Below are 63,215 nucleotides of genomic sequence, written 5' to 3'. Positions count from 1 at the left end.
TGTGTGTATTAAAGATAAAGGTGTATTAAAGATATGTAAGGGTTATAACATCAATAAAAATTGATCCTTCATTTATGGATATTTATGCGAAAAATGTAGCTACATGTATATCATATAGCAATTTTAACACATTTGATTTCAGGAAATCAAGAAATTCAAAGATTTCTTTTACTTTCTTGATAAAAGTTAAAGCGATTTATAAGCAAAGCTTAGGTGACCTTTTTGAATTTGATGAGCAAATGTTATAAATTAAATTTTGCTTAGGGGATATATTTAACGATTGTTTAAGATGGCTTTCTTATTTCAAAAATGATTTTTGATACAGTATTGGACTGTTCTACATTCAATAAAATAAAATACTGTAATGTTAATACACTGAACGCATTCAGTATGATATTAACTTGAATTATATCATATTAACTGGAGTGACACGGCTTTTAGCCATATTTTCCGGTTACAAAAAATTTAGCGTGGCTAACTACCTTAAGTAGGTTTGGACGCATTTATTTTTCGTATCACTGAGGTCTCTCATTTCTAAATGAAAAACTCATGTAATAAAAAGGAAATGCTAAATAATTTCTTACATAGATTTCAAAGAAGTTTTCCGATTTCACGAATCGTGAGTGTCATTTGCGAAATAAAGTTAATGTCTCTTTATATCATTTTGCTGATTAATTGTGACTTTTGTTATTTCAAACTGCTAAGTCTGCATAATTTAATTTTATTAATACTTTATTGCACCATATTATTACATTATTACGAGTCAGGAAAATAAAACAGGGGGTCACAAAAACAAAGCAAAAACCGAAACGACACAAAACAATAAATTAAACAAGAAAAGAAAAAAGAAACAGAAAATAAGAAAATACCCCCTCCCCAAATGAAAAAAAGAACACCCCCCCGCCCCCCAAAAAAAACCCAAAGCCTGAATAAAATTTAAAAAAATAGTATATACGTTAGCGACAACGCTCTTTCTGTTACAAATACCTGTTACTAATTATAATGTTTAAAGAGGCTGACCTCAAGGTGAACATAAAAATTAAGAACAAAACAAAATATTAAATATAAAAATCATCAAACAAAATTATCTAAGTTATCATATTTCTACGACTGACATATTGTTACATATTTTGAAGACGATACTATTTATTATGAATAAATATTGCCTAGAACTCAACTTACGGAATCATGTTGTTTCTTTTTTTTTTAAGATACTGCCTTTATTTCGAAAAAAAAAAAAAACCAAAAAAAAAAAAAAAAAAAAAAAAAAAAAAAAAAAAAAAAAAAAACCTGAAAAACAAATCTGATAACACGTAACTAACCACTTACTACGGAAGTAAGAATGTCAAATTTTCCCCAACTAATTTGACATAAAAATTATATCTTATGCAGAGGAAGTAACAAATATGAAGAGAAACAAGAAGATACACGGCCGCATTAGTCAATGTACACTTTAAGCTACGAAACGTGCATACACTCTGGATTTTCACATACTATCGGGTATTTTGTCTAACAGTACAGCTCAAAGCACCTGCACACCCCTTAAAACAATATTATCTATTCCATTAGGAAACCTGTGGAATTTTTCATCCACCAATCAAAATGTACAGTGTTGATCAGCTGTTAAATGACCTTCACCCCAGATATAAACAGGAAGTGAAAATGAAATCAATACTGGCCTGCGGCCGAAAAAACAAGATGCAGGATGCTAAAAAGCTCTAATTAAAAATGTTGCAATTCATGTTAACATTTCAGCTCTGTATCATCTGTATGAGTATTGCTTTTAAAAGTATATAGCAAACACAAAATGCATTAACAATTTGTACACAATTATAGCATACTATCATATTAAAAAAATGAACGGATCGTTTTCAGTAGATACTGTAGAACCCTGCTAATGTGACCTAAAACGTGGCTTGATAGCAGAATAGTCTTATTATCGGGGTTTCCTTTACAAAAAAATATAAGAAATTTTTTAAATTGTAAACTGTTATCTTAAAACTTCTGACTTAATATAGAAATAAACAAACTAAGTTCCATTCAAGATCTTTTTGTCTAACACAAGTTTCTATGATGCAACTATTACAAAAATTAGTAGATGAAAAGGTTATTTTTACTTCGGTCAGCTAGGTCTTTTAGTAATCTACCCTTTAAGTTCTAAAATAGTATGGTTTTGACGAATCAAAAACACTTTAAAACTAAAATTCGTTATGAGTTAAATGTATGCTTAAATAATCTGACTGTTGATTATTTCTAAACACTGGAATGTTTCCATTGTCCGCTCCAATATTCAGAGTAATTAAGGAAAAAGAACTTCATATGAACACAGAATAATTTTAGTTGAAAAATATCTTTCATGTTTAACACAATGAATGATACTATTTTACAATACCCATGATTTTCATTTCTCCAGACGTGAAAGATAAAGGGACGTAAAATTTCAGAAAGTTGTCTTAAAAGTGAAGTTTTCTGGTCATTTGGAATGGAACGCTAGAGCTGTCTTATTTTAGATGAATACGAGGTATCTTTCTTTTTAGAGTAGTATCTTCTCAAGATCCTGTTATGTCTTGTTAATTACTGTGTTATCATGTTCACTTGCAATGCTATCATGTCTAACATATGTACTAGTTTGTCGGAATGATGTGGTACTATTTCTTAAAGACCATCCTATTTTGTTAAAGCAACATGCTATCATGCCCAGTGAACAAACTATCTTCTAAGAGTGACGTACTATTCTGTTAAACAACCATTCTATTTTCTTAAAGGAACTTGCTATAAGATGGTTATTTAACAAAATAGTATTTCACTCTTACAAGATAGTATGTACACTGGGCATGATAGCATGTTACTTTCAGAAAATAGGATGGTCGTTTAACAAAAAAGTACACCACTCTGACAAGATAGTATATACACAGGACATGATAGCATAGGATGGTGGTTTAACAAAATAGTACGTTACTTGGACAAGATAGTATATACACTAGACATGATGGCATGTTACTTTGAGAAACACTAGTCTCGTTTCCGATTGAAGCAGTGTACATGTACATGAACATAAATAAAGACCACATGCGCATAAAACCCATTTTAGCTCTTCAAGGTTAAGCTGTATATACAATGTTCAGTTTTTATGCAATATACGCTTGAGATGAGAAAGTACGCAAAAATACCTTAATGAATTACCTTTGTGTAAAAGGTCGAGGTTAGGCTAAATTCACAACAAGCTGCACACAAAACCAGCTCATCCTTTAAACTACAGTATCTAATGTTGTTAAGTGCGTTTAACATATTTTTTATTATGTCATTTATGTTGTACATAGAATCAACAAGAATGTCCCAAGCAAAATAATAGCAGACACGGGTTGATTGCCTATGTTCATGAGAGTAGTCAAATGCACAACACCTCTATTATAATCAAACTGGTTGTACTCAATGATCCTAAAGGACTAGAAAATTTATCTGCAACAAGGAGACTTTCTTTTTACAGCCCCACACTGCACTACTGGTTGCTATTCAAATTGTCTGATCAGTTAGAAGGATATAGCGTTACCAAGCAATATAACAGGCCCGGTTTGATTGAGTCTGTTCAAGAGAGGAACTGAAACATGTAAAAACCTCTAACACCCTTAAGCACCGGCTTAAGCGGAATTCAGACAATTTCTACTTTATGTTTAGATAAGAGGCAAAAACTTACATTTACGCTTAAAAGTCTTATTTGTTGTCTAAAAGGTGTGCATTTACGATCGCATGATTTACTAGGCACTTTCAGAAGAATTCTTTTTACACGTAATAATTTCCCTTACGTACACGTACACATTCAAATCTAAAACTCGACTACTATATCGTCACAAATGACTGGTCATAATTTCAGTATTATCGTCGTTTTACATAATACAAATTTCCAAACTTCTGAATTCCGGAAACTTCCAAATACCGAACTTTTAGGCTGGTCCGGAGGGCGTTCGGTTTTCGGAAGTTACACTGCATAGTGTAAAATTAAAAATGTTGTGCTGAATATATGGGCGGTAGGCTTAGAAAACAATACTCATAAGTATATAAAACAGTGGCTGGCAACATGTTTAAATGGTAAAACACTGTCTAACACAAGGTAATAATTTGCAAAATATTGTTTTCCTAACGAATTCATCTGTTTGTTTGCACAAAACAAAATAATCACACGTTGTATTTGTAGTGTCCCATATAATGTATAAGCCTAGAAAAATATATATTCACATAATAGCCAATACTTTGCAACCAAGGGACATAACTAAAAGACTGGATTTATCTGAATTTATCTGCTGGAGTTACCTGTTTATGATCCGTACCGTGCTCTCGACATATTAACTGATGTCTAGTATGTTTTAACTTTTTGCCAATTATCAGTTTAGTTTCACGCCCCAATTACTACAATTTTATTTATTTTGCGTATTGTTACGTGCATTTCAAATTGTACAGTTTTAAACGACGAATTCTTTCTAGTAACTGATTCCCGTCAATTGTAATTTGCTGTATTTTCAAATAAATACTTTTCTTTTATCAACAGTTTTTGAAAGAGAGTAAATGAGATATACTTAGTTTCCAACGTATTGATGTTTTTTTAATCACTTTAACCATTATAATCAATATAAACCCATCATAACATAACAAATCTAATTTTTGTAAGAAACATATATTCATATGGACATTTTTAATGGCGGCTGCAGGTTAGTAGCAGTAGTCGTTTGCGACAATGCTTCTTCACCGTATTTTTAATACGATACTTTTCTCGTATGTACCCTTTTTATAACAAATTAGGCATACGGGTATTAAACTTATACTAAAATGTATAAGCCCATAATAGCGGATTAGCTCTTTTTATACCCGACCAAACCACCTTCATAACTTACCTGTGGAATATTTAGGCTGATCGCTACCAAATCAGTTGTAAGTCTCCGCAGTTATAGTCACATGTAGTCCACATATAATTAGTGCTAATCTTTCTTTCTTTCCTCATGCCCTTTTCGCAATAGTATCGTGTTTTCTTTTACTCAACCACGTTCCAGTATGTATGTGTAGCATTCAGTATCATACAAACTCTAGCTTTCTTATATAAAGTTTAACAACCCTTTTTCATTTTATTCTATAGTAGCGATTTAGTTCTTGTTGGGAATACAAGTCTCTGAAAATCTGATATGTTAAAAATGTCACAAAACCGTTATAAAGTAAGTGGATTTTATATGAAATAAAAAAGCCGGGTTAAGCAGTGTTCAGCCTTTAGCGCAAACCGGTAACTCAGAAGATACATTCAGACATATTTAGTCCTTCATTTATGTCCCATGGTAGTCTGTGTTCGACCCTGTGTTTTTGTTCACAGCACAGAAGATAACTCCTGAGGTTATTCAAATGATGTATAATTGTGTCCCTCTTCTTCTGGAAACACCAAGAAAGATGGTCAGAATATATAAGAGAAGTTATTTTTTAAAAATTAAAAAAATTATCTAGTCAGTAGCCAGACTAGACACTTGGCTGCGAAGCTAGCTACTTCAGAAAGAATATAGTTATGACAGAACTCGAAAATATGACCAGTCATTTGAGACGATATAGTGGTACAGAGTTCGAGATTTGAATACCTGTACTTGTACGTGTACGCAAGGGAAATTCTTACATATAAAACAATTTCTTCTAAAAAAAGTAAATTTTGATATCGTAAATGCACATCTACAGACAGCAAACTAGACTTTTAGTTAGTTGTAAATATACGTCTTTGTGTCTTATTTATTCATATACTAGAATTTATACACGTACATATACACATACACGTATGAAATCTCAACCTCTCTATCACTGGTATCTCTCTACTGTTTAGCACTTTAACACAAATTTGAAAGCATATAGTTTTTACTATTGATTGCATTCCGTTTAAGCCGGTGCTAGAGGGTGTGAGAGGGGTTTCACATTTCATTACCTCTCATGTACTGACTCAATTTAACCAAGTCTGTTATTTTGCTAGGTAGCGCTTTATGCTTCCAACTGATCTTCTGACAGACTTAATCAACTATAACAACAGCTGACTCTAATGCAGTAAAGGGGTGGTTGGAGGGAATGCTGTGGAAGAAAGTCTCCTTGTTCTTAGAGTAGTTATATTTTCCAGTCCTTTTGGATCATGGAGTACAATCAGTTTGATTATAATGGAATTCTGCTGAAGCAGGTGCAAAGGGATGTGACGGTAGTGGCACATTTCAATGCTCTAACGATTCGGCGGATTTCGAGTGCCACTGGTCTGGTTACAGACAAATAATCTTTTCATTTCTTTTTTTAAAATCGTTTCATTGATAGTTCATTGTTCTGGTTACCTATGTTCTGAGAAGAAAAGGGACATAATCATACAATATTTGGATAGCCTTAGGAGTTATGTCCTGTGAACAAAACATGGGATCTGAACACACACTAGTGTGCATCTTGTAGTGAATTTAGCCTAACCTTGATCTTTTTGCATAAAAGTAATTCATAAAGATATTTTTGCGTACATTCTCATCTGAAGCGTATATTGTATAAAACATGTAAATAATATAATACAACTAAACTTTAAAGAGCTAAAATGGGTTTTCTGTGTAGGTGGCCTTTATGCACATGTTCATGTACACTGCTTCTATCAGAAACGAGACTAGTGTTTCATACAAATAGCTGGTCTAAATTCTCAGGTGGTCAAGGTACCCGATGGTCATGTTTCACTAAATATATTTTAACTTTAGATGTTTATTTCAGATATATTAAATCGTCATCAAAGTATTTAACTTTACTGAATTCAAAAATTAAGTTTGCATATAGGGCAATATTCATAAGTAAACTAAATTAAGTGCCGCTTTCTTCATTTGGTGCTATCCAGACTTCGTTTTACTCTACGTGGTGACATCCAAACTATATACTATACGCTTACATCGGATGACAAGCCCTTCGGGGACATACTTGAACGGCAGCGTAGGGTCTCTGACCTCGAATGAATTGCCCTTCACTGTTGTTTCGAAAGTCGTTTAATATTCTCATGAGATAAAGCAATCTAACTGGCGGGCGGGAGATCAGCAATTCTTCAAGGGTAACAAATCCTGCCTAAACTATTGAAAAGACTGGATCTTCCTCCTTTATTATAGCTTGAAAGTCGGCATATAACCTCTGTTGTGTACGTTTGACTTAAACCCACAGAACAAAACAAACGTTTGCTTTTTTACAGATTTATTCAAAATGACATGAAAGCTATAGAGAAGTGAACAAGATTAACTAGTGAAGAACACATGATACAACACAAAAAACAACGACATATTTGAGGAAATAAGTCCTATCATAAAAATAACATTGTTTTGTCAACTTTGACGACCAAGAATATCGGCTGTTGAGACTGTTTTACAGTTTTCGGTGTAGTCCAATTTTTCATGACAGGTGTCAAAACCAGTGTTTAAGATCACCAAATATTACATTTCATGGTTTCTGTTAAACTTGTAAAATGATTTATGATGCAATATATCGTATTGCTGTACAGCATTTTTTCTGAGCACAAAACTACATATAAAGTTTATTGCACACAAAATCACTGGGAAATCACTGCTGAGAATAATGACACAAACCATTACTTGATACAGTTATACTAGTCTTAACATCCAATCAACATCTAGAGGTTTTCAATTTCTGACTCACTTAATGGTTTATTATGCCTGGTTACGCAGTATCCAGTACATGTAAGTCACTCATTTACTGGACAAATATTGAGGTTACAAATAGTTACCTACAATTTTACTTGTTAAAATATCAATAGGTTATAGGTTACAATTTGCATTTACTTCGCTGTGTGCCGTTACTAAAAAAATCATAATTTCATAAGTAGGTCAGTAAGTAATCTCATAACTTATAAGCATAGTTTGTCAGATGTTTACTCTCACTATCCTCTGTAGTGATTTGAAAACACATCTCTTAAGCCATGCACTAAGAAACTACTTCATTTTGTAAAGAAAATGTCAATAAATATACGATATTATGATTAAGTCAGACAGATTTTACGGAAAGCTACGAAATATTTCAAGTGTAACCACACCATGCCTCATTTACAAACTATTTTACTTCTAACTAGGAAACTGTAGATATTATAAATTTAAAGTAAAATGAATGCACATTATCAAGCCGTCAGCATAGGGTTAAAGAGTAAATAATTGATTACGGAGTCTCAGTCAAATACACGTGGTGTTGGTAGTTTATCATACACTAATTTGAAGTATACGAAAACGATTCCATTTTCTTCGTTTTAAATGTTAAATATCATTTGAAAGTCAAAACATGAAATGTATCTAAAACTATTGCAATCGAATATCCCTTTGTTGTATAAAGTAATTTACACGCATGCGCAAACCGAAGGGCGGTATTTCCTTGATGAGAATCAGTCTCCAATACAAGCATTCACACGTCAAGTAGGTTCGGTAGGTAAGGTAGTGAGGCTCAAAATGAAAAGTGAAGTAGAACATCTAGAATTCTGCCGGTCGATCTGTACCTAAAAAAGCAATATACTCAATAACGTTTGTTAAGTGCAATGCAGTTCCGTTCATCTTGATATGGTTAGTGTATTTAACCCCGCCCCCCCCCCCACCCACAAAGAAAAAACTTATTTCATTAACACTGTCTATTTAATTCATTTTAGCAATAAACAATTGCATGTCGCTTAACATCAGTACCTATAATTTTCGTTTTTCGGTAATTGATGCAAATTAACTAGGACTCCGTGACATGCAAAACATCCCATTCACGACATTGTGTACATGGAGACTTTAATAACAACTGGTTATTGTCTGTGTAATCATGTTAGTATTTGCTATTTTTGCCCAATGAGTTTGCTCCATGTGAACAAATTTGTATGACAGTTCAGTCATTTCAAGTTCCATTATCTGGGGAACGAGGCAAATATATTTACGCTACTTTTTGCATCCCCTCCCCCTTTACATTTAATAAGTTTTCATGGCTCCCCTTTGTTTTGGCAGCCGAATCCCAAGAAGGTACTTGACTGTTTTTTCCTACTTGTGTGGGTGCGTTTGTATGCTTGTATGCTTGTGAGTCTATAACGGTGCCCTACTGTTTTCTTATGTGTTGCTTGTTCGTTTTTCTATGTTATTCAGTTGATCGTAGTTGTGTTTATCTTTGGTACATGATTTTTTGCACTATTGTGGTTTACGTTGTAGTGCGACTGTTTTTTAAAGAACATGGCATTCCCTTGTATATTCGTTCTTGTTCATCTTTCCCTTTCGGATTCCCCCCCCCCCCCCCCCACACACACACACACACACCCAACCCTCTCAACCCCACGACCCCATTTCGACCCTTGCCATTTCCTTCCCCTCCATCAATATTTAGCATAAATTAAAATGCACTTGTTGGATGTTTGAAGCAACCAGTCTAAAATAATTTTCCATTACAGCTTCTTTTTGTTGTGGGCCTACTATGTAAATGCGTGGCTCTGGGGCTGTGTTTTTTTGTGTTCTGTGCTTCCGAGAAATCTACCCTTACCTATTATCTTCTGTCTAATAAAGTTAGTAATTTTCTTTGTTTTATATGTATCAACACAGACGTCAGCTTGATGCTGACAAGACAATATTATGATGGTTAACCGCCGGACCGTTACTTGAATCATCTTGTTGCTAGCAAGAAAAATTTATGTTACTTAACCACTTCACCGCTTTTTTAATAATAATAATAAAAAAAATATTGTTATTCTTCCCTGATGAGGGCTTAACGCCGAAACGTTGGAAGTTAATAATTATCTATGAACAACGCTACACATGTTGTTGTTGATTTTTCTTGTTTATTAACCGCTTTTTTAATGAAATAATACATTTAAACTTCAGTTCGTTCAATACGATAACGCAGCTTATTTCAATGTTCGCTGTCAGCCAATGCATTTTTTGTGCACATGCATTTGCAGTTTGATTTCTTATAAATTAAAATAAGCTTTTCATTTTATATTCAAGTAGTTTGATAAAATACCTGAATAAATAAACTAATATTATATACTATTCTCAAGCATCTTCTTTTGTTAAAAATATTTTTAATTTCCAATGTTAATTTTCATATTTATCTTATTTTATAATTTGATATTCATTTTGATATGAATTCAGCCATTTTGGACACGGAATTTACAATTTTGACTTTCAGAATATCCATTAAGTTGGCATAAAACGTTTATGTTCATGTAAAATTGTTAAAAAAAAACTACAATATTCACCAATTTGCATGAACCGGAGCGTTCTAATCGATCAGAGGTTCGTTAAAATTACGAGACGAACCCAGGGAACCATCACGATAGACAATTGTTATAATTGTTTTGGCCATAAAATATAAATAATTAAAAATATCGATCAAATCCAGAAAGGTCTTGTTATCTCCTATGGAAACGTTTCAGTGATGTATAATTCATATTTCGTTATTGAAGTATAAAGAAGTTTTTTTTCCGAGACAAAAAATCAAACAAACAGAGATCTGTTACCTTGAAATTACATCACTTTTCACAAACAAACTGCCTCCTGTCACCACAAGGACGGTCGTTCCATTTGTAATCATAATCACGGCACATTTGGACACAATCTTCAGAATGATGGTAATCATCAGGTTGGCCAGGAATCCACTTTGTGAAATAGCCTTTGTTCCATGTGTTTGCCCATATCCATTTCCCTTCTTCAAATGAATCGGTAAAGGCAATCCAGAAGTCAGATGGCAGGTCTATAAATAGAAACAGATATGGTTATATTGCATTTGAAAAGTCCAGAAACCAACAGGAATTCATTACAAACAATCTACATATATAAGAATGTTTAGAATAACACGTGAATATAGCGTTTTCATTACACCTTCAATAATATCGTAACGACGAAAGATTTAATGATTTAATCAGGCGATTGACTGTACGCTTATCAACATATTAATGAAATTTCAAAATAATAATACATGTAATACTGATAATAACAATGATTTCAATGATGGTAGACATTCTAATTCTACTATTGAAGCTTCTTTACGGTTTGGTACATATCGCAGGAAGTGTCTAATGTAATAGTAACTCTGGCCTGCTCAAGCGATATTCAACATTTTCAACATAAAACCTTTGATTTAATACCTTTCAAGGATTCACAATATATGAATATCACATGCGTTTGTGTGTGTAAGTAGACATTGTGAGCCTGCGAAATATAATTCTTGCCAAGGAGATAGCTGATGTCTTCATTATTTTCCAATGGGTCACACTATCTGCTAACATTCTCAAATACCTTTCATATTTATTTTACTACACCGGAACACATAAAGATGACAAAAGTAAAGAAATTATAATATTCCAAAACTTATTAATCGAAATGGTTACCGGAAAACCGAATATCATGATGTCTCATAGGTAATATTCAACTTTTCTTAAGAAAAGCCTGATATTAATGGTTAGACTTACGTATTTAGGGATGTAACATTATGACGTTTCATGGGTAGTATTTAACTCTCCTCTGACATGAAAAACCTGATATCAATGGGTGTATTATGATGTTACATCGGTCGTATTCAAATTTCCTGAAGAAACGCCTGATATCAATGGTTAGACATACGTGTTTTCAGGGTGTAACATCTTGATGACTGACATTAAGAATTTTCGATCGCTGCGGAATATATGAATATGAATTTTAAGAAAGAATATGCACGTGAGATATAACAGCATCCCATATCTCCCTCACTGGCCTAGCATAACATGACATATAGGGTTGAACGCATATCAAACATAGAAAGGGTTACGACAGTATGGAGTTTAGCCATCAATTCAAGCTAGTTGTATTGTCATAGGCATTAAAAGCCATCTAAATTAGGAACACGTAAATGATAAGTTCGTCTGAAAAATGATGCAGGTTCAGTCACTTAATGTCGAGATAGATGGACGTTGTACGACAGTGTTGACGGTCGCTCTCAACCATTAATGAATTTTGCTCTCAAACGATAGTCAGATTGACTACAGCATATAAATGTCTTCGACATGTAAATATCACTTACTGTTGCTGTAACTTTGGGACCTCAAGAACTGAAATTCCCTCTCGTCGTTTACTTCCACCAGTTCGGCTCGAATCGAACGGCATATTCTCTGTAATCATAGAGACAGATATCCAAGTAATGTTTCTCTTTTTACGAAGTTTCTTTTCATCAAATATTTTAACCATGTACAAAATTTAGTACATTAAATACATTTCATCAGTAGGTTGCTGGTGCCTTTTAAGAAGGTTGTTTGAAATATGAACAACTATTACACAGTATTTATGTAAATAAAATACAACGTATTTATAAACGTTTAAGCAAAGCACAGTACGAATGCAAATGAATACCTGAAAGTTTTTTTAATAAATGCTCGATACTGGATATAAACAAGTTAATACCTGATATCTTGAACTAACTTATCTCAAAATTAAGGCTATCTCGACGATATTTACAATATAATCCGGTAGGTAGATCTCCCGGAAGCATCGAAAACAATGCAAACAATGAAAATTGCAGACTTGGTTTGATTGAGTCTGTTCATGAGCAGTAATGGAAAGTGCAACACTGCCCACGCCCCTAGCACCGGCTGAAGCAGTATTAAATTTTCAAATCTAAATGAGTTGAAATCAATGATCCCGAAGGACCAGAAAATATAAAACACTCAGATGAAGTCGGGGCGACTTTTTACGGCCGCCACAGCACTTAACACCCGCTGTTGTAAAGTAAATATAATCCGGAAAGTAGATCCCTCGGAAGCGAGTCCCGACTCGAGAACACCTGCACAAAATATCATTGCAAGTCGAATTGCTCTTATCTCGAACTAAAGCGCTCGACACCTTGGAATCCGAGATAACGAGTGTATTTAAAAGAGCTCTACATACACAGTAACTATAAGTTATTTAGCTAAATCAAATATAATTGATGAGGATATTTGGAATAATATTTTTTAATGTAATAAGTATCTTATGAAAGGTGAGCATATAAGATCTTTAATGGAGCGTAGTATTAAATTTGCATAGTTTTTCTTGCATAAAAAAACAACAACACAAAATACGTTACACATACAAGAGCTTCCGCGAACGTTACTTTTTGTTCCGTGAAATGATAACACGACGTGTCTGAGCATACCCATCCCCTTGCACACTGTTTCACTGAAATAAATCAACGTTTAAAATGATGTGTGTTATTATTCCCATGTAGCAAAGTAACGGTTACCGTTTAAGCAGTTACCTTCTAACAATATATTCTTATGTTCTTTCAATGAGTATAAACAAAAAAAAAAATAAATAAATGTCACACTATTGATCTTACAACCTTTAGATGCCAAGACTTGCACATGTTATTTTGTGAATTTGTGATTTGCATTCCGGTAAAATGTACAATTAAAAATAATAAATCCACACAAAATATAATATATACTGTCAAAATATGAGCCTTTTTTTGCAATTTGGATAGCCGATTTGTGAAGATTTTTCGAAAAACAACTTTTTCTGCAGATTGGTACTGACGACAGATCGCGCCAGCAATAGCGCGAAAAGGAGTCCCTTGATATCATTGCACAAATGTTGTTAGCACGACAATTTTCTTTCGTTAAACAAACCACATTACTATGTCAATTATTAGAATATATTCTGACTATTATGAAATACGTTTCATTTAAAACCGAGGAAAGAATTATCCTTACCATGACATCTGAGTCTCCATTTGTCAAATACAGAATCACAGTCGGCGGCATAGGCATTGAGAAACACAAGTACGGCAAGAAAATAGTGCAGCCACATGTCTGTTTGTCTCTCTTTGCTGTTCATCACCATAAACAAAAAATGAAGACAAACAGAAAATTATGCAATGTAATGACGTTCCAATCAGTATATTATAATTATTATAAAATCAATAAGAAAGGTCAATGAACTAAATTGAGATACTGATCTGCGCACTCGGAAGCTACATGGGTTAATACAACTGACAATGTGGTTCGGAAACCGTTTAAATTGTTGTTTTTCTATAAACACATTTCAAGAATAAGAGATATTATTGGGATGTTTTTTCTACAAACGCACTATTTAGAGCACATAAAGTAGTGCAAAACACAAGTTTGTGATAATTAGCTATAGAATATACTTGTTTTAATTTGTGTTAGTTTGTCTTAGTTTGACGATGTATGCATACGATTCCAGTTTTCTGCACATAAGGATATCATGTGCAACATGAATTTCGGCCTCCGCACGTACGTTAATATTAGTTTATGTAATGATTTAGGATACTAATAGTTAAATGAAATAGCAGTTTAAAAATGACCTTGTAAATATTGATGTTTATCATGAGCCCCATTTCTTTAAGAGTTTCTTGTCGTAATTGCTTTGTAGAAAACGGACACTGACAGCGTTTCTCTACCTGATTCACATAACCAGCCCAATAGAGTGCCTACGCCACATGTTAGCTAGGGTCAAAATCATTCCAGTACCGTATCTCGAAACAGATATGCTATGTCTCTTTTAATAAATTTCATAAGGCATCTTTTTCAACGACAAAATTATTGGATGTTTATGCTTAATAATTAATGAAAAATTTAAGGTTATCTTAAATAATATGGAATACCATCTTCTTCGTACAGATATCTGAATTAGTTTCCAATATTATTCTGACTTATGTAACCATGTAACCTGCCGTGCATGACAAAGTGTTTTTAAAAACTAATAAAAACACGGTCAACCAAAATGTAAGTAACACTTATACTCACAACGTCCACAGTTTTGCTAGTTAGATACGCTACCTACAAGTCAAATTCTATAAAGGACTACTTATATATAATATATCAACCATGATGAACGTGGGAGATGTCATTTTGATTAAATGCTTTCCGCCTAATTTTCAAGTAGTACCACTTGAAAATCAATTTAATTTCTATTCTAACACGATCCAACTTTTCTCCCTGTTAAACCAAACATGTATGTTATAATTCATATTAGACAAAAGAAGACTAAAAATGCTATGTTATCGTGCAGTAATTCATTTGTTATGTCACAATTATTACGTAATAGCGTCAAACGTACCAGTCGTAGAAACCAAGTCAGATCGGGCAAATATTTGGTTGTCGTCAAGGATGTACATAATAATTGATGATAACGTATTTAAGTCGAAATAATATATCCCAAACAGTAATTTGTTGTTGAATAAAATCGTTGTTTGAAGTGCGAATGCGAAGGAATCATATCAGGACGGCGCAACATGCATAGGTTGTAGTTCACGCTTATGACGTCACAGCGTCAAATGTCATGGCAGTGCGCTGGAACAGAACCACGCACAAGAATGGCAATATCTTGCGGATACTTTCAAGGAAGTAGTTCAAGTTTCGAACAGACAGAAAAAAATCTTTATTGAACCTTTTGTATTGCATGTTGCCGTACTACTTTCATTTTATGTTCGAGACATGACACAAAGTTCACACAATACTATACCCTATTTTAGCATCGACAAACTATGAGTCGTTTGATAACAAAACAACAAACGAATATATGTAATAAAAGCACGGCGTTCCATTTGGACTATCGAATTTTTAAATTCTGAACGCCCATATTTCGAAAGTCAAAATCACGAAACTACGGCGATGAAAATCGAAAACACGATTGCGAAAGTCGAAATCACGATGGTGAAAACTCAAATCTACGATGGTGAAAGTCGAAATCACGAAACCACGGTGATGAAATAGCTAAGTCATTTCGCATTTTCATAATCGTTGTTTCTTGTTTTCATCATCGGGATTTCGAATTTCGTCGTCATTGTAGTTTCGACTTTTAACATCGTATAGTTTCCACTTTCATCATCGTGGTGTCGACTTTCACCATCGTGCTTTTGATGGTGAAATTTGGTACTACAATGATAAAAGTCGGAAGTCAAAAACACTGTAATGAAAGTCAAAACTACGATGCTGAAATTCGAAACTATGATAATGAAGGCCGAAAGTCGTAAGTCCGATGTTGAAAGCCGAAACCACGATGATGAAAACACGAAACCACGACCGTGATATCGCGTCTTCACCATCATGGTTTCGTGATGTCGACTTTCATCTTCGTGGTTTCATGTTTTCGCAATCGTAATTTCGACTTTCACCATCGTGGTTTCGACTCTTAAGGTACAGGGTTTAGGAATAAAAATCTCGATGGTCCAAACGGTACACCGTATAAAAGGGTCATTATAACAGTAGCTAGATCTGGGATTTTGTATTTGGCTCTCGTGGAATTTGCCACGCCGGATCACATTCGGCGCTACCTAGTAAAATCCACTAGAGCCGAATACTGCATCCTATATCAAGCTACTATTATAATAACCTTATTGTTTTAATATCGACATAAAATGAAATCAAGGTCATTGCTCATTAAGATTTAATGAAGCTTTAAAGCAGGATGCTTATATATTTGAATCATATTAATTTTACCAGTGTTTTATGTATACAAAAGCGATAAATTTGTTGAGACTGTAAACTGAAACAAATAATATTCTTTGGTAAAATATTATAATTAAGATTTAGTCAATCAATTGGTTTACAAAAGGCATAAGATGACTGTAAAAGGTAAGGTAACAAATTACGTTTTTATGGTGCTATCAAACTTCATAGGATCGGGTATTAATTTAACAACGATTTGGTACGTTGCATTCTGTTGAAAACATTGGCCAAAATTAATTTTTATAAGTAAGATATGACCCATCTCATAAAGTAAGAAGACGGACTCTTTGCGTATCAGGCAAGTACGCCTAATGATGTACTTGTCCTACTTGTCCGAGCATGATTTTCAAATCCGGGAGGAACGTGCTATCATTGCTGAACGGCTTTGATTTAGGATGTTGATAATAATCAGTGATGTCGGCCATAAGTACCAGTACACATCCACGCTAGTTGTAGGGTGTAACACATCCTCCTAGACCACGTGTTGAAAGATACAGATCAAAACTACGCCTATGACATACTTGACCTACTCGTCCGTCGGGTTGAATGCGCAGGTGGATAATAATCAGTGAAATTGGCCATAAGTGCAAGAACCACTCTAGTTGTAGGGTGCAACACATCCTCCTAGACGGCTTGCTGCAAGATACAAAGTAAGATAAATGAAAGATACGTATTTTCCCTACTTAAGCTTGATGGTACGTTTCCTAGTACAATTTACCACGATGTGACAGTTAGACCACTTTGGTCTATATTTTGTTATAACAATAAAGGTTCTAAACCTTTATTTCAATCGATTTTCTCCTGCAAAGCCCTCATATTCAAATCTACGATTACAACAACTGATGTAACTATTGGAAAAATATGTATGCCTAACCGTATCGCTGCCTTCCTGTTTAAACACAACACCTTTCCGTTTGAGTTTTTTATTCTTCTACTAATACTCTTTGTAACTGTAAATGTTCTCTATACGAATTTAGCATTACTGGAAGTTTGTTAGATTGTTGCAGCGGGTGTGGGGGAGACGAGAAAATATATACTCACCCCTCCATCCACATAACTATTTTGGAAATCAAAACTTTACTAATTTTAACAAATCAGAACGAAAGTTGATATAGTTACAGACAGTGTTGTTTGAACAGTCTGACCACAATACAATTACACAGATTAAACACAATCGTGTTTTTTTAACTCAAAGCATTATTCATATATATTTTCATCAAACAATAAATGTGTCACTCTGGTACTGAAGTACTTCCTAGGAAGTAGTTCTTTGAAATTAGGAAGTCCTCAATTTGAAACCATTTCCACTTTGACTTGTTAAATTTCTAATGTATTTATTGCCATTATGTACATTTTATATTATATCTGATGTCTTTATATGTTCTTCAGGACTATATTGCTGTGCGGAAGAATTAAAAAAAACTACTCCAGACTGTCTTCCTTGACAGATGTGTACTGGAAATGTGGACAGTGATTGAATACTTTGATGCATGTAGCCAAAAAATTCATTTTTGATGATAGTATTTAAGGCTGGATTGACTGGGGTAGTGTTCATCTTTAGAAATACAGTGCTGTCACTGTTGTATTCACAATTTATGTCCAAAAGAGCTTGCTCTACAATACATCAAGGAAGAAGAAATCGTACCGAAACCTTAATTGATGAAATCAATAACGCACGAAACAGTACAGTTAAAGCTAATACTATTATTTTTGGAACACTTTTAGTTCCAGTAAGAGACAAGGCATGCAGGTTGAAATTATTCTGCCTGTGTATTAATTTAAAGAAGACTGACGAACCTTTTGCTTGAAATCTCGGATTCACAACATGAATTTAAACGTGTATTTTTTTCTCGCCGATTTGGAGATGTGTATGTTTATTTAGTACAACAACAAGACCGTGATGTTAAAACATTTAACTGTAACTTAAGAGACCGTGCTCTACTCTCCCATTACTATTGAAGATTATTTTCTTTCCAAATCCACACAAATGCTTACGATATTTCATTAAAAGTTACATGTTGTTTTGGTGGTAACTCTGATACCACCAAGGTACGAACTTCGGAACCATCACCGGGCCAGACGCAAATTTTTCCTTTTGATACACATATTGAAAAATAGAAAATACACCGACTAAGACTTGCTGTTTTCGTTCAGGAATACGGTCTTCAGACCATTTAATGGTACTTTAGCCCGTTTTTTCTAGCATCTTTTTTAGTAGCTTGTACGTAGAAAGCAGCAGCAAAGCTGAATCTTCTTGTGAATGCAGTTAGATTATTGTTTTAACGATTTTAAATCCGACTGTTCTTCCGTCTGAAAACTTTGTATAGAAAGGTACAAAATTATTTCCGAAAAGTAAGGAAAGTTTTTGTGCATCAATAAACAACAACACCACAGACAACAAGAACATTGACAAACTGTTCACCGGCCTATTATTATTCGGAAATCCTGGTCATATTGAAACAATTTAACCTCGGCTGAAACGAGAGCATTTATCATTTTTCACCGATCTTGAATTCGTTTAGACAGTTGTTTAAATTAACGGATGTAAGCAACAAATAAATAGGAGATCTCTGAATGTAATTTGTACGAGAATTCGTTAGTTGTTCAAATTGTACAGAGTCTATGAGAAATAAATATTCAATACCACGGCTATATTTTTATTTTGGTTGTATGATTTACCGTCGATATTGTTCAGAAGCAGTTCTTCAGATCTATGAAAGCAGTGCAGACTGAGTTATTCTTTATCAAACTCAATTCTAACAGTTATGAATGGGTAATATTTTGGAACTGAATATGCATTTTTTGAAAAAAAAATACACTTAAAACAGTGAAGATTTTTTTTTTACAATTTTTGCAGCAAATTGCAATGAAATGTTCATTTGCTATCAAAATCTAACCAAAATATCCCATTTATTCCCATATCTGGATATATCTTAATTATTGCCAATGTTGTTATTATAGGGTATACAGTAGTAAATAAATTTGCTATATGCTCTATATAAAAGCAACAATCTTCTAAGAGCTTTAACACATGACCAGGCTCATTTAAAAAAATGAATTACTGGCCTTATGTTCTTAAATGACTTATAAACTACAAAAACACCAAGAAAAGTAGGGCTCATGTATCTTTTAATTTATATCTTACGTTAAGAAGAAGTGTGAAACTGTAACAAATATGAAGAGAAAAAATAAGACGCAGGATGCTAATTAGCTCTAATTAAAAATGTTGCAATTCATGTTATCATTCAGCTCTGTATCATTCTGTGTACCATTCTGTATGTGTATTGCTTTTAAAAGTATATAGCAAACACAAAATGCATTAACAATTTGTATACAATTTAAGGTACATTCTATAGCCAAAATATCGACATTTTAGTGCTTGTCTTTACAACCATTTTGCGAATTTTTACTGAAGAATTACATAATTTGATGAATGAAATGCCTATTGAAAATGATTTAGCTCTCCTTTGAAGTATATATCTTGAAAAACAAATGCCAACTTGTACCTGAAAATCCGGACAGAAGACAGAAAAAAATATTTTTAGGTGGTCATATTTTTTCAAAATCGACAGCTGCTACATTCAAGCATTATTCTGCCTAAAATTGTGACCAAAACGTACCTAGATAATATATCTACTTCCTGCGAGCAATCAATTTTTAAATAAATTTGATGAAAGTGCCTTTTATAGTCGATAATTTCAGATAATTTTTATTTTCTCTTTTTTTCATGCAGACATCATCATTTCACAACTAATTTGAGATAAATATGCGTATCTATGACAAAAATCCATAATATCATTACAAGGGAAATACACATAAAAGTCAGATGTGTCAATTTTATTTTTAGACACGGTTGCAGTCACAAAGTAATTGACAGAATAAAATGTAAATTTCAGCATATTTTTTCACACAAAAATGTGTTAGTGCGTAGAAATGTGATCAGGCTGAGCACATGGCCTTATGGATTTCATGATTTTCGGCGCTTAACGTGAAAACAGTTAAAGCACAGGATTCACAAACATTAAATTTATGCTTAAATCTATATGCGATACATTATGCATATAATTATAATTCACGATAATATCGCATATGGAAGTAACTGGAATAAATTTGGACTATTTCCTTCGGAAATTTACATGACTGTCCTGTCAAAAGGCCTCCCTCGTGTTTACATATTTTGACAGGTCGAGTTGTTCTGGGACTAGGAACAATGGTAAGTGCAAAGTTATATAGATTTATATAAATTAATTATTTTTGCAACGAGTTCAAAGTAAGGTTGATTATCAGTCGACTCTATTTCAAGATCTGAGAATGATTTGCCTATTTTTGGGCGGAGAACATAGCATATGCATGCTTGTATCACTGCCACCACAGAGTATCATTAGATCCACTGGTAGATCAACAACAAATCATTCTTAGATCTTGAAATACAGTCGATGCAGAATTAACGCATTGTTTCATAGATAGTGAATCGATCAGAATAGACAGAATAGATCATTGTCATAGAAAAAAAACGTTGATGTACTTTTTGCATTCGAATTGACATAATTTGAACAGTCTCTGCATTTATGCCATAAAATATGTCTGATCGGACGTGCTGAATCATCCGGCAAAAACCATCAATATTTTTAAAGTAACATTAATTAGAATCAAGGATCTACTGTGCATTTAATCCGTCATGTGTTTGTTTCAGATGAAACAATACCTGCACCATGGAAACAGTGTCATTTGTAAACTTTTTGAACCTGTGCTGGGCATTCACATTGACATTTCTTGTTCAACAGGAATACATGATGTCGACCAACAGTACAACTAGGTAAATGTCAATGTTCTATATATATATATTCTACAATAATTTTGTCAAAAAAAGAACAGTGTCTATAAGTAAGCCAAAGAAAGGACACCTCTGCATAGCTGACAAGGTCAAGGGTTTGAATGAAGCATGATCATGCACCAAAATATCAACAAATTTATACATTTATACAACGGAATGAAATAACATACAGTAGGTCTATATTACAGCAAGATGTGATTAATAAATAGTATCATAATTATTTATTTTACATGGCATGCATGAATTGTTCAACTTCATAAATCAGCTGTGCTGTAGACCTACAGAATCAGCATAAAGAAATGAAGCTACATGAGTAGTTTTAAGATACATTAATCCACACTTGTCAAGATTCCATATATAATGCTGATTTCCTTATATGGGTGGTTTTCAAAATAATGAAGCTTTTTCTTCTTTTTCACCTTACTTTAATTCAGTTCAGTTTTAGAATGTGTTTTGGGGCAAATCATATCCAAATCAATGTATTCAAGAAATGTGTGCAATTTCAGATGAATGGCTCAAGCATTTTTAAAGTTATGTTAAATTATATAGCTAATGTTGTCCCCTCTGCACCAAAAGTGTGACATTTTGCATGAAGGATAGTTTTCAACTGTGTTTTACTTTTTCAAACCAAACTTAATTGTTACAGCTTTGTCTTTTCTTATGAAATCTAAACTCTGCACATTTAAAACAAAATACTTTTTTTCATTAACTACATTTTATTCTTACCAATAGTTCATGTCTTGTGATGGAAGCCCCTTCATAAAAAAAATAGTGATACATTTAAAAGTTGAACACTACAATTTCATAACCCCATTACTTTTCTTAAGTCATAATGTTTTTCTAAGATCTTTATCCTTACAGCTTTGAAGACACCTTATGATTTTATTGTTTTATAAATCTTTCTCAGAATCTTCATATATATGTCTATACACCCAAAAATGTCCTTTAGTATTCTTTAAATAAAATGGGTTTTTACTTTATTTCCCTCTAAATGGAAGTTACAATGGTTACAAAAGCAGCTTTCAGCTTCACATATTAAGCCAAAGTGATGTCCCCTGTGCACCTTTTTTTCACATTCATCAGTTATCATAGCATTTATACTGTAATATGTTGTGGCAGTTCTATATTCTTAGTAGTTTGTAAGTTAAATGCAGGCATTACTTGAGAATTATATAAGAATCCCAGGACAATTTAAATTTTATTTTTTGCATTTTTCTCAAGTTTTCAGATATAAGTGGAAACATCAATTTTAATTAAAGTTTACCTACATATGTAAATATTCAGTAGCTAGTATTGTGTAGTTGAAAGCATTTTACTTACTATGAACATATTCCATGAATATATATTTTACTGCCATTTGTCCCCTGTGCATCTTCTTAAAATTAGTAGCATTATAAAGATGTATGAATTTTACCATTCCATTTTACCATGCATGGCATTTTGTCATTTTTCTACTCTGAATAAGCAGTGCATGTAAACTAAATGATTTCAATGTGTTAATTGTGTTTAAAGTCACTTATTTTTCATCTAAAGCATTACATGTTGCTGAATTTTCATGTTTGTGTTGTGAAAATTTTCAGTTTTGTAGTTATTTTGTGGAATAAAGTAATTGATCAATAGACTTTTGTCTTAAGATGATCACCATTAATCTTGTTTTGAACAGAAAAACTAATACTTAATGAATATTACACTGATTTGTAGTATGTGTCCCATGTGCATCTCTTAAAAATCACCAGACATTTTTGAAATTTGGAATGTGGTTTATAAACCTGCAAAATGTGAGAAAAAAAAAAGTTTTATAATAATATGTTAATTATTTTTCATTCAGCAACAACTTTTCTAGGTAAAATTTTATTTTTATGTCAGATTTGTGCAGGAAAGGTGATTTTAAAAACCAAAGTCCACAAACATTTATTAAATAAGTTTCAAACTATACACAAACACCTATTCATATACAGTCGATATCGTTACGTCGAACTTCGGATACGTCGATGCAATTTTTACAGTCCCTTGAATATCGAGGTAACGGTATTCGACTGTATGTTGAAAAACATTTACTGTTATATATATTTCCTTGTCATAAAACACTGCAATATTTATCACCCATCTTACTGGAAATTCTCTGAACTTATGAACTGAAGGCTGTTCAAAATGTTATCTGATTGGTATTTCTCAACACTTTCCCAAAGTTTTATATTTCCTTGAAATTTGAATTATTTGCTATCATAAAAAATAGGTGACCATTAAAAGAAATAGGTTTGAATTTCCAACCCCTATGTCACACTTTTGCTTCATTATTTTGAAAACCACCAATATATTTCCTCATATTTTTTATACTATACTATACTATACTTACTTATTTCGGATGAAGATATAAATTTATTCAAAGAAATAATGGGACAATGAATGCTAAAATTGCCAAGAAGAAGACTGCCAATTTACACACCATTTTATACAGGTAAGTGTTTAAAAGTGTTTTGAAAATAGATATGGCATTCAGCATTTATTTTACAAACTATAATAACTGATTTTAGAATTAGGCCAGCATTTTTTAATTTTCTGGTTTACGGGAGCGCCGACTCTATTTTTTGACAAAACAAAATAAAAATAAAAGTCATTTTCAGTACTTTTATTTTCATTTTACCCGCCGACCGTCCATAATTGCTGCTGCCAAAAATAAAAGTTTAACTGTAAGGTAGAGGTTTTTAATCAAGATCAACAGACGCATGAAAAATGGCGGCCTCCATGCATGTAAATTGTGTGAAATGTACAAGTTAACAGACAATAATCTTTGGAATAAGTTGGCAGAGATAACAAGTATTGTAAAGAAATTGGATCTGAGTAGAAATTACAGCACCTAAAGCTCAACATTAGGAATAATCACGTACGAAAAATGACCTTCACTATCAACGCTGTCCAGATGTTGAAAATTCTGGCGTATCACATGTACGAGATTTGTTGTCTGTATATTATAATTTGACAACGATCAGATTCATGTGGGACTGTCAGAAAAATACCACAATTGATAAAAAGGAAAGAAACCAGAGAAATGGCAAAATGGAGGAGCAAAAGTGAGTATCAACTTGCTCAACACATTTTTTTTTACTTTGAAGTCTTGGGGGTTAGAGAAGATAAAATAACTAATACCACACTTTTCAGTAGTTCTGTTCAAAACATGGTGCAATTTCAATGTAAAATGACACATGTCCATGCAAATGCTTGACAAAGATACATGTGATAAAAAATTCAAACTACATGTACATGATGTAGTCAAAAAAATTGGACAGTCAGATTAATGGTTGTTTAATATGTTTGACAGGCAATCTAATCAGAATCGCGTCAAATTAGTTTGACTAAAGTTCTAGCCAGGTACTATAACTCAAAAGATAATTATCAAACATGAAACTCCCAGCAACATTCCCATGTTCGCTTGAAGTATACGCCGATAAAATCTGTAAGAAGACCCTTCACAGTGTATAGACTCTCTGTACGCTCAACCGGAAGTCGCCAAAAACTAGGCGTTCAGAAATCAAAACACAAATTTTTGCTGTCGCGGATGGCTTGGATTTTCATTGTTTATTTCATTAATATCGCATAAAGTAAGTGTAGTTTTAATCTTCGTATTGTTTAAGAGCTGCTGTTTACGTAGATACCAAACACTCCTATTAAAACTCTTAATATACTTCATTTCAAGTCAAATCACGTGTGGGTATTTGTTCGATTTTGTAATGAAACTATCAATTCTTTGAAATACATGTATCTTGAGCTTTTGCAAAGAATTGAAACCTTTGCTACTTCGTAGGTAAATATTTTACGCATCGATAAATACTAGCATGGCTTTATGGTAACGAATGCGTTTTTAGGAAAATGTGTTTTTCTGAGACATATATGCCGATTACACTGTCCCACTAGTCGATACATTACTGGCCCACTAATCGCAATTTCTAAAATCCGGACTGAACGCTTAGTCGAAAAACTGTACGCCTATTCAAAACTTCTTTTCATTCATATATTTCAATAATTTGAGTTGTTTTATGGATAACCAACAGTTAAAAAGTAATAGTTACAATTTCTTTCGTTTTCATAACAGTCACGAACCAGTTTATGTTATTACTGCAGTTTCGAATCCACTTTTCGTAAAGATTAGTGTTTATTAGTAAGTAATTATCAAATTAATTTAGTCTAGCGCGGCACAGCCGCGCGACTAATTCAATTTGGTAAATGCGTACTAATAAACTCTAACCTGCATAGTGTTTGAAATTATTTTTATAATAATGACTAGATTCTTTTCACATAAATCACTAACGCATCATTCATATAATCGTTACGTGGCACAACTCAGTGTTTGATCCATTTCCGGCACCTCGGAGACTTGTTCATAATTCACAGAAGAAACAGCTACATGCCGTCGGCGCGGTTATTGGTAATTTCTGTTTATTTTAATATCCGGCTCCAAATCACCGCTGATATCAGTCAAAATCAAGCAGATTGAAGCTAATATCTAGTTATTTTTCTTTTGCGTTAATAAATATTGCAGTAATCGCTACAAATCAAACTGTAAATGACCTGGCTCCTAATGTTAACATCAGTTGTTCTAGACGTATTAAACTAACCACCGTCTTGGAAGATAGATGAGCAGACTCGTTTTGGACACTTTGATTGTACAAAGTTTTCATTTAGACAGCGCGTTTGTCTGTTGGCGGAGCTTAAACTCAAAAAATAATTTCAAGTACAACACCTTGAGTGACCTTCACCTTGGGTATAATGGGCAGTCGCTGCATAAAAAGGCTTTGTTTGCACAATGTTTATGTGAAGTTACAGTAAGGTATAAGCAAAAGTAAAAAAAAAAAAAAGAAGAATGTGACAGAAAAAAAGGTTGCCGAAAAACTTAACTTTAACCGAAACCGGGGTGAGTAGAATAGCACCGCTATCCCCCGAATAGTCGAGCTGAAAATACAAAGAAAAAAAAACAAAAAGTGTCCTGTCAAGCTGAGCGGAATAAATAATTATATATTTTTCTCGTATGTTAACGGAAACACGTACACAGATTCTATTTCTTGTCCAAGACAAGGACATCGTTGGTGAAACAGACCAATAAATACTGTTTCACTGTCGCAAGTAAAATACAATACAAAACTTATATGTATAAATTCAATAAGTACAGTGTATAGAGCCTTCAAGCCCAAACACGTAGTCATTTCTTTATCGAATAGGCGTACAGTGTTTTGGCGAATAGTGTAACAGCTTTATATAAAGTTTTGCAACTAGGCGGTCAGTGCATAATTCAGATGCATGTTGAATTAAACAATATTTAAACTATTCATGATTGTAAATTCATATTTGTAGGTATAAACTCATTTCCATGGATTTATAATTTAACATTCAGAAGCGGTTCTGACACGTATTTCACTCGCAGTTCCTAAATAATGGGCATTTTTAGCCTGAATGCATCGTCTTTGCTTTGACCTGCTGGGTTTTGAGTGAAAATACGTTTTAATTTCATGTGTTAATGTCTATTTAACGGCAGTTTGTTGCAGAGACATTTATCATACATTGAAAAAATATACAACAAGAATATTTATTTCAAATAACCAAAGAAAAACATAAAAATACTCACTACCGACAGCTTCCAAAAATTTGAAAAACGAAAGTGAACGCCTAGTTATTGGCGACTTCCGTTTGGGCGTACAGAGAGTCTATACACTGTGCCCTTTGAAAGTATGTTCGGGACAGACATTCAGACACTATATGTCACATGTGCCTTTGACACTGAGGAACACATAATGACATATCCAGTAATAAATGTTTTTTCGGACTCATAATTTACTAAGTCCAAGTCCCATCTCAGTGAAGAGTCCTATAAATCTCCGATACTGTTGTTTGAACATCAGCCGATAAGGTTTTTATTTTGTACACATTTTAGCTGAACGAAAATTCAGATTGTTTCCACTTGTCGTACAATATAGGTGGAACTGACAATCAGCAAAATATAAAACAATATTCAAGTCATTGAAACTTAACCAAAGCCATAAATTTAATGTTAAAGCCAGTGTGCATAATATTTATCCATTGGTAATTTTTGCTTTCTAGTATGACAATGCCTGTCTTTTAAGACTTTGCATCTCCGGCCAATTAATATGCATGTATGCAGTATGAAGACCTAAAGTAGTCCTTGCATATCCCCATCTTAATAGCAGTTTTTATTCATGTTTATCATGTTTAAATAATAAACATTAGGCAATGTTCTTATGATATGTCAACTGTGGTATCTGTATATTTTATTATGAAAAATGTTTCCACAAGTCTATTTTTATTACAAAATAGATACATACAAAGACACAAATAATACATATCCTTGGTGACTTTGAAAATGGCAATATTCATACAAGCTACACATTAAGAAAACAACAGTATACTGAGATGATGAGATATAAACCGGTTCAGAATAGTTCATTTGTGAGTGTGTATGCAATTTAAGCTTGCAAGCTTTTGTTTTTTGTGGTGTACAAAAAATAAAAAAAATTGTATCCTTTTGGACGTTTTATTTTTATTTATTTGGTCGACTGCTCAAAATTGGGATTTTTATTTTTATTTTTATTTGTCCCCCCCCCCCCCGACCCAAATTTTTTTAAAAATCTCCCGTAAACCAGAAAATAAAAAATGCTGGCCTTATGTACATTGTACTTTTAAATTGTTTAAATGTGAAGTGTCAGAAATGTATAGAGAAATCACAGTTAATTGTGAAAGAAAAATTTATGTATATATAAATGTACATGTTGGGCTTTTTTTTAGTTACAGTATGATATGGTGAACAAAATGCCTCAATGCAGCCAGTTCTGGAGCTTTGGCTAGACTATGAACAGTAGACATCAAAAGGTACAGGATAGTTTAGAGCTGCATTTATTAAATTTTTTATGTAATTACTATTTATCAGTTCAAATGAAACTTGGTACATCAGCATGAAGTGGATAGGCACATATTGTCAGGACTATCAAATTTGATTATTTGTTTCTTCAGTTATTATGTCATTTTCTTTTTCAAATTGTCATATCATAGCTTCCTTCATACCTTTTGCATTAAAACTCTCTTTCTGCAGATTCTATCATATTCAAATGGATCATGGTATACTTCATGGCCAAGCAGCAGAATTATACACATACTATAGTGGATTTTACATCTGATGACAGTTTTCTAAAGTGATGGTCCTTTTAGAATCTTGAATTAAATGAGAGTTACAGTTTCTTTTCTTTTGTTCTTTATGTACTCAGCTCCTCCCCCACTTTCTATCCAATGCCCTTGAAACTTGTAATACACTTTTGCCTTAAATGTAAATTAAGGCCTTTATCTATGTTAGCCTAAAATCTAAATTTGGAGTGTTATGCCCCTTTTTATATTATAAGAATTATATTTCATCTCCTCCTACAGTTTTCATACTGTGTCACAGTGCAAAAGTAAGTTGATATGAAATTATCAACATGAAGTAGGCATGCACATATTGCAAGACTTCATTTCAGGTTACTTTTTATTGAGAGATGTCCTTTAAAATATCACAAATACACTTGTACATTGTGTATGCCTACTCACAGTTTCAAACAATTCATAAGAAATTTAGTATACATTATGGACATGAAGTGATCATCTGCCTATATATAGTGTTAGTTGAAAATGGAATGCATGAAGACATACAGACAAATATATATCATCTGTTTGAATTCAAAGCTGTATTTCTTTATTACTTGTGTAAGGTAGTGTTTTTCCACTTCTTAATGACATTTTCTTGATAATGTCTGTCAGACTGATAATATTATAATTGTAAGATTTTATTTTCTAAAATTTTGTGTTTTATGAACATATAAAACATGTTAAGTTTATACTAGTGTAAATATGGCTAAATTTTTCCATTTCAGATGATCATCTGAAGGGCCACTATTGTTTAAAGCACTGGTCAACAAAAACTGAACTATTTGATTGATCATACATGTGCAGAATGTACAACCATATTTCCAGAATCAAAGAAAGTATTAGAGAGAAAGAAAAGTATGCATCATGTATGAAGAACTGCCTAAGAATAATTTGCAAAATACATTGAAATCTAACAATTGCTAATTGCATAAGGAAGTTAAGAAAGGTGTACTCTTCTGGAAAATATGTGTCCAGTGCAACATTTCTTTTCCAATTTTGTGAGCATAATTCTGAATAAAAATTGCAACATGGCTACAGGGATAATACAAAAGGTTTAATCTTATTTCCAAACACATTGGGGGAATCAGAGAAGAAATATCAAGAATTAGGGAAAAAGAAATAATTGTCATGAATGAAGAACTTGCTTTTTAATAATTTAAAAAATACTTTTTATCCTCACAACTGTTAATGATATTATGAATATGGAAGTTAAAAGTGTGGACTTTGATTAATCTTCAACTTCTCTGAGCATAGTTCTACATAAAAATTGTAACTTTATAAAATAGTCTTGTAGAAAAAGTGTAAGACTTTCATACTTGTTTTATAGAAAATGTTTCTGGATGTTTCAATGTAAGTTTGCTAGACCCAGACCACTAGCTCCTAAGTCAAGGTTACACTTAGATGTCAAAGGTTAAAAGGGTCTGTTTCTGTCTGGTCAATAACTGCCATACATAAAGGGATTTTGGAATTACTCGGCATAAATGTTCACCATAAAGAGACAACGTGTTATGCGCAAGACCCAAACCCTTGCTCCAAGGTCAAGGTCACGCTTAGAGGTCAAAGGTTAATAGAGTCTTTTTGGTGTCTGGTCAATAACTCTGCGATCCATGAAGGGACTTTTAGATAACTTGGCATAAATGTTCACCATAATGAAACCAGGTGTCATGCCCAAGACCAAGACCCCTAGCTCGAAGGTCACACTTGGAGGCCAAAGGTCAGATACAAAAATGACTTTGTCCGTAGCATTTCTTGTTCATGCATGGAGGGATTTTGATGTACAATGGCAAAAATGTTCATCATTATGAGATGGTGTGTCATGAGTAAGAACCAGGCCCCTAATCCTTTGCTGTTACTATAAACAGCTATTACTGTAAAAGTTCTATTCTATTAACCCTTATCATGCTGAACATGATTTATTCTGTCTTTGCGACCAGTGTAGATCATGATCAGCCTGCAGATCCATGCAGTCTGATGGTGATCAGCACTGTTCGCGATTCAATCAGTATATTTTTGGTAAGCATCCCGTTTAACAGTTAATGGTACTGTCCAAATTGAAAAATGGACAAGTTCATTATAGAAATTCAGCAAGGTATGGGTTAATATTAGCCCTAGGAGAAAATTGGGACTACTTTTCTGTAGTACAACACGCATGTTATATCCAATTTTTGATGTATTTTGACGTAAGGCTACCTGATAAGTACTTTTGTGTGGACTTAGATTTTTTTCAGATTAACTTCTCTTTGTTGTAACTATAAACAATATATAGACAACTTTTTATAATTGACCGTAGGGAGAAATCAAGACCATTTTTAGCTTCACTATTCGGAGAATAGGGGGGATATACTACTCGCCCCGGCGTCGGCGTCGGCGTTACCTTTCTTGGTTAAAGTTTTTCGGCAACCTTTGTTTTTCTGTCATATCTTTGTTACTATTGCTTGTATCTTACTGTAACTTCACATAAACATTTTCTAGTATACAAACAAAGTATGTGTAGGGGCTGAGCCCATTATACCCAAGGTCAAGGTCACCAAGGTGTTATACTTAGATTATTTTTAAGGTTAAAGTTTTTCGGCAACCTTTGTTTTTCTGTCATATCTTTGTTACTATTGCTTATATCTTACTGTAACTTCACATTAACATTGTCCAGTATACAAACAAAGTATGTGTAGGGGCTGAGCCCATTATACCCAAGGTCAAGGTCACCAAGGTGTTATACTTAGGTTATTTTTAAGGTTAAAGTCTTTCGGCAACCTTTGTTTTTCTGCCATATCTTTGTTAATATTGCTTATATCTTACTGTAACTGTAACTTCACATAAACATTGTCCAGTATACAAACAAAGTATGTGTAGGGGCTGAGCCCATTATACCCAAGGTCAAGGTCACCAAGGTGTTATACTTGGGTTATTTTTAAGGTTAAAGTTTTTCGGCAACCTTTGTTTTTCTGTCATATCTTTGTTACTATTGCTTATATCTTACTGTAACTTCACATTAACATTGTCCAGTATACAAACAAAGTATGTGTAGGGGCTGAGCCCATTATACCCAAGGTCAAGGTCACCAAGGTGTTATACTTAGGTTATTTTTAAGGTTAAAGTCTTTCGGCAACCTTTGTTTTTCTGCCATATCTTTGTTAATATTGCTTATATCTTACTGTAACTGTAAATTCACATAAACATTGTCCAGTATATAAACAAAGTATGTGTAGAGGCTGAGTCCATTATACCCAAGGTCAAGGTCACCAAGGTGTTATACTTAGATTATTTTTAAGGTTAAAGTTTTTCGGCAACCTTTGTTTTTCTGTCATATCTTTGTTAGTATTGCTTATATCTTACTGTAACTTCACATAAACATTGTCCAGTATACAAACAAAGTATGTGTAGGGGCTGAGCCCATTATACCCAAGGTCAAGGTCACCAAGGTGTTATACTTGGGTTATTTTTAAGGTTAAAGTTTTTCGGCAACCTTTGTTTTTCGGTCATATCTTTGTTACTATTGCTTATATCTTACTGTAACTTCACATTAACATTGTCCAGTATACAAACAAAGTATGTGTAGGGGCTGAGCCCATTATACCCAAGGTCAAGGTCACCAAGGTGTTATACTTAGGTTATTTTTAAGGTTAAAGTCTTTCGGCAACCTTTGTTTTTCTGTCATATCTTTGTTAATATTGCTTATATCTTACTGTAACTGTAACTTCACATAAACATTGTCCAGTATACAAACAAAGTTTGTATAGGGGCTGAGCCTATTATACCCAAGGTCAAGGTCACTAAGGTGTTATACTTAGGTTATTTTTAAGGTTAAAGTTTTTCGGCAACCTTTGTTTTTCTGTCATATCTTTGTTACTGTTGCTTAATCTTACTGTAACTTTACATAAACATTGTCCAGTATACAAACAAAGTATGTGCAGGGCTGGGCCCATTATACCCAAGGTCAAGGTCACCAAGGTCTTACACTTAGGTTATTTTTAAGGTTAAAGTTTTTCGGCAACCTTTGTTTTTCTGTCATATCTTTGTTACTTTTGCTTATATCATACTGTAAGTTCAACTTTGTCCAGCATACAAACAAAGTATGTGTAAGGGCTGGGCCCATTATACCCAAGGTCAAGGTCACCAAGGAGTTATACTTAGAATTATTTTCATGTTATTTTCCGAAATTTTGTTTATAGACATATCTTTGGTATTTTGAAAGATAATGACTTGAAATTAAAAGTATTTATTTATGATCATCTGCATGTGTGGCTACGTACCCCATAACTCTAATTGTGTTTTTGATAGAATTATGCCCCTTTTGTACTTAAACTTTTTTGCAATCTTCGCTCTATGAATACTACTTTAATGCAATATAAGATAAAGACTTGAAACTTTAAATGTATCTTTATCATCATCATCTGCATGTGTGGTAACAATCCCCATAACTCTGATTTGTATTTTTGACCAAATTATGCCCCTTTTATACTTAAATTTTTTACAAACTTTGTTTTCTGGACATAAATTTGGTGCTATATAAGATAATGACTTGAAACTCAAAATATATCTTTATCATCATCATCTGCATGTGTTGTAACAATCCTAATAACTCAGATTTGTGTATTTGATGGAATTATGCCCCTTGGTGTATCTTCCTTTTAAAGTAGAGGTCTCTTATTCAGACATATATTCATTTTACTGTCAAATCCCCGAATAGTGGAGCCCGTTGTCTTACGGACAGCTCTTGTTCTGTGTTACTTTCAAATTTTAGGAGTACTTTAAGGTACCTCTTCTGGTAAGGAGTTTTTTGTGGACTTAAAAAATCAAAACTTAACTTCCCTTTGTTGCTACTATATAAAACGATTATTCTTGAAACTTTTTACGCTGGTTGTTAGAATTGGATATGTCATTGTTTTGGCTTTCTGTCTACCAAACTTATAGTTTTGTACAGAAAATGTTTTATTATATCATCTTTCTGACGAGCATATATTTAACATCCTGGCACTCTTGTTTTATTTTGTTCATGCCAAGATGCTGTATTGGCATACAGTATGTATGATGAAAATGTCCTTAGGCAGGGGACGTTGCTAACTCTATTACAAATTCTTGTTGTCGTTTTTTCTGGAGTTGTTGCCCTATTTGATCTTGAACTAATTCATCACATCGTGAACTCGTGAACTTAAGTCGAACAAATCCATCCAACTGAATTGAAACTAGGTACACATCAGAAGCATGAAATGAATACGTACATGTTGCCCTGACTTTTATGACCGATTATTTTGTCTGGAGTTGTGGCCCTTCTTTAACAATGGATGACAACTACATTGTAGTTTCCTTCTCTTCATTTCAAATAAAACTTGTTAAGCATCATAAACATTATGTAGACATGCGCATCTGTTTCTTGTTCAGTTGTTTAACTTCTATATATTTTTCCTTAATAACATTACTGACCCGTCGTTATTATAAGTTATTGAATGAAACATTTTTGTCGACATCATTCTAGTTCGCTTTGCAACCTCCGTGAAGGAATATTGTCAAACTATACCGATAAGGGGAAGAGTTTGCTTCCTTTTGTAGCACAACTGTCTATGCATTATTGTGCCTTGCTCATATACATAACACTTTTATTTGAGTGAACATGCATGAATTTGTTATACTGCAAAATAAAACTGTCATCATTCATTACTTTACTTGTCGTCACTTTCATCCCTTTTATCGTAAATAGCACAGTCATACACAGAAGATGCTGTTTACTAAACATATTTTCTCAAAATTCAGACAAAAAGTTCTGTCAGATGCCACCATTACATAACTATATTTCAAACTTTTGCAGGGGAAGAACACCCTGACTCCTACTCACGCTGGGAGCTATGTGTCTCGCTGGTGACACATTCTTTCTAAATTGTTGCCTCGCTGCATCAAATAAAGGCATTTCTGGATCCGGACTAGCCTGGGAAGCCGTTGACAATAATTGTCAGAAGAAATCTTACATACATTAAAGATCCAACTTAAATTATGCTAATTAATGTTAATTGGCATTCATCCGAGTTTCTTATATTGTCAATTTGCAGGTAGAAAAATGGTTAGAAATTGTCAGACTGGATTCCCAGGCTAGATCCGGACCTGCCCTTAAGTATGATAAAGGCCTTTAAGGTCGATGTCGGAAGAGGGATCTAGCAAAGTTTTACAACATTTAAGCTTATCAACGACGTCGGCAGAGATTATGAAGTTGTTATGTTGTCAGGCTTAAGATGCAGGCATACTTAAACTCCAAAACGAAAGCCGTTTTTGTACAATAAAACTCCATCAAGTTTGAATAAATAGTTCAAATTAGTGGATTCATAGCGGAGGTCGTGGGTTGAGGGGGTGGTGGGGGGTCACCGGGGCGCTCCCGCCCCTAAAATCGCCGGAGCATAGGTAATTTGTCTTATGTTCTGGGTAAAATGATTGCAAAATATACATTTTTTCTCGCTCGCTACGCTTGGATACATAATTTGTCTTTTATTCTGACTGAAGAATATGAAATATGCATTTTTTCTCGCTCGCTACGCTCGCAATAATGATTAATCTTTTGTTCCGGCTGAAAAATATGCATATTTTTTCTCGCTTGCTACGCTCGAAAACTTAAACTTAAACATAAAAAATGCATTTTTATCTCTATCTCACAGGTAATTTGTCTTACTTGTTTTTGTTTTTTTTGTTCTTTTTATTGATGGAAAAAATGCATTTTTTTTTCTGGCTCGCTATGCTGGCACATTTAAAATCTGACAGTTTGCATGAGCTCCAAAAAAAACTTTTTATTTTAGTCCTAGGTAAACCCTCTCCACGAAAATCCTCAAAAAAAAAAAACGAACGGCTAAGAAATTCCGAGATACTCGCGCAAGAATAAGTCTGACAATTCAGAAGACGTGACTATAATTAGCATGTTATTTGTGTAGATTTTGTCACAAAACCTGTCCTTTGTCAATAACAAATAAAGTACCTCAGAACGCCCAGAATGCACCAAATGGATCCATTATTTTCATAGTTTTCCGGGGAATCATGCCCCCGGACCCCCCTATTTGCTCTAGTCTTCAAATATTTTACGCCCCCTCTTACACCAAATACTGTATCCGCCCCTGAGGTAGTCAAATTTTTTAAAAAACGTTATGGATGTAAGAATTTTTTTTACAAAGTTTGGAACGATAACGCTTTTATCATATTAAGTAGACCGTTTGAAAAAATGTTGGATAGTTCAATGAATTAGATATTCTAGATTTCATTTCAGGTTGTAGAATATTTTGAAAAAAAAATATATTGATTATTATTCGAATACTTTTTGACTGTACTATTAGAATAGTGTTATTGGATCTATAAAATCTGCCGAGAATGATAATCGGGATAAAGAAATCTCCCTTCAGGTAAACGGCGTGAAGAACTATCCTTTATTATATTTGGCGGGAATCGAGCACGTTTTCACCGTGCAATATTAGTATTTATAGTAACAAAAAAGTAGTCCGTCATGTCAACAAAACACGATGAAAACAATCGTCTGAAGCATTTTAAAGTATATTTTCAATCGTAAATTGTCAGCCTTTTAGAAAAAGTTTGGGTAATTTAAAGGGTGGCAGGAACTAGATACATGTCTTGTCTGTCTATTAATACATTTTAAATGGACTCCGCGTGTATTTTGAAGCAACCCTTGATTTTGAAAAAAACATGACCAATTTTGTTACCAAATTCGTCGTCGTACGACTTATGAAAGAGTCATAGTCGTAGTTTGATTATCTAGTCGTATACTTCGTTCCAAGACGAATCTAATGGTGTATACTTTTTATGACTTTTGTCCAGTAACAATCCCGCCAATCTAATTTATTTAGACCCACTATTTTTCCGATAGAATGAACCTTAAGCATCCTATTGTATTAAAAAATGAACGAGTCGTTTCCAATAGATACTGTAAAACCCTGCTAATATGACCACCTGCGTTTGATATCATGTCCAGTGATCTTCTCAGAGTGACGTACTATTTTGTTAAATGACCATTCTATTTTCTGAAAGAAACATGCTATAAGATGGTTGTTTAACAAAATAGTATTTCACTCTGACAGTATATACATTGGACATGATAGCATGTTACTTTCAGAAAATAGGATGGTCGTCTAACAAAAAAATACCTCACTCAAACAAGTATATACATTGGACATGATAGCATAGGATGAGGATGGTGATTTAACAAAATAGTACGTCACTTGGACAAGATGGTATGTATACACTAGACATAGCAGCATGTTACTTTGAGAAAATAGGATGGTCGTTTAACAAAGTAGTACGTCACTCAGACAAAATAGTACGTACGTTAGACATGATAGCATTGGGAGTCAACATGATATCAGTATAATTCACAGGACATAACAAGAGCTTGAGAAGATACTACTCTAACTAAAGAAGATACCTCGTATTCATATAACGTAAGACAGCTCCAGTGTTCCATAATTTTGGACTGAAATAAAGCGGAAATAATTTTGTTCTGGAAAAGGTGGTCTTAATAATGAGGTGGTCTTAATGCAGGGTTCACTGTACCTCCCTTACTGAAGATTTAGACACTCTTTTAAAGGTATATTTGACCAAAATTTCATATTTTAAAACCAGTGTATGTAAACATAAAATTAAAACGTTTATGTGTATTAACAGTACTATGCATTAGGTTTAAAATAGTACACACTGTATGCATGTGCAGCTGAATTGAATACAGTATAAATGTGTACTGCCACTAAAAACTAGCTGTGTTTTAACAATCAACTGTTGACATTTAATTATGAACGTAGCTCTATATGCATATATAATTTTTATATTTAGTAAAGTTAAATACATTTGAGGAGGATTTTATACATTTGAAATAAATACCCAAAGATAAAATATATTTAGTGAAAGATGGCTATTAGATATCACAAGTGTCATTGCTGATTGAAGCAGTGTACATGTACATGAACATAAATAAAAACCACTTGCAAAGAAAATCCATTTTAGCTCTTCTAGGTTTAGCTGTATTTATAATGTTGAGATTTTATGCAATATACACTTTAGATGAGAAAGTACGCAACAATATCTTTATGAATTACATTTGTGTAAAAAGGTCAAGGTTAGGCTAAATTCACTTCAAACTGCACACAAAATCAGCTCATCCTTTAAACTACAGTATTCAATATTTTTTTATTATGTCATTTACGTTGTACATAAAATCTATAAGAAAGTCCCAAGCAAAATAATAGCAGACGCGTGTTAATTGCCTCTGTTCATGAGAGTAATCAAACGCGCAACACTTGCTTAGGCGAAAAACTACATAATCAAACTGGTTGTACACAATGATCCTAGGAGTAGAGAATATAACTTACAAGGAGACTTTCTTTAACAGCCCCACACTGCACTACTGTCTGCTTTTCAATTTGTTACAGTCAGATAGAAGGATATAGCGCTACCAAGCAATATAACAGACTCTGTATGATTGAGTCTGTTCAAGAGAGGAACTGAAACATGCAACACCTCTCACACCCTGGAATTCCGACAATTTCTACATTGTGTTTAGATAAGACGTAAAAACGTACATTTACGTTTAAAAGTCTAATTTGCTGTCTTAAAGGTGTGCATTTACGACCACATGATTTACTAGGCACTTTCAGAAGAATTTATTTTTATACGTAAGAATTTCCCTTACATATACGTACAGGTACACGTATTTAAATGTCAAAATCTGCAGTAACATATCGTCACAAATGACTGGTCATATTTTCAGTTTATCGTCATTTTACATATATAGTGTATAGTTAAAATGTTCAGTTGAATAATATGGGCGGTGGTTTTAGAAAAACAATACCCATAAGTATATAAAACAGTGGCTGGCAACATCTTTAAGTGGTATAATACTGTCTAAAACAAGGAAATAATTTGCAAAATATTGTTTCCCTTACGAATTTATCTTTTTGTTTGCAGAAAACAAGATAATCACACGTTGTATTTGTAGTGTCCAATATAATGTATAACCCTAGAAAAATATCTAGTTCTGTCATAACTTCACATAATATCCAAGGGACATAAGTGAAGGACTGGATTTATTTGAAATTATCTGCTGGAGTTATCTGTTTATGATCCGTACCGTGCTGTGTGTTTCTTTTGACATATCAACTGATGCCTAGTATGTTTTACCTTTTTGAAAATTATCAATTTAGTTTCATATCCCAATTATTAAAATTTGTCTGCCATAACTTTTTTTTTTATTTTGCGTATTGTTACGTGCAATTCAAATTGTACAGTTTTAAACGATGAATTCTTTCTAGTAACTGATCTTCGTCAATACTAATTCACTGTATTTTTAAATACAATACTGTTATTTCATCACGATTTTTGGAAATATAGTTAAAAACCTTAATATAGAATGCACAACCCTTTAACATTAAAAATAATTCACAGGGATTGAGAAAACATGGGTACATTTTGGTTTGGGTACGTTTTGACCTGCAGGCGCACTAAAAAGCGAGCTCGTGAATTTTGGTTATAATATTGGCATACCGTACATTGTAATCAAATAATGTATGCGTTGGAAAATGCTGTTAGAAACTATGTAATATACAAAAATGCATAACTTGTACCATAATCATGACATAGTGTGTGACTTTAATATTAACAGCTTTGAAAATGTAGCATTTTTAGCTCAACTTTTCGAAGCTTTTGATTGAGTCAAAGGAGCAACTGAACAACTATTTAAAGCAATTCTATGCAGAAGCACAAAACAAAATTACACCAGACAGACAATAAAAATTTCAAGACAAAAACCTAGCTTCAGAATACCATCGTAACACAATGAAAAATGCACGAGCAGCCATTCATAGACATTTCTGTGATATTAGCAGGAGCATAGATATTGTCCGGAATACAGCTGTTCAGGAGGCAAATGATATTTTCGACGCAAAACTAAAATCTAACCTAAAAGCTGGACTTAACGATTAAACCTGCCAACTGCCGACAAACCAATCATTCCACCTAAAGATCTGAATGCCATACATTCTTGTCTTAAAGCGAATAATCATATAGCACTCAGATACCGAGCCTGGTTCATCCTCAGTATACAGTTTGTATCTCGGGGCCTCGAAATTCACCCACAGTTGAACCGCAATAGCCTTCAGATTTGTGCTGATGAGGAAAGCCGGGAGTACATTCGTCTCACTTATGACGTGAAAGAAAAGCAAAATCAAAGTGGCGTCACAAATGAAAAGAGAATTTATGCCATAGAAGGTGACTACGAAAACTGTCCTGTACAGAACTTGAAGGCTTTTATGGCTCACTGTGACCCAAATGCTGAAAAGCTGTTTTACCATGTAAACAAACTAGCTTTGGAGACTCCAGATGTTTGTCAGATTTGGTACAATACTAAACCAGTCAGCACCAAACAATTCACCAGTTTTATGGGCGATATTTCTAGAAATGCAGGTCTTGACACACGGTTATTCTGTTTTCAGTTAATTTCAATTCTTTCTATAAAAAATCTGGGCTTCTAATCAAATTTGAATCCTAAACATTTCACACAGATCTTTAAATAAATACTTATTTATACGCCCGTTTGAAAAACGGGATGTATTATGGGAACGCCCCTGGCGGGCGGCGTCCACAGACTTTGTCCGGAGCATATCTTCTTCATGCATGGAGGGATTTTGATAAAACTTGGCACAATTGTTCACCATTATAAGACGGAGTGTCACGCGCAAGAACCAGATCCCTAGGTTTAAGGTCAAGGTCACACTTAGAGGTCAAATGTCAAATTCAAGAATGGCTTTGTCCGAAGCATATTTTCTTCATGCATGCAGAGACTTTGCACATTTGTTCACCATCATGAGACGGAGTGTCATGCGCAAGAACCAGGTTCCTAGGTCTAAGGTCAAGGTTGCACTTAGAGGTCAAATGATACAAGAATGAAAACTTTGTCCGGAGCATTTCTTCTTCATGCACGGAGGGATTTTGATATAACTTTGCACACATGTTCACCACCACGAGACGGATTGTCATGCGCAAGAACCAGTTCCCTAGGTCTAAGGTCAAGGTCACACTTAGAGGCCAAAGGTCAGATACAAGAATGACTTTGTCCGGAGCAGTTCTTCATCATGCATGGAGGGATTTTGATGTAACTTGGCACATTTGTACACCATCATGAGAGGGAGTGTCATGCGCAAGTCCCTTCTTTAGAATTACTTCCCTTTGTTGTTACTATTTATAGCTTATATTGTAACTTTTTCATTACTAGTCGTAGGGAAAAATCGAGACCACTTTTCTGTAGTACAACATGCATGTTACATCCAATTTTAAGGTGTATTTTGACATATCTCTACCTGGTAAGGATTTTTGTGTGGACTTACATTTTTTTTTTTTTTTTTTTGATTTTTTTTAAGATTAACTTCCCTTAGTTGTTACTATAAATAACTTATATTGTAACTTTGTTTTATAACTGACCGTAGGGAAAAACCATGACCACTTTTCTGTGGTACAACATAGATGTTACTTTCAAATTTTATGTGTATTTTTAGGTATCTCCAATCTGACTAAAGTACATCTCCTATTACGCTACGCATAGGATCTGAAAACGACCTATTCATTGCCTCGTTCTGACGGCCCTTTCACTAGCCAATCAGAGCCTAGCTTACAACATCTTGCAAATCTACCTCTAGCATTGACTTTTGATATTTACAATTCTTATGTCGTACTGTATCAGATAGCCGGTTAGCTCAGTCGGTAGGCCACTTCCTTTGTAAGCGAGGGGTCCCGGGTTCGAGTCCTGGAATAACTGCATATTTTTCTTACTCTGACAATCGAACAAGTCGCCTGATTGGATAACATAAAAATAGCAATAATGGAAATCCAAAATATACAGAAGACGAATGTGAATGGGTCGTTCTCAGATCTTCGTTTAGAAGATCAAGTACTTTAGTCAGATTGAGGTATCTCTACCTGGTAAGGAGTTTTTTTCTGGACTTAGAAAAACAAAAGAATTACAATAATTACTAAACAACCACAAAATTCCTTTTGCAAATACAGGTGCTATTTGCTAATTTGCTGTGACGGGCGTATATTGTGACATTCTGGCACTCATGTTTACAATCTGTCAAGTGGTAGCAAATACATGCTGAAGTCTTCAAGATATATATACTTCTCAGTTTTGCACATTCACATTTCAAATTGTCCTTTACTTTGTTTGGATTGAACTTGCATATATCCAGAAACATGGGGTTTTCGTTTATACAATGCGTATGTGTGTGTGTGTGTGTGTGTGTGTGTGTGTGTGTGTGTGCGTGTGTTTGTGTGTGTGTGTGTTCGGGTTTAACGTCTTTCTCAACAATTTTTCAGTCATATGAACGACGGTGTCTACTTGTAGCAGTGAGCACAATGCCCAACTTTATAGTGCTGCCTCACTGGAATATCACGCCGTAGACACATGACATGATACCCCACCTAGTCACATTATACTGACACCGGGCTGACCAGTCCTAGTACTATCCTCTTAATGCTGAGCGCCAAGCGAGGAAGCTACTAGTACCATTTTTTACGTCTTTGGTATGACGCGGCCAGGGATCGAACCCATGACCTCCCGCACTCGAAGTGGACGCTCTACCACTAGGCTACCGAGGCGGTATGTTTATACAATGTACATTTGACAATTATATGATTGTTTCTTATTGTACGATACCATTTCATTTTCAGATACACCGCACACTGCCTTCGTGCTACTGCAACCCAGGGGCTGGATGATGCCGGAAGTGAGCTCCGGCATATAATGTTTATGACCGGACATCGTAACAAAGCATCTGATCGGTCGTACAGCAGAGGAACGACAACAGAGCAGAAAATGAAGATGTCCAAAATCCTCAACGATTTATCAACTGGCAGCAAGGAAAATTTTCAGCCAAATTTATATGCAGTTCCCAACTCGGATGGTCCAAATCCAACCTATGAAAATAAAACTCAAAGCCTTGAGACGTTCGGTGGTTGCGGGTTTTGATCTATTTTCTGTTTTAATGCCAATCTATAGATATACATGTATGAGAAACAAATACAAATGTGCCTCATATCTAAGATGAACTCGATCTGCCTGACCTTACATGTCTAAATTGCCAGCTGGAAATCAGTGATGTAACCATGGGAATACCTTATCATTGATAGGTCTTATATAATCTAAATGGTCAGTGTAAATGGTACAGGATGAATTAGGACTGCTTGATCATTGATAATTCATCCGCAATGTTCATGAATGGGACTATTTTGTATAGCACATGAACATCCTTTGAATGTGGTTAGGAATAAAATAAAGATGCTATATGATTGTCAGAAACACACTTGTAACCTTGGTAGCGGGGTAAACCCGCAATTTCAAAATTAAGTTCAGATCTTTCAGTTATAAAAAGTGAAAAACACATTTTTTTGAAAACAGTTTCTGACCATGTTCACTTTGTTACACGTTACACTGTTTCATTGTTTAAATTTCCATACCAGACCCAAGTTCAAGAACCCGGTTGATCTGTTGACTGTTGTGGCATGCAATATAAACTGATAAAAACCAATGCGAACAGATGAACTTAAGTTAAAAGTCACTACAAAAATTGTTCAATTTGTAGAGTTTTCCACGTTTATTGATTTGTGGATAGTGTGTAGATCTAGAGACATTTTATTGTAATAAACAGACATATAATGTACTTAAATTCCTTACCTATCACTATCATAAAGTAAATACATCCATTCAAGTTCTTCCTTGCTTCCGTTTCCAAAAATATTTCAAGCCACCACCTGTTATTGCATAATTATCCTTCCACTTGAATGAATTTCTTAAACATTATATTCATAAAACTTGAATATTATATATTTGATTTAAGTTACAGTTATTAGACCACAAAATCGTTCAAAGCAATCACATCAAATACGATTTTAATTAAATCAAGTCTATAATTCAAGACCGACACGATCGCAACGTTGATGTCGGCCATCTTTCTTTTGTTTTATGCAAATGAGTTCGCCTGCGTCCATGACGACGAAATTAATGCATAAGTAAACACAAGTACTCTTAAAGCTTGCATTTTAGTAAAAAAAAAGGTTGGATTTTTCAAATACGAAATTATAAAGCTCTAATTATAAGAACTGAATGGTATTTTCTGCAGAAAAAATAATTAAGGACTATATAACTGTGTTCTAGCGGAGTAAAATCCCAAAGAGAACACCTGGTGCAGAACTTCATAGGCTATAAAACAACCCTTCAAAGTTTTATGACTGTAGAAGAAGTACATATTTCACATAAATGGGCACAAACTTTTATTTCTTGACTAAGTCAAGGGCGATAAGTCTAATCTTGTGGGGAAAAAACTAAAAGCACAAGTTTACAAGGTGAATAATATTCATACATAGTTTCTTAAATCTAGATATTTTTAAAGACATATGTTGTCAGAATAATTTGTATATTTGATGTATTAATAACTTTACACATAAACACATATAGTGCTTGACTCCCTTTTCATGCTATCATTGCTATAATTATTGTTGAATTACTGTTTATAATAGGATCTGGGTCATTTGTGGCTGATTTGGGTTCATTATGTCGATAGCTGGATCCCAGTATCACACATTAAGTCATATATAATAGTCAAAGGGAACCAGATATTTGTTAGAGTAAGTACTTGTTGTAAAATGCTATGTATAAATTTGGACCAATCAGAAACAAGTTCTATAAATAGCACGTCTGCTGAGGTATAAATAGGTAGATGGATGACAGAGAGAGCATTCGGTATCCAGCGATAGAAGAAGACACATCGATGATTCAACTAATAATTTATCCCAGTACCTTGATAAGCAGGTTATTGCAACTACCCTGTCAGGGCGGATAAATTATTAAAAAAGAAGACGTTTGAAGTTCATAGACTAAAGAAGAGTTGCACAATTTCAACAAGGTTTCGAGCTATAGGGCCAGCGCATAGGAGTTTTACCTTTATGATAGTTGAATGCTATAGACTATAGTAAACATAGGCTGAGCATCGGAAAGCTAAGACAGAGACCCAGAGTTTGGTAATCTACTGAGAGTAGGAGATTTCCAGCTTATAGACGGTTCAGCGTTATTGGCGAAGTACAGCCAAGGCATCTGGGATATACCTATATGGTAGTTGAATGCTACATGTGATAGCATATAGGCGCTGAGCATCCAGGAGTCAGGGCAGTTATATAGAGTTGCAACTTCAATTAAGAGGACAGAGACCGAGCATCTATACAATAGGACTCGTATGTTGTTGATTCAAAGACATTGTCTGAGAAGAATTTCAAAAAAAAGACTATTCAAGTATAGAGTTTCCAGTCTATAGGAGTTTGAGCTAATCATTATTAATTGAAGATTGTTAGTTTGAAACATTCAGTGATTTGCCTGATCCCTGAAATTATTTAGCTCATAATAGAAATCATTCACAAATCATTGGTACACAAATTATTTAGGCAAGGTAGCCAGAGGAAAATTCTATATATGAGATATTTGGTCTCACCAGCTATACGTTTTCACAAAGGACATTCTATTTCGTTTGTCAGCTAGTCTAAGACATAGTCACCTTAGCGATTGGATCCACTTCATTGTTCAAGATACTAAAGGCGTAGGTACTTCCCTGGGTCTTATAACTCGTATCCTGGCATATGTAACACAAGCACATTATGTGTATTTTTCACAAAGCCATGGATCTTAACTTTAATTTGGCTGAATTAAATTCTAAGCAGAACACCTGATTGCAATGCTATAAAACAGTCAGCTAATGTTTTATGACTTTAAGCAAAGGTTTTTTTTGAGATGTATATGACACAAACTTGTATCCAGTTTATGCAAATTATTTGGCTAACAAAGGTCATAACTGTAGTCTGACTGATAAAATTCAGGAACAAAATCTCAGGAGCAAATTTTTATAGGCTGAATATTTCTTATTATGTTTCATGCCGTAGGCCTTACTTTTTCAGATATGTGCGACACAACTTTTATTCATTTTAATGCATTTTTAACATAGTCAATGGTCTTAACTCTGGTCCGACTGCGTGACATTTAACAAGATATATATATATAATAACAATGTAATGTTGCATAACACTAAGTTAAATACTTTTAGAGGCACATGCGACACAAACCATGCCTCGGTAGCAGCCCCGCCTCTGTACTCAGTGTAGTCAGCTCATGTGTGTACCATAGTTTTAATTGTATACAGTCAACTTTTAACCGTAGAGTCTTTAGAGATGTGACTGTCTTGCGGTCCCAACCCAACCGTGGACCAAGTACAGTCCAGTCATTGGAGTCCTGTCCTGTACACCGAATAAAAAGAAGAAGCAGACAAGTCAAAGTGTACAAAACAATATTTTCATCTTGTAATCAAAACTAACAAAAAGTGGTGGTTGTTGCTATTTATAATCAGGAAATATCTTGCCAAATTTTGGAATTTAAACGGGGGAATAAGTAGGAGGCACCAAGATACAGGAAAAGGGCATATGTACCAGAAAACATTCCCACCAAGACAGCGAGTCAAAAGTTATCACGCGGTCTCAAATCGCCCTATTATTTGGACTATCATTGGACCTTTTAATAAGATGAAATGGGCAATCTACCGGATTAGACCCCATGAGGACTATTCCTACGGAATGGAATACGTACATTGTCATCTTCTTATGACCGTTACACACTCGCATTCATTCCGTAGAGCTGATACAGTGACTCCTAAATTATTTCTGTTTTTCTTTATTCTCACTATCTCAGTCACTATTATATACTCCTGGTTTGGCTCCTGGGTAACAAGGAGTATATATAGAGCAGTGATGGTGGATATGCGGGCTAAACCAGGAGTATATATTAGACAATGGGAAAAGATAAAAAAAAATGATTTTTTTTAACGCGTCATGGTATCAACTCTACGGAATTAATGTGTTTGTGTATTACAACTAACTTTCATTAAGTTTGAATAGATTCATTTCGTAGAGTTGAAACTGTGACTACTCGTCTATAAGAATAATAGACCCGAGACTGTTGCAAAGTCCATAATCATTGCCTTATATACAATGTATACTCCTGGTTTAGACCCCGGAGGCTAAACCAAGAGTATATAAAAGTGACAAAGAATATAAAAAATAGAGATAATTTTGGAGTCATGTTATCGACTCTACAGAATGAATACTGGAAAAAATAATAGGTCCTTTTCCGGTCTCCTGTCAAAAAAGGAGGGTAGGTAGGTAGGAATCCTTTTTTGAGGCCTTTAAATTCTCCGACGATGTAGAGCTGCCAGGTAAATCATGATACTGGTGAAATATGTCATCAAGTAATTTGTGATCTGGAACAATTATAAGTAAGAATTTTGCCGTTTTATAATAGAAAAAAAAGCCTAAAATCGAAGCCGCAAAATTGATGAAGCCGGCAACACGCGCGCTGCCATCTTTGATACAACTGCCAACCAATCAGAATCGCGTATTTCAGCGAAACGACGCGAAAGGATTAAAATGAAACGGAAATATTCTTTAAAAATCGAAAGGAGGAAACTTATCCCCGATAAAAAGTTTAGGGTAGGGGGTAAAAAAGAGGGTAGGTAATTTTCAAAATAATTTAGGCATCATGGTATCAACTCTACGGAATGAATGTGTAAATAACCATTTTGTGACAATGAAGATAAAAAATTTCGAAATAATTTAAGCACTACGGTATTAGCTAAAAAATTTCAGCTCAGAGATGTTTATATGATGTTACGGATCTAAAAAATATTTACAAATTTCACTACGAATAAATGTGACGCTAAACAGATGTGTAAAGCAAGGATGACATAATTTTCAATGCGTATGCGCGAATAACGTGGAAAGGCTGAAAATTATCAAATCCGATTCAATATAGATCTAATGCAAATATTACAAATATATAAGCCACAAATTTGATTGAATTAAATTAAATTTGTTGAAACAAAGTCTCAACTAAGGTCTAAAATGGAGATTAACGTGCATTAACATTATTCTACTCGAGGATTGGAAAATTTGAAGATCTAAATCGGTCTGAACACAACTCATAATGTAAATTTCTTACCCCACCCAATTTCGTATACAAATCTGATCATTTGGACAGGAAAAACAGAAAATAGAAAAGTGACATGCATCAATATGTATTTTCCCTTACCAAAACAATGTAGATTGATGTTATCAAATAAATTAGTATGTTTTTTTTTCATCCAATTTTCAATGAAATTAGCAACTCAATTTGGTAAACATCCGAAGAAAATGGCGTAACTGCATAAGGGGAAATAACTTTAATGCAACTAAATATATACAATTATCATCGTATATTATAGAGTATTTATTGTGATTAAAGTCCATTTTAGAACAATCTGGAACTGGAATTATAAGTATTTGTACACTGTTATGTCCGTAAAATTGAAGTCTGGTCATATTATGAACATTAGAATATGAGTTTTTTTGTTTCTAAAATATTAAAAAAATTCTAAATCAAGAAAATAAGATGATCTTGTCGGGAATGGAACCACGGACCGCCGCGGTAATAAAGACATGTTCCCGTCGTCGTAACCAGTAGCGCTATAGCGGAATTAGTGAATTATGTCTTCAAAATATAGATATTTATAATCGAGACATTTTACCTGGAGTTAGAGTTACAAACTCTTTTCGATTTTCATCGTAAAATGTAGAAAAAACAGCATTTCCGTAACATATACTTTGTCAGTAATTAAGTTTTAAAACTTTCTTTAAAAAAATAGCAGTTATATCCAGCTATCCAAAAAAATATTGTTTGTTGTCGAACGATCTGGAGGCCAGTCTCTTAACCATTATGGTCAATATAAACCTATCATAACATTTCTATTTCTTGTTAGAAACATATATTCACATGGACATTTTTAATGGCGGCTACGGTTTAGTAGCAGTAGCCGTTTCGCGACAATGCTTGTCCACCGTGGTTTTTGAATACGATACATTTTCTCGTATGTACGTTTTTTTATAACAAGTTAGGCCTACTTGTATTAGACTTTTACTAAAAAGTATAAACCTATGACATGGAAATGTGCCATAATAGCGGTTTAGCTCTTTTTATATCCGACCTAACCACCTTCGTGACTTACTTGTGCCATATTTAAGCTGATCACTACCAAATCAAATGTAAGTCTCCGCAGGTATAGTGACATGTATTCCAAATATAAATAGTGCTAATTTTTCTTCCTTTTCTCATGCCTCTCAATAGTATCATGTTTTCTGTTACTCTACCGCGTTTCAGTATGTATGTGTAACGTTTTACAGCATACTTTTATATTATAAACATATTTGTTTTAGAGCTATGAGAAGGTTTTAATTCACCAAGAAGCCTGGACTGTTGAATAAGATGAGTTTTAGAATATTTTTCGACAGTGATCTGAATCTATAAACGCTTCACCATTACGCATAAAGCGCCTGGTCGAATGCAAATGTAAACAAACAGAATAAACAGTTGTTTATATGGATTTGCCTCACAATCGGCAAAAGTGACAATAATTTTGAAGCGAGAGACCTAATTCTGCAAGATGCTCAATGTCTGAACAAGCACATAATCAAAACAAACATTTAATATTGTAACACTTACACACAAGGGCCTAGGAAAATTAACAATTTTCCCGCGCCCAGGAGAGGATATCTCTCTCGTTGCAGAAAAAATTATCAATAGTCCCTGGGGCTATTAACGGGAGATATAGTAACTAACCCTGGACCTGTGCGATTCACTTATGTAATTTACAGGCGACCCGTGGCAAAAAACCCCATCGTGCCCTTCTATGCGACATATGTGAGATATTAAATGCGAAAACATATCTCCAAAAGTGTACCAAAATTTATCGGACTCGGAGGAACACTGGTTCTGTAACAACTGTAAGGAGCAGGACCAAGCCTCTACCAAGGATATGAACTGTTTAAACTGCTCAATTTCTTGAAGCAAATCAGTAAACAAGGCTATCAGCCCTGACAGAAACAACATTCTAGTAAACGAATATACTAAACACTACAATGCTACGATGCCGGTGATACTGACTACCAGACACCGACACTCCCAACGTCGCAAGGAAGAAAACTTGTACAAACTTTACAAATACGGTAAATGACAGTTACTGTCCGTCGACCGATAAAGAGGAGGATTGGAGTGACCTCTCCTCAACGTCACAAAATGGCAACTGTCTCGAACGAATCCACTGCGTTTGACATTTTTCAGGAGGTTAAAAACCTAAGAAATATAAACAGAAATAGGCCCTTGCTTGGTCACCTAAATACAAACAGTGTTAGATAAAAATTTCAGGAAATAAACCATTAATTGACCAGAAACTAGTTTATATGTTCTGTATCGCTGAAACAAAGCTAGAAACTACTTTTAGTGATAATCCTTTTTCAGTGTTGGGAAACGAATTACATAGAAAAGACAGAAACTCCAGAGGTGGAGGACTTATAGCTTTTGTCAAAGCAGACCCCACTGTAAAACACAGACCAGACTTAGAAAGTAAACGTTTGGAGTGTTCATGTTTAGAGTTAAATCTCCAAAAGAGAAAAAAGGGAGGTACTATTTCTTTATAGACCCCCATCAGAGTCAAATGCCATCTTTAATACAGAGATGACAAATATGCTAGATAAATTGTTTACTAATTTTGATCATATTGATACGATCGGAGACATTAACTATGATATGAAATCAGAAAAAGCAAACGTTTGAGACATCTTAACCTAAAAAATATGTTGTTTCTCCAATATTGAAAACCCGTCAATAATTATTTTAACAAACTCACCGACTTTACTTTGTAATACTACAAGTATAAATGATTGCCATAGTTTTCAAACAAAAAGTAATATTCCGTGGCTGCAAAACTTTTGACGAAACAGTCTTCAATAATGACCTATCTCAATTCCCATTTCACGTAGCACGTGTCTTTGATGACGTGGATAATAGATATTGGCTACACAACACAATGTTTATAGACTAGAAATCCTAAAGAACACGAACCAATTAAAAACAAAATACCCCATAAAAAACCACCATAATATATGAATTCACAATACAGAAATATTATATACAAGACACGTCAGGTACATAATTATGGCAGTAGATTTGTGTCTATGTTCGATTTTATATTATGTTCAATAATCGGATACATGCGTATAGTTGTTTATATTTCTGTTCGATTATCACATACAAATAATCATTTTCATGTTTCGTTTGTCCGATGATAAAAACAAAATGTATTTTATTATCGCCCTGCCTTTGTTTTAACTATATTTATATGTCCAATAATCGAAGACGTATTTGATATATTACTGTATACACGCGTTCAATAATCGAAAACATATTTGGTACAAACTTCTAAATGTGTGTCCAATAATCAAAGACTTATTTAATGCATGCTACTTGAGATGTGTTCGATTATCGAAGACATATTTAATACATACTGCTACATGTGTTCTATAATCGAATGTGATGGGGGTCTATAAACAAATAGTGCCCCCATTTTCTTTTTAGGAGAGTTAATTTAAAATATGAACACTCCAAACCTTTGCTTTCTAGTTTATAATAAAGTAGTAATGTATCAAATATGTCTTCGATTACTGAACGCATATATACAGTAATATTTTTTTTAAAAGTAAAAAGATTCTTGTATTTTGCATCTTGTATTCTATCGAAATCGGCGTGTTCCTATCACATGCTAGGTAAAAATTTATGTCTCGGAAAGAGACATTGAAAGAAGCGAAACGGAGTTAATTCAGCGGGATTTATTTATAAAAGTTAACACCCCTTTTTCATTTTGTTTTTCTTTAGTAGCGATATAGTTCTTTATAGGAATACAAGTCTATGAATATCTGATATGCTAGAAAATGTCTAAAAACCGTTATAGAGTAAGTGGATTTTTATGAAATAAAGAACAGAAGGATTTAGTAGTGTTCAGCCTTTAGCGCTAACAGTTCACTCCAGAAGATACATTCAGACATATGTTGTCTTTCATTTATGTCCCTTGGCTGCGAAACTTTCTACTTCAGAAAGAATATAGTTATGACAGAACTCGAAAATATGAAGAGTCTTTTGAGACGATATAGTGGTACAGAGTTTGAGATTTGAATACGCGACATGTACGTAAGGGAAATTCTTACATATAAGAAAATTTCTTCTAAAAAAGTGCCAAGTAAATCTTGCGATCGTAAATGCACAACTTTCAGACAGGAAACTAGACTTTTAGTTGTAAATGTACGTTTTTTCGTCTTCTTTAAACATAATACTAGAATTTATATACGTACATATACACGTACATGTCTGAAATCTTAACTTCTCGGTTAACGGTATCTCTTTACTGTTTAGTACATTAACACAAATTTGAAAGCATATCGTTATTAGTATTGATGGCATTCCGTTTTAGACGGTACTAGAGTGTGTGAGAGATATTTCACATTTCATTACCTCTCATGAACAGACTCAGTCTAACCGAATCTGTTATTTTACTTGATAGCGCTTTATGCTTCCAACTAAACTTCTGACAGATTTTTTTTTCAACTGTAAAGGTAGGCTCTAGTGCAGTGTTGGGTTGGGATGGGGGCTGTAAAAGAAAGTCTCCTTATACTTGGACTCAGTACATTTTAATAGAATATCGCATAAGCAGGTGCTAAGGGGTGTGAGGGGAGTTGATTCAGCTTCAGTTGATACAGATTCAGTTAAGGAGTGAATACTATTATTTTGCTTTGTTGCTTTCTGTACTTCCAAATGATCTTCCTATAGATTGTATGTACAATATAAATGACATAAAAGCATACTAGTATGTTAAACGCACTTAACATTAGATGCTGTAGTTTATTGAATGAATGGATTTCGTGTGCAACTAGTCTGGTTACCGACTAGATTATATTGTCAATAAAAACAATAATTTCGTCGATATTTCTTGGGTCTGGTTACCTAAGTTTTGAGAAGAAATAATCATACAAAATTTGAAAAGCCTTAGGAGTTATCTCCTGTGAACAAAACAATGGGTCTGAACACACACTAGTTTGCATCTTGTAGTGAATTTAGCCTACCCTCGACCTTTTTACATAAAAGTAATAAAGATATTTTGCATACTTTCTCATCTCAAGCGTATATTGTATAAAAAATGTAAACAATATTATACAACTAAACCTTGAAAGCTAATTTCTGAGCAGGTTGTCATTATGCACATGTCCATGTACATGTGCACTGCTTCAGTCAGAAACGAGACTTGTGTTTCATACAGATAGCTGGTCTGTGTTCTTAGGTGGTAATTAAAGATATCCAATGGCCATCTTTCACTAAATGTATTTTGTCTTTATATGTTTATTTCAAATATATAAAATCCTCATCAAATGTATTTAACTGTACTAAAGTTTGCATATAGAGCTATGTTCATAAGTAAATTATATTAAACGTCGCTTTCTTCATTTGGTGCTATCCAAACTATGTCATCGCTTTACTGTACGTGGTCTCTTCCAAACTATATCGGCGCTTACATCGAATGACAAGACTTTCGGGAACGTACTTGGCCGAGAGCTTAGGATCTCTGACATCGAATTAATTGCCCTTCACTGTTGTTTCTAAAGATGTTTCGGATGTTTAATATTCTCATGTGATAAAGCAATCCAACTGGCGCGCTCTTCAAGGGTGACAGATCCTGCCTAAACTATTGAAAAGATTGGGTCTTCCTCCTTTATCATAGCTTGAAAGTCGACATAAAACCTCTGATATGTATGATTTAAACTCGCAAAACAAAACAAACGTTTGCTTTTTAAAGATTTATTCAGAATGTCATTAAAGGTATAGAGAAGTGAACAAGATTAACTAGTGGAGAACACATGATACAACACCAAACACAACGACATATATGAGGAAATAAGGCCCATCATGAAATAACATTGTTTTGCCTTCTTTGACGACCAAGAATATTGGCGGTCGAGACTGTTTTACAACTCTCGGTGTAGTCCATTATTCATGACAGGTGTCAAAACCAGTGTTTAAGATCAGCAAATATTTAATATTAAGAATAATTTTGCAGAGAAAAAAATTCGCTTCCTAACATAATTCCATTTTTAGGGTTTCTGTTAAACTTGTAAAATGGCAAACCACTGTTGAGAATAATGACACAAACCATTACCGGACTCTGCCTGGTCAGTGTAACTTGCCTTAACATCTAATTAGCAACTACAGTTGCTGTACATTTCGGGCCTGACCACACTGTGCCTCATTTACAAACTATTTTAGTTTATAACTAGGAAACTGTAAATAATAAAAATTTAAAGTAAAATAAATGCACATTATCAAACCGTCAACATATAGTAATTGATTACTGAGTCTCAGTCAAATATACGTGGTGCTGAAAGTTTATCATACACCAACTGGAAGTATACGAAAACAATTCCAACAATTCCATTTGCTTCTATATTCGTTTTAAATGTTAAATATCATTCGAAAGTCAAAAATGAAATGAAATACAAAATGTATATCTTAAACTATTGCTTTGCAAATGCAGTTATCAAATATCCCTTTTGTTGTATAAAGTAATTTACAAGCAAGTGCAAACCGGAGAGCGGTATTTCTTTTGATGAGAATCAAATTCCAATATAAGCATTCACACGTCAAGTAGGTTAAGTAATGAGGATTAGAACGAAAACTGAAGTAGAACATCCCGAATTCTGCCAGTCGAACTGTACCTGAAAAAAGAAATATACTCAATAACTTTTGTCAAGTGTTCCGTTCATCTTGATATGGTTAATTGTGTAGGGGATTACAATTACAAGATATTTTGGCAAAGCACATCTTGAAGTGTATTGCCAAAAAAACTGTTATGTTACTAATACTCTCCATTTAATATATTTTAGCAATTATCAATTGTATGTCGTTTAATATTAGTACCTATAAGTTTCGTTTTTCGGTGATAGATACAAATTAACATTATCATCCAAAATACCTCAATCAGGACACTGTGTACGTGGTGACTTTAGTAACAATTGGTTATTGTATGTGTAATCATGTTAGTATTTGCGATTCTGCCCATTGAGTTTGCTCAATGAGAACAAGTTCGTATGACAATTCGGTCATTTCAAGTTCGATCCTCTGGGGGACGAGGCAAATGTTTGTTTAATAAAGTTCGTTATTTTCTCTGTTTTATATGTATCGAAGTCAGCTTGATGCAAGCAAGACAAGAGATCATGTTGGTTAACCGCCGGAACGTTATTAGAATCAACTTGATGCTGACAAGACAATATCATGTTGGTTAACTGCCGGAACCTTATTTGAATGAAATAATACATTTAAACAAGAGTTCGTCCAATACGATTAAACAACTTGACTTGAATATAAGTTTGATTTCTTATTAATCAAAATAAGCTTTTCATTTTATATCCAAGTAGCTTGATCAAATACCTAAATAGTTACATTAATAGTTTATCATACATTATTCTCAAGAATCTTCTTTTTGGGTTTAATTTTCCATGATTGATATTTTTTTATAATTTGATAATCATTTTGATATGAATTTCAGCCATTTTGGACACGGATTTTACTTTCATGTTCACGTAAAAATATTTTTAAAAAAAACCTAATTATATTCATCAATTTGCGTTAACCAGAACATTCTAATCGATCAGATGTTCGTTAAAATTACGAGAGGAACCCAGGGAACCATCACGGTAAACCTCTGGTATGCGAAAATGGAACTGGAATTATTCACAGACATTTACCAAATAATTATTATAATTGTTTTGGCCATAAAATATAGAATATAAATAATTAAAAAATATCTATCAAATCCAGAAAGGTCTTGCTATATTCTGTGGAACCGTTTCAATGATGTATAATTCATATTTGGTTATTGAAATATAAAGAAGATTCTTTTTCGAGAGAAAACCCCAGAGAACTGGTTGAGCCAACAGCTGGTCGTCTTACCATAAATCTACATCACTTTTCACAAACAAACTGCCTCGTTGTACCACAAGGAATATCGTTCCATTTGAAACTATTACCACTGCACATATGGACACAATCTTCAGAATGACCGGCATCATCAGGTTGGCCTGGAGCCCACTTTTTAAAAGAGGCTGTGTTCCATGTGTTCATCCATACCCATTTTCCTTCTTCAAATGAATCGGTCAAGGCAATCCAGAAGTCAGATGGCAGGTCTAAAAATAGAAACACATATGCTTATAGGTTACACATATAATATTGCGTTTGAAATATCCAAGAACCAACAGAAATTCATTAAATACAATACCCAGATATAAGAATGTTTCGAATAACACGTGCATGCACGTTTTTTCATTACACCTTCAACAGTAACCGTAACAACAAAAAAATTAATGATTTAATCAGACGACTGACTGTACGTATATCAACATTTTTCATGTATTAACAATGATTTCAATGATCGGTAGACAATCTACTATTGAAGCTTCTTAATGGTTTGGTACATATCGCAGGAAGTGTCTAATGTAACAGTAACTCTGGCCTGCTCAATATATGAACATCACATGAATTTGTGTGTATTAGTAGGCATTGTGAGCCTGCGAAATATAATTCTTGCCAAGGAGATAGCCGATGTTTGCATAATTTTCCAAGGGGTCACAATATCTGCTAACATTCTCAAATACATTTCATATTTATTTTACTACACTGAAAAAAACATAAAAATGACGAAAGTAAAGAAATGATAATATTCAAAAACTTATTAAGAAAAGTGAAAACCGGATATTACGTGCTATGTTTAGAGATGTAAAATCCTGATGTTTCATAGGTAATATTCAACTTTCCTAAAGAAAAACCCGATATCAAACTTATGTGTTTTAGGGGTGTAACATCATGATGTTACATCGATAATATTTAACTTTCCTCATGAAACGCCTGATATCAATGGTTTGACATATGCGTTATAGGGGTGAAACATTTTGATGTTACATGGCTAACATTTTGAATTTTCGAACGCTGCGGAATATAATATTCAAGAATATGCAAGTGAGATATAACAGCATCCCATATCGCCCACATTGGCCTGAGTTATTTATATAACATGATATTTAGGTTTGAATTCGTCAAAAAATGAGGCAGCGTTAGTCATTTGATGTCGAGATAGATGGACAGGTGAAGACAGTGTTGTTTGTTTGTTTTGGGTTTAACGCCGTTTTTCAACAGTATTTCAGTCATGTAACGGCGGGCAGTTAACCTAACCAGTGTTCCTGGATTCTCTACCAGTACAAACCTGTTCTCCGCAAGTAACTGCCAACTTCCCCACATGAATCAGAGGTGGAGGACTAATGATTTCAGACACAATGTCGTTTATCAAATAGTCACGGAGAACATACGCCCCGCCCGAGGATCGAACTCGCGACCCCGAGATCCGTAGACCAACGCTCTTACCTACTGAGCTAAGCGGGCGGGTGGAAAGAAGACAGTGTTGACGATGGCTCTCAACCATTAATGAATTTTGCTCTCCGAGAATATTCATATTGACTACAGCATATAAATGTCGGCGACATGTAAATATCACTTACGTTTGTGGTCACCTTGGGACTTCAAGAATTGAAATTCCTCCTCGTCGTTTACTTCCACGAGTTCGGCTCGAATCTCACGGCATTTTCTCTGTAATCATAGTCAGACATCCAATGAGTGTTTCTCTTTTTACAAAGTTTTTTTTTCCATCAAATAGTTTAATCATTTACAAAATTTAGTACATTTAATACATTTTATCAGTAACTTGCTGAGCCTTTTAAGAAGGTACTTTGAAAATATGAACAACTATTACACAGTTTTTATGTAAATATGAAACATAAAATACAACATATTAATAAATGTGTAAGCGAAGCACAGTACGAATGCTAATAATAAAAACTGGAAGGTTCTTAACAAATGATCGATACTGCATATAAACCAGTTAATACCTGATATCTTGAACACACTTATCTCAAAATTAAGGCTATCTCGAAGATATTTTCAAGTCCCGACTCGAAAACACATGCACAAAATATCATTTCAAGTCGAATTGCTCTTATCTCGAACTAAAGCGCTCGACACCTTGGAATTCGAGATAACGAGTGTATTTAATTTAGATGCAGCGCTACATACACAGTAAGTGTAAGTTATTTAGCTAAATTAAATATATCTGATGAGGATATCTAGATTAAAAATTAAAAAAAAATTGTAGTAAGTATGTAATGAAAGGTGTGCATATTACATCTTTAACGAAGCGTAGTATTAAACTTGCATAGTTTTTTTTTTTTTGCATAAAAACACAAAATACATTACACATACCAGAGCTTCCGTGAACGTTACTTTTTCTTCCGTGAAATGATAACAGGACGTCTCTGAGCATACCCATCCCTTTGCACACCGTTTCGCTAAAATAAAATATACTCTCTACAACGTATAGAATGATGTTTGTTATTGTTCCCCAGTAGTAAAATAACGGTTACCGTCTAAGCAGTTACCCTCGAACAGGATATCTTCATCCGCATATTCTTACATTCCTTCAACGAGTATAGGCAAAATATAATAAATGTGATACTTTTGATCTTACAACCTTTAGATGCCAAGACCTGCCCCTGCTATATTGTGAATTTGTGATTTGCATTCCGATAAAAATTTAAATTAAAAATAATAAATCCACTCAAATATTTACCATATCGTTTCGATATTTACTGTAAAAAAAGAACTTTTTTTGCAATTTGGATTGCTGATTTTTGAAGATTTTTCGAAAAACGCATTTTTTCCAGCATATTGGTACTGACACGACAGATCGCGCCAGCAATAGTGCGAAAAGGAGTCCCTTGATACCATAGCACAGATGTTAGAACAATGACTTTCTTTCGTGAAACAAACCACATTACTATGTCAATGAATAAAATATATTTTGACCAATGGCATTATGAATTACCTTTCATTTTATAGCGAGTAAAGAATTATCCTTACCATGACATTTGAGTCTCCATTTTTCAAATATAGAAAAAGAATCACTGTCGTCGGCATGGACATTTAGAAACACAAGTAAGGCAAGAAAATACTGCAGCCACATGTCTGTTCGTCTCTCTTTGCTGTTCATCACCGTAAACAAAACATGAAGACATACAGAAAATTATGCAATGCAATAACGTTCCATTCAGGATATTATAATTATTATAAAATCAATAAGAAAGGTCAATGAACTTAATTGAGATACTGATCTGTGCACATTTAATATGACTGACATGTGGTTCGGAAACGGTTTTAATTGTTGTTAATCTTACTTCAAGTATGAGAGATCTTCTTGGGATTTGTTCATACATACGCGCTATGTAAAGTACATAAAGTAGTGAAAAACACAAAGTTTGTGATACTTCGGGCCGCAGGTATATTGGAATGCAACAAGTAGTGTAGCACATGGGGACTGGGTGATTTCACGTGACTTTTTACCGATATGCGATTGGCTTATCGCATTTATGGAACGCCGTTTTTGCAATATAGCTAGCACTCTATATGATATATAGAGAAATGTTTGTGACCTGAATTCCTCATTCATTATTTCATATAATTTATTCAAACTTTCAGCAATGATCAACATTGATACCTTGTTGTGCATAAGGGTTTTTATGTTAATTGCTCTTCAATTTCCTAGATCATTATGGTCCTGTGTTGTCAAGCAAGTCCATGTGAAGGAATGAATCACATTTGTGAAAGCTCTAGTAAAGTATTTCAATAGTCAAGGAATGCGACCAGTTGAGCTAAAAGTTATGTTATACATGAAAGGGAAATATAGTTATTTTTGCTCAAAACAATAACTTTCAGAATTAAGAAATACATAGTTCATATTACTACTTGTAAATCATGTAGAATGGAGTAATATTTCTTACATTAAAGCGTAATGGTATAATAAAAAATAAAACAAGTACGTTATTCACCCATAAGTTACTATCAAGACATTCTGGTCTGTATAACTTCTGGCCGCAGGAAATCTTTCGACTTGTACTTGTTTAAATTGGTGTTAGTTTGTCTTTGACGATGTATGCATACGATTTCAATTACTTTGTGTATAAGTATATCATATGCACGTAGTGCAATATAAATTTCGGACTCCGCACGTGTATGTGATAAATATTAGTTGATGTAATAAATTTATAATGATTTAGGAATAATAATACTGTAATAGATAGCCCTAGCAGTTTAAAAAATGACCTTGTAAATACTGATGTTCATCATGAGCCACATTTCTAAACGAGTTTCTCGTCGTAATTGCTTTGTAGAAAACGGATACTGACAGCGTTTCTCTACCTGATTCACCTAACCAGCCCAATACAGTGCCCACACCGCGTGGTTAGCTAGGGTCAAAATCATTCCAGTACCGTATCTCGAAACAGAAATGCTATTCCTCTTTTTGTCAAATTTCATTAGACACTTTTTACAACGACAAAATTGAGCTGATGTTTATGCTGTAATTAATGAAAAATAAATTTAAGGTCATTGTAAATAACATGAAATACCTAGATCTTCTTCGTCCTAACATCTGAATTCGTTTCGTAACCACGTAACCATGGCATAGTGTTTTTATAGGCATAATAAAATCACGGTCAGCCAAAATATAAGTAAAACTAATACTCACAACGTCCACAGGTTAGCCAGCTAGATATCCTACCTACTAGTGAAAGCATATAAAGGACTAGTATATATAACATATCATCCAGGATGAATGTGGGAGATGTCATTATGATTACATGCTTTCCGCCTAATTTCCAAGTGGTACCACTTGAAAATCAAATTAATTTCTATTCTAACACAATCCAACCTTTCTCCCTATTAAACTAAAACTGTATGCTATAATCCATTCTAAAACGACCCGCTTTGTTTTCATATTAGACAAAGAAGACTAAAACTGTTGTGTTATCATGCAATAATTCATTTTTTATGTCACAATTGTTACGTCATAGCGTCAAACGTATCAGTCGTAGAAACCAAGACAGACTGGGCAAATATTTGGTGGATGTCGATAACGTATTAGAATGGAAATAATATATCCCAAACAGATATTTGCCGTTGAATAAAGTCGTTGTTTGAAGTGCGGATGCGAAGGAATCAAGCACAGGTTGTACTTCACATTTATGACGTCACTGTGTCAAAGGTCATGGCGGTGCGCTGGAACAGAAAACCACACAAAACAGGCAAATGTTTGGTGGATATTTTCAAGGAAGTAGTTCAAGTTTCGAACAGACAGAAAAAAAATCTGTATTGAACCTTTTGTATTGCATGTTCCCGTACTACTTTCATTTAATATGCATGACCTGACACAGTTCTATAAAAAGCGCACACAATACTAAACTTAGTTCTATTTTAGCATCGATAAACTGTTAATCGTTCGATAACAAAACAAAAAACGAGTGTATGTAATAAAAGTACGGTGTTCCATTTGGACTATCGAAAGTTTTAATTCTGAACGCCCATATTTCGAAAGTCGAAATCACGAAACTACGACGATTAAAATCGAAAACACGATTGTGAAAGTCGAAATCACGATGGTGAAAACTCAAAACTACGACGGTGAAAGTCGAAATCACGAAACCACGGTGATGAAATAGCTATATCATTTCGCATTTTCATAATCGTTGTTTCTTGTTTTCATCATCGTGATTTCGAATTTCGACATCGTAGTTTCGACTTTTAACATCGTATAGTTTCCACGTTCATCATCGTGGTTTCGACTTTCACCATCGTGCTTTCGATAGTGAAAGTCGAAACTACGATGATAAAAGTCGGAAGTAGAAAGCACAGTTATGAAAGTCGAAACTACGATGATGAAATTCGAAACTACGATGATGAAGGCCGAAAGTCGAAAGTTCGATGCTGAAGGTCGAAACCACGATGATGAAAACACGAAACCTCGACGGTGAAAAAAGGAAATGATATCGCGTTTTCACCATCGTGGTTTCGTGATTTCGACTTTCTTCATCGTAGTTTCATGTTTTCGCAATCGTGATTTCGACTTTCACCATCGTGGTTTCGACTTTAATCATCATACTTTCGTGATTTTGACTCTTGAGGTACAGCGTTCAAGAATAAAAATCTCGATGGTCCAAACGGTACACCGTATAAAAGGGTCATTATAACAGTAGCTAGATCTGGGATTTTGTATTTGGCTCTCGTGGATTTTGCCAGGCCGGATCACATTCGGCGCTTCCTAGTAAAATCCACTACAGCCGAATACAGCATCCCATGTCAAGCTACTATTATAATAACCATATCAATATCGACAAAAAATAAAATCACGGCCATTGCTCATTAAGATTGAACGAAGCTGTATAGCAGGATGCTCATACATTCAAATCATATTTATTTTACCAGTGTTTTATGTATACACAAGCGATAAATTTGTTGAGACTGTAAACTGAACCAATTAATATTCTTTGGTAAAATATTCTAATTAAGATTTAGCCATTCAATTGGTTTAAAAAAAAGGCATAACATGACTAAAAGGTAAGGTACTGAATTACGTTTTTATGGTGCTATCAAACTTCATAGGATCGGACATAACTTAAACAACGATTTGGTACGTTGAACTCTGTAGAAAACATTGGCCAAAATTAATATTTATAAGTAGGACATGACCCATCTCATAAAGTAAGGAGACGGACTCTTGGCGTATCAGACAAGTATCAGACAAGTACGCCTAATGATGTACTTGTCCTACTTGTCCGAGCATGATTTTCAAATCCGGGAGGAACGTGCTATCATCGCTAAACTGCTTTGATTTAGGATGTTGATAATAATCAGTGATGTTGGCCATAAGTACCAGTACACATCCACGCTAGATGTAGGTGTAACACATCCTCCTAGACCACGTGTTGAAAGATACAGATCACAACTACGCCTATGACATACTTGACCTACTCGTCCATTGGGTTGAATGCGCTTGCGGGTAGTAATCAGTGACATTGACCATAAGTGCAAGAACCACTGTAGTTGTAGGGTGTAACACATCCTCCTAGACGGCTTGCTGAAAGATACAGAGTAAGATAAATGAAAGATACGTATTTTCCCTATTTAAGCTTGACAGTTTTAGGATATAACACATCCTCCTAGACGGCTTGCTGAAAGATACAGAGTGGGATAAATGAAAGATTCGTATTTTCCCTACTTAAGCTTGATAGTATGTTTCATAGTACAATCTTACCACGAAGTGAGCGTTAAACCACTTTAGTCTTTATTTTATTATACTATTATTTCAAAGGATTTTTCTCCTGCAAAGCATTCATATTTAAATCTACGATTACAACAACTGATGTGACAGTTGGCAACCATTAAGTATGCCTTTCTATTTAAACACAACACTTTTCCGTTTCAGCTGTTTTGGTTTCTTCTACTAGTACTCTTTGTAACTTGAGATGTCCTCCATACGGATTTAGCATTACTGGAAGTTTGAGAGAATGTTGCAGCGGGTGTGGGGGAGACGAGACAATATATATTTATCCCCTCCATCCACATAACTATTTTGGAATCCAAAATTTTACTACTTCTAACAAATCAGATTGAAAATTGATATAATTACAGACAGTGTTGTTTGAACAATCTGACCACAATACAATTACTAGGCATAGGAAATAGAGATCAATATAATTGCACCTTTTCTAATCCTACCAGGTGTTCTGTATTACAAAAGTGCTTCTATTGTGACATTTTGATACAAGCAAAAGTGTATTATCTGCACTATTAGTTACTTACTGGTACTTCATTTTATTATTGGCTTGTTAAAAGTTAATTTTTTA

General features: G+C 34.1%; 1 protein-coding gene and 1 long non-coding RNA gene across 6 annotated transcripts; one reads left to right on the top strand and one right to left on the bottom strand.

The window, feature by feature from the left end:
* Nucleotides 1–7,192: 7,192 nt before the first annotated feature.
* Nucleotides 7,193–60,331, bottom strand: LOC123556963 (perlucin-like). 5 transcript variants are annotated; one of them, XM_053543285.1, is made up of 6 exons: nt 60,062–60,331; nt 58,399–58,530; nt 13,078–13,163; nt 12,034–12,121; nt 10,496–10,728; nt 7,193–8,512 (listed from the first exon to the last, which is right to left on the bottom strand). In XM_053543285.1, exons 1-5 carry the CDS (start codon nt 60,162–60,164, stop codon nt 10,508–10,510), a joined length of 630 nt encoding a protein of 209 aa, XP_053399260.1. In that variant the 5' UTR covers nt 60,165–60,331; the 3' UTR covers nt 7,193–8,512; nt 10,496–10,507. The 5 variants fall into 5 exon arrangements, with proteins under 5 accessions (XP_053399260.1, XP_045204033.2, XP_045204029.2 ...); XM_045348098.2 differs by lacking the exons at nt 58,399–58,530; nt 60,062–60,331 and adding exons at nt 13,697–13,812; nt 14,753–14,879; XM_045348094.2 differs by lacking the exons at nt 7,193–8,512; nt 10,496–10,728; nt 12,034–12,121; nt 13,078–13,163 and adding exons at nt 53,223–54,152; nt 55,387–55,619; nt 56,985–57,072; nt 57,742–57,827 and having other exon boundaries at nt 58,399–58,520; nt 60,062–60,220.
* Nucleotides 23,333–34,122, top strand: LOC128556986 (uncharacterized). Its single transcript, XR_008370965.1, has 3 exons — nt 23,333–23,748; nt 28,083–28,166; nt 29,198–34,122. It is a non-coding gene; the product is annotated as an uncharacterized LOC128556986 (long non-coding RNA).
* Nucleotides 60,332–63,215: the final 2,884 nt, after the last annotated feature.

Source organism: Mercenaria mercenaria, chromosome 5, assembly GCF_021730395.1.
Source record: "Mercenaria mercenaria strain notata chromosome 5, MADL_Memer_1, whole genome shotgun sequence".
Classification (NCBI taxonomy): domain Eukaryota; kingdom Metazoa; phylum Mollusca; class Bivalvia; order Venerida; family Veneridae; genus Mercenaria; species Mercenaria mercenaria.
The sequence above is the reverse complement of the archived record's forward strand: the minus strand, read 5'-3'. Positions and strand labels throughout refer to the sequence as shown.

Bases quoted from the DNA above. Each gene is read 5' to 3' on its own strand.
- LOC123556963 (XM_053543285.1), bottom strand. From the start codon at position 60,164: ATGACATCTCCCACATTCATCCTGGATGATATGTTATATATACTAGTC. The intron at 12,122-13,077 runs GTATGTGTAACG...CTATGATTACAG, and splicing joins TAACGTTCGCGGAAGCTCTT to AGAATATGCCGTTCGATTCG. The intron at 10,729-12,033 runs GTAAGTGATATT...TTCTATTTATAG, and splicing joins GTCCCAAAGTTACAGCAACA to ACCTGCCATCTGACTTCTGG.